The sequence below is a fragment of the Rhinoderma darwinii genome, chromosome 12, assembly GCF_050947455.1.
Source record: "Rhinoderma darwinii isolate aRhiDar2 chromosome 12, aRhiDar2.hap1, whole genome shotgun sequence".
NCBI lineage: Eukaryota > Metazoa > Chordata > Amphibia > Anura > Rhinodermatidae > Rhinoderma > Rhinoderma darwinii.
The window spans coordinates 49885994-49943814 of NC_134698.1; the positions used below are offsets into that span (position 1 = coordinate 49885994).

Below are 57821 nucleotides of genomic sequence, written 5' to 3' on the forward strand. Positions count from 1 at the left end.
AGTTCACATTGGCGTTTTTAATTTCCATTGCTCTGCTAAACAACAAAAGTGACATCAGTGACTATAATGGGTTCTTTGGCGTTTCCGTCATGGTGTCTGTCATTTTCCAGAACAAAATATCGCTGCATACTGCATTATTTTGTCCGGGATTTTTGGCAGAATCTGCGACAGCGGCAGAACTTAGTGAATTTAGCTTCAGGCTGAATTCGCACATGCAGTTTTAAATTCATTTTTTTTTTTTTTTATATGCAGGTTTTTATTTTTTAAACCAAAGCCAGGAGGGAATAAACAGGGACAAAAAAAAAGTATAAGTCCTTCCTATATATTTGCCATTCCTGGCTTTAGTTAAAAAAAACGTAATAAAAAAACTGCATGTGTGAATTCAACAAGCTTGAACCCTGCGTTATAATGTGAGCCTTGTTATTCCCTGGCTGTATCCCTGGCTGACTAGCCGGCAGCGCAGAGTATTTGCAGCATTTTCGGTGATGATATCAGAACAAGTGTATGAGGTGGAGGAGGCCGGGGAAGTGTTAAAGGGGCGGAGAAGAGCGGCACCCGGGCTGAGAGCGGCGGCCAATGATGAGGGAGGTTTCCCGGGCAGAGCTCAGCTGGCAGACATTTAAATGAGAGACAGGCCGGCGCTGCGGCAATTTGTAGCCTGGATCTGAAGGATTTCCTCCTCATCCTCTCGCATGGACAGCGCAGCCAGGAGACAAGTCCTGTGAGGCAGGGTCCGCACACTCCAGACACAGGTAACATGCCGACACTCGTGGGAGGGGAGATAGAATATATATATATTTATATATATATTCTATTCTACTTTATTATATACATCGTTCTGACGACGACCTGATCATGTGCGACATTTTCCTCATACATTGTGAGACTTTACCTGCATATGTCCCATTTATTAGTGTGATAACTGCAGGAAGATGTGTGGGGACTACATGGCACATGGAGGCAGCTGTTAGGTGACAGACAGATCTGATACTACAATGTTTAAGGCAGGTCATGGATGTTATACAGTTGTATTTTAGGGTCCATATTATGGCTGCAGCACCTCGACCCCCACCCCTGTAATGGAATCTAAGTTTGGCTCACCGGTCAGGGAGTTGCGACCCCCCCCCCATTTTTATTTTTTTTTAATTTAAATATAATGTATGCACCATTTTTAAAAGATTAAATTATGACATTTCCCACTAAAACGTAAAAAAAATTATTAAATGTAGTTTTTTAGTATTTTTTTTTTTTAAATACATAAGTGTAAATGACCGTGATCTCCGCTGTGAGCCGGGGTTTATAACGTACCCCAGTATAATTTTGGCTGTTTCTGCTGAAGTTGAAGAGAGAAATGCCAAGACCAGGAGGATTCCTATAAGTTACTGTTTCATTTATGGAATTGTTCTATTTGGATTCCGTTTATAAGGGGTAATTTTTATAGTTTTTCTGTATATAAGGTGGGGGATTGTCTTTTCCTGGCATTATAAGGGTCGTTCTCCTATGTAGGGAAATAATTGCAGGTCGATCCTACTAAAGCTGCTCTGGCAATTGTAGTGTTTTTTTTTTTTGCTGTACACAATGGATCCTATTAATTTCTATGGAATTAGATTGGTGGATTTGTTTCACTCATTATGGAGCCCAGGAACCTATAAGATCATCAATAAAATTCCTATAGGATTGTTCCGGAGGCTGAGAAGATCCGGTTTTGTATACGGCACATAACGAAAGACCAGGGTTTTCCTATAAGTAAATGTCTGGACTGTAAGAGAAGTGACCTCCTATTCCTCAGCGTCTCCTAAAGGAAGACCTTAGGACTAGTGGACGGGACTTTCTTCTATTCTGTTAATTCGTGCTTTGATGAATAAGAAAATCTATATGGGTTCCTGGCGCTGCACACGTTTGGGTGAAGAATAGCGAAATTGATGAACTTTTTACTTTTTTTTTTCCCGCCCCTCTGACACTTGGGTTTCCCTCGGTCATGTTCCCAAGAGAAGCTTCACAATAAATTCATCTAATCTATTCTCCCTAGTAGTTTCATAAAAAGTTTACCGACGGATACCAGCCATATATATGCCAAAAGATACTCTCCTGGCATGTGTTCAGCCCATTATAGGCTATTAATCTCTTCAGCGTGTATGCCAAATGTACACCCCGAACGTGACACCATTCAGTGGTCCTTTATTTGACCGTGTTCAGTAGATCCCAAAGACCTGGAAGCAATGATGTCATGTCTACCACTGCATCTAACCCGATAAATAGCACTTCTGATGCTGTGATTTCCATTGTTAAATTTGAAGGATATGAAACGGTTAATAATTCATGAACCGCAGACCGCATTTCAATATATATTCTATGTATCCTGATTCGGGGTTGGCATAAAACAGTGCGTGCATTAAAGGGGTTCTCTCATGAAGACCGCTCCTGTGCATATACCCAATAAGGGCAGCTGGATGTCTTAGAGAGGGGTCACCCGCTCTGGACCCCCCTATATGAGCCACAGCGGACGGACACTAAGTGGCACCGCTCTGGCAGACCAGGCACATCCATACATTACAGGGACAGCCACTCGTTTACGTGGCTGCCATGCGATGAATGCTATGTTTGCTAAATGTCGGGTCAGCAGTGGCTTCGCCCAGCGATAGATTTATCTGAGGTGTTTGGTGCCAGCGTTTGAAGTACAATGGCCCAGATTTATTAACCTGCTTATGCCAGGTTTTGGCGTATACCACACTGTTAAAATGTCGCCATGTCTTCATGGCAAATTTTAGCAGTGTAGTATATGCCAAAACCTGGCATAAATGTGGGCGAATCTACTTCAAATGCTGGCACCAAACACCTCAGATAAATCTAATAGATGTCCCAGATGTCCCCGACCTTTGCAGTTTGTGAGAATTTCATATACGACTTATGGTGTTAAGCGACACTGAATATTAAAAGGGAAACCGCCTATTAATGATGTGACCAATCGATATCACGATCACCGTGGTGTGAACTGCCAATGATGTGGCTTAACATTGGTACCAAGGTCTAGTAATGTTGTTCCATCCCTGGTGCCACTAGTGCCCTATAGTATGTGGTAACAGCTGGGCAGCCGTCGGTTGGGGGTACATGGTGATGGTGCATTTATTACTTGCTACGGTTTTAGACTCCAAGTTCAACAATTTAATGAAATAACAAATATCAAAGGTTTTGGTCTTGATAAAAAAAAGAAAATAACATGAAGTCCACATCACACGGTGATATTTTGGTCAGTATTTTGCAAGGCAAAACTAGGAGTGATTCGTACACGGAGAGAAGTAGAATGGAAAGGTTTCTACCTCTTCCGTGTTTGTTTTCCTCTCCTGTTTTTTGGCTTACAAACACTGAAGCGGAATACTGCTGTGTGAAAGTGGCCAAACTTGATAAATCTGTCAGTCGTTGCCGCTTCCATATTTATTGGTGCGTTTGTGCTGTTTCAATTCTGGCACACTGGTAAATGGGGGCCACAGTTCCGAGGAGGGGGTTCATCTTTCATCATCCACATTTATACATGTATAATATATTGTGTTATTCAAACATGCAGGGTATATAGTACATAGAGACCGAAGTAGTGATACATTTACAAATGACTTTCCAACAAGAAATCAGGGCAGCGGGTTCTGGCCTCTGCCTCGAAGGGCGACTAGGGTGACTGTTTCTCGTAACTTGGAATAAAATCGTGGGATAATTGTGCCGGACTCCCATTGGCTGAATCTGTACATCTTCATATTCCTGGAGATCAGGCGGATGCTTTGCAGTTTTATTGCCTATCCTTAAAACGGCCCAGATTTTTGGGATAATCAGTCGCTTGCAACCATCAGATATCCCTATAGTAAAAATAAAATAAAAAATAGCCTAAGGGCTCATGCACAAAGCCGTATAAAAGGACCGCCAACGAGGTGCATGAGCCCTCTACTTTACATCCATGTGCTTCTGATTTCATAAAACAAAACCGGCCATTCCCCATCAGACTCTGTGTATGGAAGGTGTTCCCTCCTGAGGCATTGCCTGTGTGGCGCGTCTGTACAGGCTCCGTGCCAGTGTGAACGAGCCCAAAATGGTCTGTTCATAGAATAGAGGCTGCCGGGGAAACTGATCGACCTGCCGCATTGCGGGCTTGTAAGGGTATGTTCACACGTAGTCAACAAAAACGTCTGAAAATCCAGAGCTGTTTTCAAGGGAAAACAGACCCTGCTTTTCAGACGTTTTTTTACCAACTCGCATTTTTCGCGGCGTTTTCGCGGCGTTTTTTACGTCCGTTTTTGGAGCTGTTTTCATTGGAGTCTATGAGAAAACAGCTCCAAAAACGTCCAAAGAAGTGTCCTGCACTTCTATTGACGAGGCTGTATTTTTACGCGTCGTCGTTTGACAGCTGTCAAACGACGACGCGTAAATGACAGGTCGTCTGCACAATACGTCGGCAAACCCATTCAAATGAATGGGCAGATGTTTGCCGACGTATTGGAGCCGTATTTTCAGACGTAAAACGAGGCATAATACGCCTCGTATACGTCTGAAAATAGGTTGTGTGAACCCAGCCTTAGAATAGCGTTTGCTTGCAAACTTGATTTTAATAGTGCCATTATAATAAAGAACTAGCCACATTGCAATTCCCCAATATAGTGGCTCAAAATCTGAATTTATTTATCTATTTGAATATTGAAAATGAAAATCTGTTTTATTCATCTGAACGTGATTGTTTCTGCAGCAGGTGCATGGATTTCTGCAAGATCGATCCAGAAAAATGGAACTGATTTTCAGTAGCAGAAAAATGCTGCAACAAATGCTGGTTGTGAATGCACCCTAAGTCAATGTTCACACACTGCAATTTGTTGCGGATTTTTAAGCCAAAGACAGAATTGGTTTCAGAAGGAATGTTCTATATGTATTTATAGTCCTCCTGGATCCACTTTTAGTTTTGGCTCAAAAATCTCGTCCACAACTTAATACCCCCCCCCCCTCCCCCCCAACAATGATCCTTTTATATGTTCTGTGTGTAATTTAAAAATACAGCTAGGCTGCCACGTGTACTCTTATTAACATTTTAGTTACAGGGTTATAAAAATTACAAACGTGAACTTTTTTTTTTTTTATCATGGATTTGCTATTTCGTAGTCATAATAGCTAATAAAAAAAGAACTTGCCTGAAGCTCAAAGCATCGGGACAGGAGGGACTTGTTTCCATCTGCTAATTTTTAGGGCTAGTTCACCTGTATTTCATTGCGGAAAGTCTGCAGCATAATATAGTAGCAGCAGAGTGGATGAGAGTTCAAGAAATCTCATCCAGACGCTGCGTAGGTGATATGCGGAGATTCCATACTCAAATTGACCTGCAGTGTGGTTTTTTTAAGCCGCAGCATGTCGATTGTGGTGGGAAAATCTTGATAGTTTGTTGCGGGTTTTCCCCATTGAATTCAATGGGGATCTAAAACCCGCAACGGTCAAATGTTTCGACTTGCGCCGGAATCGTAGCGATTACGCCGCAAAAATCGCAACTTGTGTGTTGCAGTTGCTGTTAAAAGTTAAGTAAAATGGTTACGTTTTTTGGGAGGGCGTTTTAGGCCAAGTTCACATCTGCGTTTTTAATTTCCATTGCTCTGCTCCTTTATAGGACCTTATACTTACCTCTGATGTTCTGCAGGCCGGCCTCCTGGGATAACTTTTTATCCCATGTGACCGCCGCTGCAGCCAATCACAGGCTGCAGCAGTCTCCTAGGATGAAACATCATCCCAGGAGACCAAATGCTGCAGTTTTCTGCAGCGGACGGACGGGTGAAAAACTGCAGCACCCACTGGAGTGGATACATTGTGTACCTTTTGCGCAATGTATCTGCCCTATGTGAACTTAGCCTTAAAGTGTAAAGGGGAGGGGTGAGTTTAGCCTCTTATTATGTTACGTCCAACCCTGCATCCCTCACTATTTTATGAGGTCTCATTAATAATGATCTATGGTAGATCTACATTAAAGGGATCTCATAAAATAGAAGGAAGGGCTGTGGGGGGGGGGGGGGGGTAAACTACCCCCTTCTGTAAAGTGTGTCCCACACAATGCCCCCTGTATATAGTGTTACCCCCCCCCCCTTGTAGATAGTGCCACACACAATCTCCCTGTAGATAAAGCCCCTCCAAACAAATAAAAAAAACATACTCACATAGCCCTGTTCCCAAGCCTATCAGGGCTGCAGAGTCTCACTGCCTCATCAGTCCTGCAGCTTCTGAGGTGCCGAGCCGGGAACTTGCGTAGGCCGGCGCAACCTAGTGACGTCACCGTGCCGGCCTGCGCTGGTATCCTGTCCCAGCCTCTTAAAGTCTGCAAGCCTAGCGTGGCTTATAGCCTAGTGAATGGTAGCAGCCGCTTTTGTAATACAGCTCCTTTTAGCTTTTTTGCGATGTTACATTTTATTGGTTATTCTTTTCTTTAAAATGAATGCCCTGCTACTATCAACAAGCGGCTGTAAAGGCCCTGTTCACACAAAGTATTTTGACTAGCTTTTTGGAGCGGAAACCGCTCCGCAAAAACCGGCCGAAAATGCCTCCTATTGCTTTCAATGGGAGACGGGGGCGGTTTTCTCCCGCGAGCGGTAAAACCGCCTCGCGGGAGAAAGAAGGGACATGCCCTATCTTCGCGCGTTTACACCTCTGACCGCGCGTTTACACCTCTGACCTCCCGTTGACATCAATGGGAGGCAGAGAGAGCGTATTTCGCTGACTTTTTTTCCCGTAGCGCTCAATGACCGCAGGCGAAAAACGAGGCAAACGCCGTGCAGGAAGGACAAAATCTGCCTCAAAATCCAAAACGGAATTTTGAGGCAGAATTTTCCTCCTGCAAAAAAACTCTGCGTGAACACAGCCTAACAGATCTGTGGACCCTTGTCTCTTCTTATTTTGTTGTTCTTTGATATCTTCGACATTCTGGGTGGGAGAAAAATATAACTTGGCAAAACCCGAATTTTCACTTGTCATTTGAGAGACTGGTTTCTATTGGTACACTGCCCGCGCTACAGCCTATTTATTGGGTTTGTCGAGCAGCTCCGCTCTAACAACCAGTGTTTCTCATATTGTTTAATTCTTAAACACGGCTGCATTGCAGTAAAACATAAGAAAGCTATATAAATTTGATATCTCCATGATCATACTGACCCACAGAATAAAATGTAATGTTTACCACACGGTGGACCCCGTAAAATCAAAGCCATTCTACACCACACATTAATTTCTTTCAGTACATTATATTAGGGTTGTCACGATACCAGAATTTGGACTTCGATACCGATACTTTGTGTAGTATTGCGATACTCAATACCAAAACGAGACTTGGCCAACAATAATAATAATAATAATAAAAGTTCTTACATTTTCTGATGTGGTGTGATGAATTTTGAACTTCCATGTGCCTCACATTAATAGTAATTAACCCCATCAAGTTCCTCACAGTCATAATGGACAATATTGGGTTAATGTGTGAGGTACATGATGAGGTTAATTACTAATAATGTGAGGCACATGGAGGTTCAAAATTCATAACACCATGTGGAAAAAAATTAATTTTTTTTATTTTATAACCGCGTAAACATCATAAATGATGCGATAATTTTGTTATTACAGTTGTGACTATACCAAATACGTGTATATTTCATGTATTGAGACTTATTTTAATGTTGTAAAAAATGATTTAACATTACTTTTATATTTTTAACTTTTTTATTTTTATACTTTAATGTACTGGCATATATTTATATACTGAGTGTACACGGGCAGTTGTTTAGGACATACCTAAGTATGCTCTAACAACAGAAAAATATCAGACAGCCCTGGGGTCCTTCAATGGTCCCTGAGCTGCCTGCCCATATATGGTATGTCCCTCGATCGCGTTATAGGAATTCCTGTGACGCAATTCAAAGGGCATTCCCCCATCTCATTTTCCCCTTGAATGCTGCGGTGAAGCTTTGACCGCAGCATTCAGGGGAATAGCGGCGGAAATCAGAGGTTTCTCTAATCTCCCCCGTTAGAGTGGAGCTGCGGCTGAGTAACAGTCATTGCCCCGCTCCTGACAATAAGTGCGCACACGTGATCATCAAGCGGTGATGTGGCCGGCGCTGCACTAATGAGCGCAGGCACTGAAGTCAGAACATGGGGGTGTTTTGCAGTGCGCCCGCCATGTTCTGTCTTCAGTACTGGAGCACATTAATGCAGCGCTGGTCGCATCACATCATGCTGTCCGCGCACGCACACTTGTCAGGACTCAGGAGCGGGGCAATGACTGTATTACACACATATTACACAGCCGCAGCCCCGCTCTAACTACAGTCATGTGTTACTATACTTAGCTGTGCGGCCGCACAGCTTAGTATCAAAATACATGAAATAACGGTATTGAACCGTTTGAGGGTGCACGGTATCGAAACAGTATAGAAATTTCGATGCATCATGCAACCCTACATTATACGGTATAATAAATTCTGCTATTGCTTTTAAAAACTACAACTGTGTCGGCAGAGAAATAAAAAAAGTTATGGCTTTTGGGAGCCAGGGAGGAGAAGACGAAAAAAAACTAAAATTGACCTGGTCCTTAAAAGGAACCGGTCACCAGCATTTTACCTATTGAACTCTGCTGTCAAAAGTCCATTGCCATTATCACCTCTCCTAATCTCCTCCTCCGACCGTAAATAGCGGTCTGCAAACATTTTGTGCCTTTTTATGGTAATAATCAGTCAGTCTCGTTCGTTCCTCTTCTTATTCCCGCCCACTGCCAAAAACTGGCCTGCCCTGAATCCTGAAATCTCGTCTGAGATAGCGCGCATGCGCCAGTCACGTATGGTCCGATGCCCTTACTTGTTTCACCCAGGCCTCAAATCTAGTTACTGTGCATGCGCCACTATGGTGTCCTGTTGTGCGTACACACCAGAATAGGACATCGATGCGCAAGCGCGGGATTTCGTGTGTGCTGGGGGGAGGTGAGGACCTGTCAATCAAAAGTAAGGAGGAGGAGTTAACTTAGTAAGGCTCGAGGAATATGATATGAGTCATATATGCATACGGCACAGGAACACTAAAAAACTGAATACTAAAGGTATAGAGCCGACTTAGAAGATAATTATAGGTTACATAGAAATTATTTTTCAGTCACTACCACCAGGTATTGCTGGTTTAATAGGTGACATGCTGGTGACAGGTTAAAACTTTATAAATCTTACTAATCCCCAGAATAAAGTTAACATGTAGTTTTATGCTGCACACTGAACGCTGTAAAAATAAAACCCCAAAAACACTCCGAATTGTGGGTTTTTAGTTTTTTCTTCAACGCCACACAATTTTTTTAACAGTTTCTCAATACATTAAACTACTATACAACTTGTCCCACAAAAAAACATCCCCTTTTAATGGCTGTCGCCGGAAAAATAAAGACGTTATGGCTTTTGGAAAATGAAGATGAAAGACTAAACTTGGCTGTGTCCATGAACGGGTATTCCTAGAATCTATTCCGGCCATGTGAAATGCACCTAAATGTGTGTGAATTAGTCTCCCCGTTCTTCATAGACCTCCTTTAGGTTTCTTTACAGGTTTTCTACTGTATGTTGCCGTTTTATTTCTATGCTGTATAATTGCTTATGCTCCTTTTCACTTTCAACTTGTCCCAATCCACAAGACCAAATTATTTCTACAATTTCATTAATATCCTCTTTGATAAGCTAAGTTCCATTAAAGTTATGGACCTGTACTACATTTCATACTATTTTTTTATCATTTTTGATGACCTTGTTGATTTGATGATTGAAGCATATTCTATATGGTGATCTAGGACCAGCGGCTGATGTGAAACTACAACTTCCAGCAAGCCCTGACCGCTGCGGGCTGGAGACCACTGACATAGGCTGTGATGTTACAGGGCACCAACTGTAGCCATAGCCCTGCAACATATCCGGACACTGTTGCCTTGTCTCATGGTATCGTAGGCAAATGTCACAATGCAGTCCTAGCCTAAATTCTCCGGATTCTACATGGCATTCAGAGACACTATGGGCACGCACGTTGTCCCAGCCTGTCTTGTTCAGAGCTTCACAGCAAGGCATTGTGAGAAACAGGTTGAGAGCCTGTAATACATGTAGAGCACTAAGGAAGGGGATTGGACCATTTACAGTTTATAACTGTGCTGTAAACTTTAGCAGAATGAGGGACGATTTTTCGGGGAGGGCACTACTATATTCCAATATCATCTGGATTTAACCTATAAAGTCCATTCAGTCCTTGATAAACATTTTCTTGCACCTATAATAATTTATTTCTATGGCCTCCGTTATACCTCTCTCACATTTTTACTACACTGCTCAGTTCTCTTTCCATCCAGGCATACTATGGGTATGTTCACACGCAAAAGCAAAATACGTCTGAAATTCCGGAGCTGTTTTCAGGCGAAAACCGCTCCTGAATTTCAGATGTTTTTGCATGTACTCGCGTTTTTCGCGGCGTCTTTTATGGACTTAATTGGAGCGGTTTTTCATTGGAGTCAATGAAAAACGGTGTCCTGCACTTCTTTGACGCGGGCGTAATTTTACGCGCCGTCTTTTGACAGCGACACGTAAAATTACACCTCGTCTGAACAGAACATCGTGAGACCCATTGCAAGCAATGGGCAGATGTTTGCAGACGTATTGGAGCCGTCGTTTCAGGTGTAATTAAAACGCCTCCATTACGTCTGAAAATAGGTCGTGTGCATGCGCTCTTAAACTGGTCCATGGAATAATCCTGCACCTTCGTGTCATCATTTGTATTACAGTGTAATCGCTTGTTTTCTGATAGGTAACAGAGGGCTTTATCCTGGTTCATTGCAGATATTATTGCTACCCTGATATGTTTTTTTACCTGCTGCATTAAAATGTTTGCACAAGGTTCACCAGACGAGGCACAAAGTTACCGATAGTGTTGAACGGAGCCAAGAAGTAAAGAATTTCCAATAACTTATTAGGCCAAGTTCACACATCTGAAGAACTCTTCCTCCATGGATGGTGTCACATACGTGGCAAAATCTGCATGTATTATATCTGTGCAATGCAAAGGGTGGAATCTGCTGCAAGGATAGGCCATCAGTAGGAAATTAAAAAAACCTGTAACTTGGCAGGAACAGTGCCATAGTCCCCGGCACCCACAGTCTGTTCTGAGTCACTTGCAATGTCCTGACGCTGCCCTATGTAAGTACCTTGTATGCCCCGGTGGCACAAACCTTGTGCCACAGACGCTCTAGTTACGCCCCTTAGACTCCGATTTATATTGCATGACGTTTTGTATATACATGTAAATAGTTATGTGAGGAAATTAGGACTTCACCTTATTTTAACCCTGTACATAGACTCCATTAGGAAATCCGGGAAATTTTGTTTCGCAGGCTTGAAAAAAAGAGACAAAATAGAAATCTAATCCAGACAAGCAACGAAATTGGCTTTGTTTACTCTAGAAAGTGGCGCTTCTAAGGTGATTTAATTAACTTGTATAAATATATAAAGTCTGCAAAAGAATCTCAGCCGACCAGTCTGTCAGCGACGCTGTAGCTCTGTCAAGGGTCCCAATAATACAAAGATCCACAGATTATAGGGGCTGTATATATTGGGCTCACTTAAGAATTTGGGTTCTAGTCCTTCTTGACGCCTTTAGGGCAGTAAAAACTGTAACTAATTTGAAAATAAATTTCATGAGCTGTGCAGCCAAACCTGTAGAGCTGTCTGCTATCCGTGTATATTGTGAATGAGTAAAATGTATGGAGAGAGGACATCTGTAGGGACAATAAAACGTGTTTTTTTTTACAGTTCATCATATGAAGCATTTCTGGGGATCATATCCGTTCATCAGGGCTATTAAAAGTTTTACGTTATAGGTATCCTGTCCTCGAATGATTATTAGAAAAAAATCTTTCCAATGTTATCTTGGTGGGCATTGCTATAGGCACATACCGTACCTCTGCGCGCATGACTTTTGCATTCTGGATTTGGTACAATTCATTGAGAGAGAGGGGGGGGGGGGTGTAAGGCTCCAACTCATCCTATGTTATAGGGGTATTCTCCCTTAGAAGCAATGCACTTCTTTCGGAGGCACTTTACAGCGCCACATGGACTGACTACGGGTTCGTTGTGATAAATACTACTACAATAACATTATTTTGTTAACCCGTTATACAGGGGTATTCCAGGACTTTGATATTGATGGCCTGTTCTTAGGATAGGCCATCACTATCAGATTAGTGGTGGTCCCACGGCCGGCACCCCTACCGATAAACTTTACCAGGCACAGCGCCGTACACTTTGCAGCTCATTTCCATTCAAGTTAATGGGACTAAGCTGTAATACCAGGTCCAGCCACTACAAAATGTATAGCGCTGTGCCTAATCACGATGAAGGGGGATGCAGCATTTTTTAATCAGCTGATTGGTGGGGTTGCCCGGAGTCTGACTCCTGCCAGTCGCCTAAAGATCAGCCATCAATATCAAAGTCCCAATAAACCCCTTTAAGAAATGAGACAATTTGGGGCCTTAAATAGGTTGGCTGCTTTAGTAAAATCTTCAGCAATGTATTGTGAACATTATTTTAATTACTAATATGTCTATATTTGTATTTCCATAATGGTTTCCTCTGTTATAAGCCACGCCCCCTTGTTATGACCGCTCTAACATTCGGCCCGTTCGCCACTCTCGTCCATAATATGACCGTAGATGGAGGAGCATATGACCAGACACGTTACTTTGCATCCACCATTGTAGCACTGCGCCTTCGCTAGTTTTCCTGGGTGCTACATAGATCGCAATACCAATGTTACCACAAGCCGCCTATGCTGGAGCACGCTGCTCATATCCTGACGGACTCCCATATACAGATATACTGGGCAAAGGTCCTGTTGGATCGAAACGCAAACATTGATATTGGTCTTCTGTTATGTATGTCAGAACAAATCCAAAACCTTGTTAGCATCAAAACATTGACTCATTCATTTACTGTGTGCTGCGGATTTCGCTTTACTACATGTTTTGCTGTGTGAAGTCTATTACAATGGAGGATGCAGGTGACGTGTCTGGTCACATGCTCCTCCAGCTTTGGCCATTTTATGCATTGGAGCGGCAGCCAGGTGACAGCTGTCATGGGGTGGGGCTTATGATTACAGGAAATGGGCACTAGACTTCATATAAAGGTATATAAGTAAGTTTATAAAAATATTTACAATCTACTCTTGATAATTTTCCTAAAGCGACCAATCCCTTTAAGGATCACAGGCACTTTTTTACGTTTTTTGCCTCGCTGATTTCAGTCAGCCCTAACTTTTTTTTAATTTAGGTCTATGTAGCAGTTGGATTCCTTTTTGTTTTTTGATTTATAATGGCGGAATGCACAAAACAAAGAAATTCCGCTATTTTTTTTTTAGGCTGCAGGCTGCCAGTATGAAACTGTCAGCTTTGGCAATCACAAGGCCGGGCGGAGTGTTTTATATTGGCAGCGATCAATGCAGATGCTTGGGATAAATTTTCTCCAATCCCGGCAGTTAGTGCTGCAAGCTGTTCTCTTTGGCCCGGGCGATCGCATACATATATGTGATTCTGCAGGATGGGGTCAAGATAAATCACTTAAATACTTTTATAAAGGGGTTGTCAAGGATTAGAAAAACACGGTTTTTGGAAAAATAGCAGAGGTTTTTCTAATCCTAGACAACCCTGTTTTTTTCCATGTTTTTTCTTCCTACAAACTATTGTTTAGTTCAGGAGAGGGGGACGTCCGGCCCATGGGCTGTAAAAGGCCTGCGTGATCATTTAGTCTTGCCCGACCTCACTTAGACCACGCTGCTGCCGCGTCATTCGCTACTTGCCTCCGTCCGCCCTACTCAATGGCATTTCGGGGCGGGCGAAGCCAAGTATAGCGGCGGCGGTCTGAGTGAGGTCGGTGCGTGCTGGCCCAATAGTGGACCAGTCCGGTCACCTGACCTGAGTCCGTGAGGTGACTGGACTGGTCCACTCCCGTCACCGCACGCCCCGATCTCACTCTGACTGCCGCTGCCACCGTATCATTATCTCCTTGGCTCTGTCCGTCCGCCCGCCCTACTCACTCAGGGTGAGGTCAGGTGACTTAAAGGTTTTTTGTTTTTTTTTCATCAAGTGCATTTATGATATTTCCACAGGATTGAAACGTTGCAAGTGTTTTTATGCCTGGGGAATAAATCAAATACACTTCTTGATTATCTTGAGTGCTGCAGTTTCTTTCTTCGATTGCATATTGATTGTCTCCCTTGGACCTGGGATTCTTTGCTGCGTGCTCCACCCATGTTTGGGGAGTTGTCATTTCACACTGAAGAATTGACACTTAAGTTGATAATTTTATATGACCCGTGAATGAGGTTATAAATATCCATATGGCGCTTGGCAGAAAAAAGGTTCCCCACCCCTGGTTTAGTTGAATGAGGATTTAATATCCCTTCTTTGCTGACAGCCATAGTCTAAGCATCCCGAGAACGGGCTTACCTGGCCGTCCCTGGGCACCCAATATGAATGAAGTGGTACTGCGCATGCTTGGCGCTCCATTCATTTTCTATGGGGCCACCAGACAAAGTGCTCGGCCGCCCCATAGTAAAGCATACGCAGTACCATTCCATTCATATGGGGTGACTATGGACGACCTGGTAAGCCCGTTCTTCGGATCAGTGGGTACCAGCAGTCAAACCCCACCAATCAGATCTTGTGAATAGGTGATAGATATAGATTATGAGAAAATCCCTTTAATTCACTTTTTGTCGGCACTCGAAATGAAACCTACTGTGTTCCATTTAGAAACACTTTTGGCAGTGGCTTATCTCCTGCGGGAACAAATAATCTGGCATTTTGGATTTCCAACATGCCAGATTCTTCTGTCCCCCGATATTTGACGGGACAGTCAGAGGCCCCTATTAACTTAAAAGTTGTTGGATCGGGCTGACAATCTCGTGGATGGACCAGTTTTCGATCAGGTCTTGTGTCGGTTTCTACCATTCCTGCTCTTATCCACTTGAATTCATCAGGTTCCAGTCCTAACCACGTGCCTATAGCAGTTGTCAATATGACTAACTTAAATCTCACCATATGCTAAACTTTCCCAGATGACTGGGAATAGGAATACGTTTTGCAAGACATGAATCAGACTTTATAATCTAGAATGTGGTTGTAAATGAAAATTCCTGGGGTGCCCTTTACACAAGGTTAGCTTTTCATCTGACTTTATTTTACTATAAGCAGCACTGTTTCTCCTCATAATAATTTTATTACTAAATACTTACACCATGAAACGCTTCCTATACCATGAACCACATTGTGTCTTCTAGCTTGTACGTGGCAGACAGTCCTCTATGGCTTAATCACAGTTTTATTTAACAAGAGGTAATAATATTTGATAGAGTACCCGCTCGTGGAAGTTAACCACACAGTTTAAGTCTGTGTGACAGAATGACGGAGACGGTCCTTACATGTAGTGAAAGAGAGGATTTATTGTATCTGCAACTGGAATTGGAAAATGAGTGATATTTGACAGAAGGTGGCAGCAAATCCTGACAGCAAAACCAGAGAAATGTATAAAATCGTAATCCTAGACCTCCAGATGATGGGTGTTGTCTAAGGGATATAATGCTGTGTAGAGTTGGGGGAAGTTATTTAGGCGATCACAGAGAGAGAATTATTTTTTTCTATCTAGTTTTTCATTGATATTTGTGCTCTTTTACATTATACAGACACTACATATATGAGATAGGATAGAACACACGCACACGCACACAAAATCTTATCTTATTTGGACACCCCTTAATATCTGCAGGTACTATTAAATTCACTTTCCACCAATGCATAACATTGTGTATGCAGCCATGCAAGACAAATAGTAGTAACATGCGTCATACTGAAGAAACAAGTGACTATCAACAAGGCACTGTCCAATTCCTACCCTGGTAGAGCTGCTCTGTTCACCTGTAAGTACATTTTATTGTCAACTGCAAATATTGTGAGGTCCACTCAGCGCTCAAAACATCAGGATTAAAAAAGTGTTTGTCTTTAGAAACAGCGCCACTCTTGACCATGGACTGTGTCTGGAATTGCAGCTTGGCTCCGTTCAATTCAAATGGGCTGAGCTGCAAAACCAACACAGCCTATGGACAATAGTAGCACTGGTTTTATGTTTAGGTTGTTAATTCGTGAGCATCAGGAAAAAGAAGAGCAAAAAACAAAAGCCTACACTGAGGCCAATTTGTGTATAGGTTCAGACAGCACCAGATACGTGGAAGGATGGGGTTTTGCACAGATATGGGCCCAACCCAAATATGAGTATAAAAGAGTATCCGACACACCAATTTTGAAACCAAGGTATTTTTATTTTGTTTTTAATGCCAGTGGCAGAGTGCGACGTTTCGGTCTAAGCGACCTTCATCAGGCACTGAGAGCGCCATGACACAGCGGCCAGCCGCCATCAGCACCATTAGCGCTCGTCTATGCAGTTTCCCAGCACGGCTCAGTGCCTGATGAAGGTCTCTTAGACCGAAACGTCGCAATCTGCCCCTGGCATTAAAAACAAAATAAAAATACCTTTGTTTAAAAATTGGTGTGCCGTATACTCTTTTATACACTGAGGCCAAGTTCACACCTATTTGTATTTGTTAGTAGAGCCTGACATATGCAACTTCATGCCTATACAGTAGCATACATCTGCTATAGACTATAATGGTGTTTTTATTTTTTTAGTTTTTTTTTTTTAAAGTAGTTGCGACTGCGGGATGCCGATGTATCCCAAACCTACACATGTACTTTATTTTATGGGCACAATCGTGTATATGCCGACAGTACACCACAAAAGAGTTGTGAAGTTAGCATAAAATGTAATATTTTGTGTCCATTGTCTTTTATTAGTGTCCATTCTTTTTGTGAGACTTGCTTCCAATTCTATATAGGTTCGGTTTGGTCAGTCCATTATCTTGAAAACCAGCAGTATCTTTGTTTGATAGGTAGATCTTGATCTTCACAGCAGGGTCATTATCTTTATGTAGATTTATTTTTAATTTTTATAGAGGGTATTGAAATTTGTAGGGTGAGTACTTGATTCTATTTTCATTGCCAAGCAGCTGTACACAAGCCTGATATCACCATATGTAATGCCAGTTGTTGGCTACTGCGGTATGAAGCACATGTGGAGCGCTGGAAGCGTGTTCTTTGGAGTGATGGGTTTACAATTCACTATCTGGCAAACCTGTAATGTTTGAAGTTTAAGTAGGAAAATTGTGACCTGACCGTGGTCTGCTTTCTGTATTTGCTGCAAGCATTTATACAGGTGAGAATGTGCTAGAAAATTTAATGTGACTGTAATTATAGGGTGTTCAATAAAACCCAATTTATGCAAGTGAGACCTCTAGTAGATTCAATCCAATGTTTGAGTTACAGGGTCCTGGCTTGCTTTATTATAAATACTGTACATAGCAGGGGTAACCTACATAATGGTGCCACCTGTACCTATTCCCCATGGTCACACCCATGAAGGGTAGAGCATATGGTAGTGCCAGCACAGAATTACTCATGTCAAAATTTCCTTTTTTGTGAAAACCACATCAGAGCAGTTACTGCTGGTACTTGTGTCCATACAAATTGATTACAATAGTGTTACCCATGCCAATGTACCAGTTACAGTGCCCATTTAACATAAGACTTCTCTCTTCTGACCCTGCACTACTAATTTTACAGGAATCTACAAGCAGCAGCCACTTCATTGCAGCTTTCCTTTCCTATGCCAAGTACTGGAGTAGACCATTCGGCCACTGATGACCACATGTGTTGGGTTTTCGGAAGGTGCAATGAATTCAGGACTGTTTCCCTGAACCCTGTAAACACGTCTACCATGGCGTTGGGTAGTCTGAAGCTGCAGGTGGCTCACTATCTACATTGTGGCCACCCCGGTTATATAATGTAGTATTAGAACATTTAACGTTTGGGAAAGGAAGCGTTCGAATGAGGTCAGTCGTGCAAAGACACATTGTTAGGTTATCCTTGTAATTAATAAGGAGTTGTATATCAGGATTATAGTGGCGTCTAGACCAATACATTGTTACAGTACCCACTTCCTCGTGTTGCATTAGAAGATGACTTCACATCTCTACTATGTAACAAATTTAGGAATTTAAGTAAACACTATGCTCATTATCTAGGATTTTCTGAAGGTCAATCAAAGGCTTTTCATTAAAGGAAACCTAGCAATTGTGGGATGTAAAAATATGTGTAAGATGAGACATATGGTTATGCATCAATGTGTTTATTTCTGTTTATCATTTTTCTAGGTTAGTATTGGGTCAGTGTTTTACCTGCCGTCAAAGGTCCTCACACGAAGTCAACATTAAGTCGATTTGGAAGTTGATCAAACCAATTAGTTTCCCAATGGAAAGTCACTCAAGTAAGACTGTGTTCACACAATTGTGGCAAAACCACAATGTGCAGACTCCGTCTTAAAGGAGCTGTCCGGGATTGAAAAAATAAATTACTTAGAGCAGAAATGTTGATTTTAGAAAAATATAAAAACACAAACACACAATACTAATTCCCCTCTTGTGGTCCCCGCCAGTTTTTGCGGACCTGCTGGCATGTATGGTCATTGCTGAGGCTGCAGCGGTCATGTGCATAAACGTCATGGCTGCAAGGAAGTAAACAAATGCCCTTCGCTAAATCAGAGGGGGTTTGAACAGATTTTTTATTTATTTTTTTAAATTAGACCTGCCCCATATATCAGCTGGACCATTGGTTTAAATAATTTTTTTCTCCCACTTGTGATTCTAGTTGCCTGGGCGTTTGTAGGCTTTAATAAGGATTTGTCATTGGAACCACATTTTCTCTAGAAAAAGGACAGCCTCCTAGCAACAGTTAACGGTTAGGCTGGATTCACACGAGCACATTACGTCCGTAATGGACGGACGTATTTCGGCCGCAAGTCCCTGACCGAACACACTGCAGGGAGCCGGGCTCCTAGCATCATAGTTATGTACGATGCTAGGAGTCCCTGCCTCGCTGCCGGACAACTGTCCCGTACTGAAAACATGATTACAGTACGGGACAGTTGTCCCACAGCGAGGCAGTGACTCCTAGCGTCGTACATAACTATGATGCTAGGAGCCCGGCTCCCTGCAGTGTGTTCGGTCCGGGACTTGCGGCCGAAATACGTCCATCCATTACGGACGTAATATGCTCGTGTGAATCTAGCCTTACAGGAGACTAGCCTCCTAAGGGTACGTTCCCACATTGCGGTGGCAGCATGCAGACGACACCATGTCCATTTGTGGTGGCTAATGGTTGCACGTTTTTGCCGGTAACACTGTGGTATTACTGGCAATTGCGTGGCCTTTAGCCATCGCCTGTGAACGTGGTTTATGCTGCATGTGGCTGCCGCAACTTACCATAAATGCCGTCTGAAAAGTGAATGCATTAGTGCATGCAATCACTGCTTCGGGTGAAGTTCTAGCTGAGGCAGGGCTTTTCCTTAGAATTTTTTTTGAAGGCAATGGCTTATCCATTCACAAGCGATATTAGAGTTGGATGCCGGAAAGCACCAAAACTATTGTAAGTTCTATACATAAGTGCGTTTGCTGGTAAATGAGCGCAGTCTCAGGTTGTTTAACGTATATCTAACCTTTCAGGTGACTTTTCAGAATAAGCTGTCATGTTTGTGCATGAACAATATTTCTGGCTATTATGACTTGCAGTCTTTTTTTTAAAAAAAAATTCATTTATTTTTTGTAATTGTTTTGCACTCTGCAGGCTCTCTAAGGGTATGTTCACATGCAGTGGTTTCAGACGTAATTTGGGCGTTTTACGCCTGAAAAAACGTCCTTAATACGCCTACAAACATCTGCCCATTGCTTTCAATGGGTTTTACGGTGTTCTGTTCCCACTAGCCTTAATTTTACGTGTCGCTTTCAAAATCTGGCTCGTCAAAAGTAGTGCAGGACACTTCTTGGGACGTTTTTGGAGCCGTTTTTCATAGACTCGGCCGCAAAAAATGCTGCGAAAAACGCGAGTTGCTCAAAAAACGTCTGAAAATCAGGAGCTGTTTTCCCTTGAAAATAGCTCCCTATTTTCAGACGTTTTTTGTTAAGCGTGTGAACATACCCGAATTCTCAGTTGTATCAAAGCTAGTGGGCGTAGCCCATCGGCTATTATGTCTTTTATGCTCTGCACAAAGGGATAGAAGTGAATCATGATCTCCTATCTAATATATATATATATATATATATATATATATATATATATATATATCTATCTATCTATCTACACACACTGCACCACACCACACCACAACAGAAAGACATTATATAGCTGAGAATCCAGCACGGGGTGTGATATAGCAGTAAGGTTATTTTCTCCAATGAACCACCTTCTGACTGTTTGAGACATCTGGAAGAATGATTGTCTGGAGAAGAAAAGGTGAACGCTACAATAAGTTCTGTGTCATGCCAACAGTAAAGCATCTGGAGACCATTCATGTGTGGGGTTGCTTGTCATCCATGGGAGTGGGCTCACTCATAAGTTTGCCTAAGAACACTTCCATGAATAAAGAATGGTCTCTAAACATTATCCAGGAGCAATTTGGTGATGAACAATGCTTTTTCTAGCATGATGGAGCACCATGTAACAAGTCAAAAGTGATAACTAAGTGGCTCGATTAACAAAACATTGACATTTTGGGTCCAGGGCCAGGAAACTATCTAGATCTCAATTTCATTGAGAACCTGTGGTCAATCCCCAAAAAGCGGGTGGACAAACAAAAACACAGAAATTGAGAAACTCCAAGAACTGATAAGGCAAGAATGGGTTGCTATCAGTCCGGATTTGGCCCAGAAGCGGATATCCAGGATGCCAGGGAGAATTGCAGAACTCTTGAAAAAGAAGGGTCAACACCGTAAATATGTGTTTGCATAAACTTAAAAACTTATGAAATGCTTATAATTGTACTTCAGTATACCATAGAAACATCTGACTAAAAAAATCTAATCACTGAAGCACCAAACTTTGTAAAAACCAACATTTGTGTCAGTCTCAAAAATTTTGGCCAGGACTGTAAGCAGTTAGAAAGAGGGGGGTGAACAATGGTTGTCATGGCAGCCTGGTGGCCTATTGAAGGCCCCAGATCTGCCATCTTAGTGCTCCTATATTAACCACAGTTAGGGTACGTCCACACTGCCTATTTTCGGCCATTTTTCAGGGCGTAAATGCCCGAAAAATCCAAAGCAGAAAACAGCGTTCAGTTCTGACGGGGCGTTTTTCGCTGCTTTTATTACACGTAAAAAAACGGCCACGAAAACGAAGTGCAGGACACTTCTTGGGACATTTTTGGAGCCATTTTCCATAGACTCTATTGAAAAAAGCTGAAAAAAACCGCAGCGAAAATCGCGAGTGGCACAAAAAAACTTCTGAAAATCAGGAGCTGTTTTCCCTTGAAAACAGCTCCGTATTTTCAGACGTTTTTGCTTACTGCGTGTGAACATACCCTTAGGCTTAATAGGAGCCGGTAAAAAAAATATTATAACTACAAGTATGGAAGTGTATTATACCAGCGATCAAATGATTGCTTGTTCAAGTCCCAAGGGAGACTTAAAGTTAAACACTGTTCCCATTTTTCCCGTAAAGTGATATAAAAAAAAAACTTAATTGGTATCGCAATGTCTCTGTAAAAGTCTCAACTATTACAGTATAAATTTAGTTAAGTCCTCACACAGCTCAATTGACAGAATCAATGTTCACTCAGCCTATTTTCAGACGTAATTCGGGCGTTTTTGCGACGTTTTTTCCGTAGACAATGCAGGTTTCTTTTTGTATCATTTTTATACACATCCTTTTTGCTATTTTAGGATTTTTATTCATAAAGTTTGAAAATAATAGTAAAAAAATAAGCTTTTTTACGTTTCAGCTATTTTTTTTTTTTGGTAATAACATAGTTTTACCCTAAAATAGACCTTTCATTTGTGATCGTCATTGTCTACCGTAAATTTTTATATATTACATGTCTATATTAGGGTAATTGGGTCAGCGCTAGCGTTACAACAATGATTGGCGGGAGGGGAAAGTTTTTTTGGGATGCGTATTTTATGTGTATTATTCATTTTTTTTTTTTGCACTTTACTTTTTTTTTTTTTTTATTACTATGGTCTGTCCCTCAAAGGTCAAAAAAGACCTTTGGGGAACTTTTATATATTTTTTTTCTTTCTTTTACACCATAATTTCCACTGTAATTGGATCTGCACAGCAGCCCCAGTTAGGGTATGTTCACACGGCAGCGTCCGTAACGGCTGAAATTACGGAGCTGTTTTCAGGAGAAAACAGCTTCGTAATTTCAGCCGTCATGGCATGTTGAGGCGCTATTTCGCTGCGTCCACTACGGACGTAAATGGAGCTGTTTTTCCATGGAGTCTATGGAAAACGACTCCATTTAACGTCTGAAGAAGTGACCGGCACTTCTTTGACGCGTGCGTCTATTTACGCCCTGCCTTTTGACAGCGGGGCGTAAAAAAAATGACCGTCGGAACAGAACATTCAAATGAATGGGCAGATGTTTGCCGACGCTATCGAGCCGCATTTTCGGACGTAAATCGAGGCGGAAAACGCCCGAATTACGTCCGTAAATAAGCCGTGTGAACATTTCCTGAGGGTATGTTCACACATAGTGTTTTTAGACGTTTTTTGGGCCGTAAACTTCCCGAAGAATGGCTGAAAAATCGGAAGCAGAATGCCTACAAACATCTGCCCATTGATTTCAATGGGAAATACGGCATTCTGTTCCAATGAGGCGTTTTTCAAAACCTGCGAAAAAGAAGTGCATGTAATTTCTTGATCCGTTTTTCATTGACTCTATAGAAAAACAGCTCCAAAACTGTCCGTCAAAAAACACGAGTTGCTAAAAAAAAACGGCGGAAAATCAGGAGCTGTTTTCCCTTGAAAACCGCTCTGTATTTTCAGACGTTTTTCATTTTGTGCGTGCACATACCCTAAGTTATGAACATAGATGTGATCGGTAATATCTCGATCCTGCGTGTCAAAGTTCATAACTTAGATGTGATCGATAACAGGTGGATCCCGAGTGTGAGAGACACGCAGGACTTGCTGACACTAAACCCGTTAGTCCAGCTGACCTGTCAGATTTAGGGTATGTTCACACGGCGGGGGTCCGTAACGGCTGAAATTACGGGGATGTTTCAGCCTGAAAACATCCCCGTAATTTCAGCCGTACCGGCATGTGCAGGCGCTTGAACGCCGCGTCAATTACGGCCGTAATTAGCGCTGCTATTCATTGGAGTCAATGAATAGCGGCTCCAATTACGGCCAAAAGAAGTGACAGGTCACTTCTTCTACGCGGGCGTCAATTTACGCGCCGTCATTTGACAGCGGCGCGTAAATATACGCCTCGTGTGAACAGACAAACGTCTGCCCATTGCTTTCAATGGGCAGATGTTTGTCAGCGCTATTGAGGCGCTATTTTCGGGCGTAATTCGGGGCAAAAACGCCCGATTTACGTCCGTAAATAGGCCGTGTGAACATACCCTTAGGCCTCATGCACACGACCGTGTTCGGTCCGTGATATACGGTCCGCATGTCGGCCGCTTGTCCCGGACCGTACAAAGTACAGGGAGCCGGGCTCCTAGCATCATACTTATCTATGACGCTAGGTGTCACTGCCTATCCACGTAACTACTGTCACACACTAAAACATGATTACAGTACGGGACAGTAGTTCCGCGGACAGGCAGTGACCCCTATCGTCATAGATAAGTGTGATGCTAGGAGCCCGACTCCCTGCACTGTGTTCGGTCCGGGACATGCAGCCGACATGCGGACCGTATATCACGGACCGAACACGGTCGTGTGCATGGGGCCTTAGGTCTCAGCGCAAAATACAGCTGCAGGAAACAAAGCAGCCGTATCTGAAGGTGAAAAAAAAATTCACACAACTGGGCTGTAAATCGACAGGGTTTAAGGGTATGTGCACACGAGGGCGTCCGTTACGGCTGAAAATACGGGGATGTTTCAGCCTGAAAACCTCCCCGTAATTTCAGCCGTACTGGCATGTGCAGGCGCTTGAACGCCGCGTCAATTACGGGCGTAATTAGCGCTGCTATTCATTGGAGTCAATGAATAACGGCTCCAATTACGGCCAAAGAAGTGACAGGTCACTTCTTTGACGCGGGCGTCTAGTTACGCGCCGTCATTTGACAGCGGCGCGTAAATATACGCCTCGTGTGAACAGACAAACGTCTGCCCATTGCTTTCAATGGGCAGATGTTTGTCAGCGCTATTGAGGCGCTATTTTCAGACGTAATTCGGGGCAAAAACGCCCGAATTACGTCCGTAAATAGGCCGTGTGAACATACCCTTACACTGTTTCGGAAAGACTAGTGGGGAGGAGGTTGAATAGGAGTGAGGAGGTTGAAACCTTGTGGGTGGAATTACAAAGAGGTAAACACTGAAAAAATTACTTTTGGTGTAATCTATAGACCCCCCCAATATAACTGAGGAGATGGAAGGTCAGCTATATAAACAGATGGAGCGGGCTGCACAGGCTGGTGCTGTAGTGATAATGGGAGATTTTAATTACCGGGATATTAATTGGTGTCTTGGTTCGGTTTCAACTGCAAAGGGGAGACATTTCCTCAACCTGTGCAGGAAAATTTTATGGGCCAGTTTGTGAAAGACCCGAATAGAGGTGAAGCTCTGTTGGATCTAGTCATTTCTAATAATGCAGAGCTTGTTGGGAATGTCAATGTTCGTGAAAACCTCGGTGACCGTGATCACAATATAGTTACATTTTACCTATACTGTAAAGAACAAACACAGGCTGGGAGGGCAAAACACTTAATTTTAAGAAGGCCAATTTCTCCAGGATGAGGGCTGCAATTCAGGACATAGACTTTGAAGAACTAATGTCAAATAATGGGACAAATGATAAATGGGAGATCTTAAAATCTACTTTGGGTAATTCTAGTGCAAAATTTATTCCTATAAGTCACAAGTATAAACGACAAATTAAACACCACATGGCTTACACCTTCTGTAAAAAGGGAATTTGAAAAATAAAAATCTGAGGCTATACAGTGAAGGAAATAAGTATTTGTTCCCTTGCTGATTTTGTAAGTTTGCCCACTGTCAAAGACATGAACAGTCCAGAATTTTTAGTTAATTTTACCAGTGAGAGATAGATTATATTTAAAAAAAGAAAAACAGAAAATCACAGTCATAATTATATATATTTATTTGCATTGTGCACAGAGAAATAAGTATTTGATCCCCTACCAATCATTAAGAGTTCAGCCTCCTCCAGACCAGTTACACGCTCAAAATCAACTTGGTGCCTGCATTAAAGACAGCTGTCTTAAATGGTCACCTGTATAAAAGACTCCTGTCCACAGACTCAATTAATCAGTCTGACTCTAACCTCTACAACATGGGCAAGACCAAAGAGCTTTCTAAGGATGTCAGGGACAAGATCATAGACCTGCACAAGGCTGGAATGGGCTACAAAACCATAAGTAAGACGCTGGGTGAGAAGGAGACAACTTTTGGTGCAATAGTAAGAAAATGGAAGACATACAAAATGACTGTCAATCGACATCGATCTGGGGCTCCATGCAAAATCTCACCTCGTGGGGTATCCTTGATCCTGAGGAAGGTGAGAGCTCAGCCGAAAACTACACGAGGGGAACTTGTTAATGATCTCAAGGCAGCTGGGACCACAGTCGCCAAGAAAACCATTGGTAACACATTACGCCGTAATGGATTAAAATCCTGCAGTGCCCGCAAGGTCCCCCTGCTCAAGAAGGCACATGTACAGGCCCGTCTGAAGTTTGCAAATGAACATCTGGATGATTCTGAGAGTGATTGGGAGAATGTGCTGTGGTCAGATGAGACCAAAATTGAGCTCTTTGGCATTAACTCAACTCGCCGTGTTTGGAGGAAGAGAAATGCTGACGCAAAGAACACCGTCCCCACTGTCAAGCATGGAGGTGGAAACATTATGTTTTGGGGGTGTTTCTCTGCTAAGGGCACAGGACTACTTCACCGCATCAATGGGAGAATGGATGGAGCCATGTACCGTCAAATCCTGAGTGACAACCTCCTTCCCTCCACCAGGACATTAAAAATGGCTCGTGGCTGGGTCTTCCAGCACGACAATGACCCGAAACATACAGCCAAGGCAACAAAGGAGTGGCTCAAAAAAGAAGCACATTAAGGTAATGGAGTGGCCTAGCCAGACCTTAATCCCATCGAAAACTTACGGAGGGAGCTGAAGATCCGAGTTGCCAAGTGACAGCCTCGAAATCTTAATCACTTACAGATGATCTGCAAAGAGGAGTGGGCCAAAATTCCATCTAACGTGTGCAAACCACATCATCAACTACAAAAAAACGACTGACTGCTGTGCTTGCCAACAAGGGTTTTGCCACCAAGTATTAAGTCTTGTTTGCCAAAGGGATCAAATACTTATTTCTCTGTGCACAATGCAAATAAATATATATAATTTTGACAATGTGATTTCCTGTTTTTTTTATATATAATCTATCTCTCACTGGTAAAATTAACCTAGCCTAAAAATTCTAGACTGTTCATGTCTTTGACAGTGGGCAAACTTACAAAATCAGCAAGGGATCAAATACTTATTTCCTTCACTGTAGCTGTAGCCTTTGATGAATTATAAAGAACTTAATAAAATCTGTAAAAAGGTAATAAAATCAACAAAAATACAAAATGAAAGGCAGGTGGTCAAGGATAGTAAAACCAATCCCCCAAAAATTCTTCAAGTATGTAAATGCAAAAAAAGCCAAGGTCTGAACATGTAGGACCCCTACATAGTGGTAATGGGAAGTGGTCACAGGGGATCAAGAGAAGGCAGGGTTACTAAATGGGTTCTTTAACTCTGTATATACAACAGAAGAAAGAACAGCAGATGTAGCCGATGCCAGTGCTGTTAATATATCAGTTGATATACTGAATTGGATGCATGTAGATATGGTCCAAGCGAAGTTAAATAAAAAAAATGTACACAAGGCCCCAGGACCAGATGGGATACACCCTAGAGTTCTTAAGGAGCTTAGTTCAGTTATTTCTGTCCCCCCTCTTCATAATATTTAGAGATTCTCTAGTGGAAAGGGATTGGCGCAGGGAAAATGTGGTGCCTATTTTCAAAAAGGGCCCTAGGTCTTCCCTGGGTAATTATACATAGATCAGTAAGCTTAACATCCATTGTGGGGGAAATGTTCGAGGCGCTATTGAGGGACTATAAACAGGATTATGTGACAAAAAATAGTAAAACCGTGCGGGCTGTCACTTAGTATTATAAGGAGAGAAGTTGTCAAACCAACCTGATTTGTTTTTATGAAGAGGTGAGAAAAAGCCTAGACAGAGGGGCCACTGTGGATATAGCGTTTTTGGACTTTGAAAAGGCATTTGACACTGTCCCTCATAGACGTCTAATGGGTAAATTAAGGACTATAGGTTTAGAAATTATAGTTTGTAATTGGATTGAGAATTGTCTCAAGGACCGTATCCAGAGAGTTGTGGTCAATGATTCCTACTCTGAATGGTCCCCGGTTATAAGTGGTGTACCATAGGGTTCAGTGCTGGGACCACTATTATTAAACTTATTTATTAATGATCTAGAGGATGGGATTAATAGCACTATTTCTATTTTTGCAGATGACACCAAGCTATGTAATATAGTTCAGTCTAAGGAAGATGTTTGTGAATTGCAAGCGGATTTAAACAAACTAAGTGTTTGGGCGTCCACTTGGCAAATGAGGTTTAATGTAGATAAATGTAAAGTTATGCACCTGGGTACCAACAACCTGCATGCATCATATGTCCTAGGGGGAGCAACACTGCGGGAGTCACTTGTTGAGAAGGATCTGGGTGTACTTGTAAATCATAAACTAAATAACATCATGCAATGTCAATCAGCTGCTTCAAAGGCCAGAAAGATATTGTCGTGTATTAAAAGAGGCATGGACTCGCGGGACAGGGATGTAATATTACCACTTTACAAAGCATTAGTGAGGCCTCATCTAGAATATGCAGTTCAGTTCTGGGCTCCAGTTCATAGAAAGGATGCCCTGGAGTTAGAAAAAATACAAAGAAGAGCAACGAAGAGGCATGGAGAATCTAAGTTATGAGGAAAGATTAAAATAATTAAACCTTAAAGAGTCTCTGTCACCAGATTTTGCAACCCCGATCTGCTATTGCAGCAGATCGGCGCTGCAATGTAGATTACAGTAACGTTTTTATTTTTAAACGAGCATTTTTGGCCAAGTTATGACCATTTTTGTATTTATGCAAATGAGGCTTGCAAAAGTACAACTGGGCGTGTTGAAAAGTAAAAGTACAAGTGGGCGTGTATTATGTGCGTACATCGGGGCGTTTTTACTTCTTTTACTAGCTGGGCGTTCTGACGAGAAGTATCATCCACTTCTCTTCAGTACGCCCAGCTTCTGGCAGTGCAGACACACAGCGTGTTCTCGAGAGATCACGCTGTGACGTCACTCACAGGTCCTGCATCGTGTCGGACGAGCGAGGACACATCGGCACCAGAGGCTACAGTTGATTCTGCAGCAGCATCAGTGTTTGCAGGTAAGTAGCTACATCGATTTACCTGCAAACGCCGATGCTGCTGCAGAATCATCTGGTGCCGATTTGTCCTCGCTCGTCTGACACGATGCAGGACCTGTGAGTGACGTCACAGCGTGATCTCTCGAGAACACGCTGTCTTCACTGCCAGAAGCTGGGCGTTCTGAAGAGAAGTGGATGATACTTCTCGTCAGAACGCCCAGCTAGTAAAAGTAGTAAAAACGCCCAGATGTACGCACATAATACACACCCAGTTGTACTTTTACTTTTCAACACGCCCAGTTGTACTTTTGCAAGCCTCATTTGCATAAATACAAAAATGGTCATAACTTGGCCAAAAATGCTCGTTTTTACAAAATAAAAACGTTACTGTAATCTACATTGCAGTGCCTATCTGCTGCAATAGCAGATAGGGGTTGCAAAATCTGGTGACAGAGCCTCTTTAACCCCTTCCCGACATCCGCCGTATATATACGGCGCTGTCGGGAGGTGCTTCCCGCAAAGCGCCGTATATATACGGCGCAGTGATGGTGCGGGCTCAGGAGCAGAGCCGACACCATCACCGCGGGGTGACAGCTGTATTATACAGCTGGCACCCTCCTGTAACCAGGGCCGCCATCAGGAATTTCAGGGCCCCCTACAGCTAAATTTTCTGGGCCACCCTACCGTGGCACCGCCTGTTAACGGTACTCCGTCCAGCACTATATCATGGTACCCAGGGCCGCCATCAGGGGGGGTATTATGGGTACTGATGTGAGAGGCCCGGCCAAACCTAATTGAAAGGGGGGCCCGGCAACTGCCGCGACTTGCCTTTGGTAGAAAAAAAACAGGCCCCTGCAATGGGGCCCGTTTTTTTCACCAAAAGAATGTCGTGAGCTGCGGGCCCCCCTTTCAATTAGGTTTGGCCGGGCCTCTCACATCAGTACCCATAATACCCCCCCTGATGGCGGCCCTGGGTAGCATGGAGGTCGTCATGGGGGCCGTCAAACACTGCCGCCCGTGCGACCGATCGCGCGCACCCGCAAACTCCCGCGCATGCGCACCCGCGACCGCCTGAAACAGCGCACCGAATTTTGAGGCAGATTTTGACCTGCCCACACTATCTTGCCGCGTTTTTTGCCCGTGGCGATTGAGGACAGCAGACAAAAAACGCCGCGAAAAATGAATTTTCTGCCTCCCATTGATTTTGATGGCAGGTCAGAGGCGGAACCGCGGCAAGAAAGGACGTGCTGCTTTTTCTTTTTTCCGCGACTGGCTCCCATTGATTTCATATTAAATCAATGGGAGGCGGTTTTGGAAGTTGTTTGGTGCTGATTCTGACGCAGTGTCCGAGTCAATATCAAGGCCCAAAAACTCTGTGAACTGGGCCTTATTGTTAGGGCTTATTCAGACGAACGTGTAATACATCCGTGCAACGCGCGTGATTTTCACGCGCCTCGCACGGACCTATGTTACTCTATGGGGCCGTTCAGACTGTCAGTGATTTTCATGCAGCGTGTGTCCGTGTGTCCGCTGCGTAAAACTCACGACTTGTCCGATATTTGTGCATTGTTCGCGCATCACGCACCCATTGAAGTCAATGGGTACGTGAAAATCACGCCCAGCACTTCCGCAGCAGTATAAACTATGAATGAAAACAGAAAAGCACCACGTGCTACAAACAGAGTGTCATAATGATGGCGGCTGCGCGAAAATCACGCAGCCACGTATCATACGCTGCTGACACACGGAGCTGTTATGGACCTTTTGCATGCGCAAAACGCCACGTTTTTGCACACACAAAAAGCACACGCTTGTGTAAATCCGGCCTTAGGGTAGGAACACACTAGGCATGAACACTGCGGATTTTATGCAACACATTTTATTGTGGAAAACCCACAGCGTATCACAGTCGCAGCAGAGTGGATGAGATTTGAACAAATCTCATCCACACGCTGCAAAAAAAATGGACAGTCTGCACGACCCCATAGAGTAACATAGGTCCGTGCGAGGCGCGTGAAAATCACGCGCGTTGCACGGACGTATTACACGTTGGTCTGAATAAGCCCTAACAATAAGGCCCAGTTCAGAGTTTTTGGGCCTTGATATTGACTCGGACACTGCGTCAGAATCAGCACCAAACAACTTCCAAAACCGCCTCCCATTGATTTAATCTGAAATCAATGGGAGCCAGTCGCGGAAAAAAGAAAAAGCAGCACGTCCTTTCTTGCCGCGGTTCCGCCTCTGACCTCCCATCGAAATCAATGCGAGGCAGAAAATGAATTTTTCGCTGCGTTTTTTGTCTGCTGTCCTCAATCGCAGCGGGCAAAAAACGCGGCAAGATGAAAGAATAAAGTAACGTTAAAACCAAGCACACCATTGTTTTTCTTGTGAAATTCTCGATAAGTTTGATGTGTCACATGACCCTCTTCCCATTGAAAAAACTAAAGTTGAATACAAAATGGCCGACTTCAAAATGGCCGCCATGGTCAACACCCAGCTTGAAAAGTTTCCCCCCTCCCATATACTAATGTGCCACAAACAGGAAGTTAATATCACCAACCATTCCCATTTTATTTAGGTGTATCCATATAAATGGCCCACCCTGTATTTGCCCTAGCCATGGAACCATTGGCAGAGTTGATGCGCAATGATCCAAGTATTAAGGGTATTAGAGTTGGTCCTAGAGTCCACAAAATTGGTCTCTATGCCGATGATGTTCTTGCAATTACGGACACTCTACAATCCCTAATTTCGGTCCAGAAAGCTATTTTTGAGTTCGGTAGAGTATCGTACTATAAAGTTAACCCGGCTAAGTCTCAAATATTGAGTATAGGTATAGATCCCACCATTAAAGCTGCTTTAAGCGCAAAATTTCCCTATGAATGGAAAAAGGATCAGATTATATACATAGGAGTGTCTATTACTAGTCCTAGCTCAGCTCTCTTTATGAAGAATTATATTCCATTACTTGCTAAAGTCTCCAAATTATTGAAAAAATATTCAAAACCTTTGATGATTTCCTCGGCAGGTAAGATAGCTATAGTTAAAATGATGGTATTGCCTGTAATATTATGTTTCGTACAGTAATCATCCCGGTTCCGAATTCTTATCTTTCTAAACTTCAGAAATTACTTACGGATTTTATATGGGCTGGAAGGAAACAGAGAATACGACTTTCCACGATGGTCAGACCTTGGCTTTCTGGGGGGATGGTAGTTCCGGATATAAAAAACATTTTCATTCTACTGTTCTTACCCATTGGTGGCCGAGTAATTCGGATCTTAGATGGGTCGAGATTGAGAGGGCCATGGTGGGGTTTCCTCTTGTCTCCCTTTTGTCTATAAAAGGGTCTAAAGGCCCAGTATTGGGTAGACCTTTACTCTCTATTGTTGCTTCCATATCCTCCTGGAAATATCTTATTTCAGTTACGCCTGTGTCGGAGTGCATATCTCTGAAGTTACTTCCCCTTTGCTATCTATCTTCCTTCACGCCAGGAATTAATTTGGGGATTTGGGTAAAGGCTGGAATATGTGACATAGGGTCATTGTATGATGGAGCTGTACTAATACCTTTTTATAATTTGGTAGATAGTTACCACATTCCCAAACATGATCTGTTTAAATATTTTCAAATCCGCCATATTTTACAGTCAAGTTCTGTCGATTCCCCAGTTTTCCCTATTAGTGCACACAAGATATTTGTCTTAGCATCGTCAAAATCAAAAGGGATCTCTCTGCTTTATTCTGAAATTTCCCGATCTCAGTCACTAGTTAAAGAGGCTCTGTCACCAGATTTTGCAACCCCTATCTGCTATTGCAGCAGATCGCCGCTGCAATGTAGATTACAGTAACGTTTTTATTTTTAAAAAACGAGCATTTTTGGCCAAGTTATGGCCATTTTTGTATTTATGGTGGATACAGAAAGTTTAGGCTCGGTATAAAGTTTGAAAATTCTGCAATGACCATTCTTGCAGCCCCCTGTGACGGAAAGTTCAATCTATACATGTGTATGGGGTGGTTTCTGCAGCATGTGCATGGATTTGCAAACAGTTACAGGGATTTCTGCAACGTGTGAAAATGCGCTTATAATCCCAATGCCTTGTTATCCCATTCCTGTTTAGGGTAACAATGCAAAACTAGGCTTTTTATTTAAATCCTACGGAGTGTGTGGCCTTATGAAAGTAGAGGAATGTGTACACTGTTCCTGCTCCTAACGTTTCAGCCTCTGGTTTGAGTTCCTCTTTTACACTTTAGTATTTTCTAGAGATCTAAGGGAATTTTCTTTTTCCATATCTGTGCATTAAGGGTATGTTTGCCATCTTTTTCTTATTTACATTAAAGAAAGGTTGTTGAAGGATATAGACTGTGTTATATTCGGCTTTGAAGCCATATCTTGACAAAGGATCAGTCAGGACATAAAATTTAGTGCCATATGCAGAATTTGACTCTGGGAGTTTAAGAGTAATACAGAACTATTATAGACTTAGTGTAATTGTATAAATGGATCTAAAGATGCCTTTTTTCCTATTCTGTGATCTTAAAGTATTTAAAGTGACCCATGCTAGCTTTATTAGCCCGAAGATGCAGGAGGCCAATTATAAATTATTGGCACACGAGTGCAGATGTTCTATAATCTTCATGAAATTATTTAAAATGTACCAAACATATGTGGATATGATAAAAGATGGATAAGGATCGGTTTTAAAAAATTTTCTCATCCATACGATTCAGACCCTTCATGGAAGATGAACGTAATCCTTTATGCCTGTATATAGAAAGTTTTGCTAGTTATGAGGCATTAGTCCCAGTATTAGAAAATTATTGCATTTAATTCAGGAGGTTGTAATTCTATTATCAGAAAAAAACAAACTATAATATCCAACTATACCCTAAAGATTATTTAACAGAATTTTTAATTTTTAGGACATCTATATGATGACCTAATGGAGAGGTTAAAGAGTTAATCTTGTCCAATAGACAACACCAATTTGGAGTCTTGTAGGACATCTGCATTTCCTCCGATTAAGGGGGATGAGGCAAAATAAAGTGCACACTATATGTAAATTTTTGGAGCCCCTAAGGGGGCTCGTGTTTTGCCTCCATCCAGCTATTGCAGACTCGTTCAAAAGAGAATGGGGTTGTGCAGCTTATAGGAGCTGATGCATAACACACTTAGTACCTACCTGATGCTCTAAAACTAAGGGGTGTTAGGTGACCAATCTGCTGTACATGCGGAGGTTTTTAAGTTTTAACAAGGTTATTTACATTTCAGCAGCTTTGTCAATCACTGATATTACCTGTGGGGTAGACAACGTACAGAAACTTGCCACCCTTTTTCTACTGCATATTCTAGTGCTTCTGCAATTATTTTCCATTTTTTGTTTTGTTCGTGTATAATTGTTTAAAACATGTATTCTCGTGAAGAAATAGTAAATAAGACACTTTCTCTTTTTTCTCTCTCTGTTCTAGGATGAACCATTTGGTTTATGCACTGGGACCCATGCTCCTTCTCTTCGGACTCTTGGTGCCAAACATTGAAGGGAATAAAAAGGTTCGTGGATCTCAAGGAGCCATACCCCCTCCTGACAAAGGGCAGCCCAATGATTCTGAACAAGGCCAGGCAGGGCCAGGGAATCGGGGCAGAGGTAAAGGAAAAGGACAAGCTCTGGTAGCTGAGGAGGTGTTGGAGTCTAGTCAGGAAGCACTACATGTAACAGAAAGAAAGTATCTGAAGAGGGACTGGTGTAAGACACAGCCACTCAAGCAAACCATCCATGAAGAAGGATGCAACAAACGCACCATCCTCAACAGGTTCTGTTATGGGCAGTGCAATTCTTTCTACATTCCCCGACATATCCGCCGTGAGGAGGGATCCTTCCAGTCCTGCTCATTCTGTAAGCCTAAAAAATTCACTACCATGGTGGTTACACTCAACTGTCCTGAACTACAGCCACCCACAAAGAAGAAAAGAATAACACGTGTCAAACAGTGTCGCTGCATCTCGATAGATCTGGACTAGTATCAAATTGTCCAAGACGGAGATTAACCATCACATGACACATCCATACAGCTGGACTGCACCCACGCAGATGGTAGTGTCGTGTTCATCAAGTTATAATTCTTTTTTGGGATGTCAACCTACGTCTGAGCTACTTTTAGCCTTCCTAGGGTAACCCAACAAACATTCTACTCACCAAAGATGGACTGACTGCCCCAGTAAAGCACAAAGTGCACTCTTACTTGGAGTACAAAAAAAAAACCCTGAGTGCAAGTATCCAAGTATACAATGTGTATATATATTATTTATTCACACTTACATGTTTGTGATGCACATAAGAGGGTCAGTGGGATGGAGGTGTCTGTGTAACAATTTTATAACCTAAGTGGGAGATGAGTGAATGAATCCTGCACATGATCACAACAGAAGAACACACTTGGCTATCCAGTGACACTTGACCATTTTCACAACTTATTTAAGCATAGTTGCATCAAGTAAAATAAAAATCTAACTGGTTTAAGCTTTAAAGAAAAAAAGCAGTGTGTTTTTGTTTCATTATCCATCTAACCTTCAAATAAAAAAACCCTCAAACAACCACATGTATAGGAACCCAAAATGGCAACATTCTGTAAATAGTGTCAATTTTTACATTAGGGCAAGGCCAATAAGAGTAACTTCACATGTATAGTTGTTGTTTTTTTAAATTGCTGTCTTTTTAATTTTTTTATGTAATTGAGAAAACATAACTATGTTCTGTGTCTTAGGCTGTGACAAGACAGACTTTTTATAGTGAGTGACAAATCGCTGTAGATAGGAATGCATTAGGCTTGGGCTATTTATCTCACTGCAAAACAAAATAAAAATGGCTGTCCATAGGAAAGCATTGAGTATCTTAAATGGACATTAATTTTTGAAACCACTTATGCTTATCTAATAGTATACCTGATATAAAAAAAAATGTAAATTAACTTACTGTTAAATTGTAGTTGTTTCATCCATGCAAATTCTGTATGAAGTTACTGCCACTAGGTGTTTCCCTTCCTGTAATCCTGTCACGTTGTCGAGCAAAATAAGTCTCTAGTTATACAGCAGAATTGATGGATAGCAGAAAGTGGAGGTGTGTCTCTTCACTGCCTGCTTATACAAGTCTATGGAGAGGAGGGGGAGGGGCAGGAGCACAGAGAGACACAGATCTGTTGACTAAAAAAAGTCTATGGAGAGGTAGCAGGAGTAGAGTGAGAGGAGACACAGATGATCTGGTAAGATTCATATCTCACCTCAGTGCTGGATTTTTAGCTACACTGATAATTACTGCTGTATAATCTCCTCTATGCTGTTGCTGCTGCAGGATAATAATTAAAAGAAAAAAAAAAAAATATATATATATATATATATACACACACACGCACAATGCTTTCAAAAACAGAGGTGTTAAAAAAGAACTATCAATTAACAAAATGCAAAGTAAATGAACAGAAGAGAAATCTAAATCAAATCATAATTTGTTGTGACCACACTTTGCCTTCAAAACCGCATCAATTCTTCTAGGTACACTTGCACACAGATTTTGAAGGAACTCGGCAGGTAGGTTCTTCCAAACATCTTGGAGAACTAACCCCATATCTTCTGTGGATGTAGGCTTCCTTAAATCCTTCTGTCTCTTCATATAATCCCAGACAGACTCGATGATCTTAAGATCAGGGCTCTGTGGGGGCCATATAATTACTTCCAGGGCTCCTTGTTCTTCTTTACGCTGAAGATAGTTCTGAAGTAAGCATGATGTGTCTTTGATCTGCTGCATTAAGTTTCCTTGGCCGACCACTGCGTCTACGGTCCTCAATGTTGCCTGTTTCTTTGGGCTTCTCCAAAAGAGCTTGAACAGCACATCTTAAAACCCCAGTCTGCTTTGAAATCTTTACCTAGGAGTGACTTTACTGATGCAGTATAACTACCTTGTTGGTAGTATAACTATTTGTTGCTGTGCTCAGTCGTGCCATGGTGGACCTGTGACATGAAATGGTCTTCCACAACCTTACCTTTATAGCAGAGCTTGGCTGTTCCTCACCCAGTTTCAACCTATGTATGAAAATGACTATTCTAACCTGTTTGGTAAAATTGATTAAGCATACACTGGACTATAAGCCTACAAAATCCATTACTTTGTGCAAGTATACCTAGAAGAATTGCTGCTGTTTTGAAAGCAAAGAGTGGTCACACCAAATATTGATTTGATTTAGATTTCTCTTCTGTTTATACCCTTTGTTTTGTTTTTTTATCAATTAACAAAATGCAAACCTCTATTTTTTTTAAAGCATTTTTACTTTGCAGCTTTTTTCGAAAACTGCCTAAAACTTTTGCACTCTATTGTGTATATGTTACTATAAGCTGGTTCTGTATGTAATAACTAATTTCACTTTACCAATTGTATTAAAGAGGTTTACCCAGAATCAAAAATTAGATAATAGAAGAGGAGAATCCTGCTCAATGTGTGCAGTGTATAGAAGACATGATAGCAGTTTAACTCCGCTCGCTAGCTCAGAGAACTGACGATTAGAAAGAGCCTGCAGAGGGAAAAACTTCTAAAATAAAAAAAAATCAGAATATAATTCACACAATGGCTAGAAGTACTGTTATTCCTCATGTATACAAAAAAAAGATTATTCTGAAGATTCACATGGAAAGTTAGCTACCCTTTTAAAATCGCACCAGTAATGCAATTCGTTAGCTTATTTTTTGCTTAAGTATTTATCCCCCAAAAAAAATTATCGTTTAGTCCTAGTCTAATGCTTTCCTATGGACAGCGATTTATTTCTTACTACAAAACTAAAGTCTAGGTCTAGTCCCAGCCTTAATAATAGTGCTGTCACGTTCCTTTTTGATGCAGTTTTTTAAGCCAAAACTAGGCCCACATTAAGACACAACATTGCCATGTTTTCTCAAGTAACAAAACTGCACGTGTGAAGTTATCCTTCATTTTCATTATAAGAGATCTGTTTTTATATGTGGCAAAGTTTAATGCTGCAGTAGAAAAATAGAGTAACTCGCGCTGGAAGTGTTAGGGCATGACCACACGTGGCGGATTTCCTCCGCAACTGTCCGCATCAATGCCGCACAGAATCTGCGTTGCAGATTCTGCTGCGGATCTGCACAAAATGTGCAGTAAATTGATGCGGACTAGCTGCTGCGGACTGCGGTAAAAGTACTTCCCTTCTCCCTATCAGTGCAGGATAGAGAGAAGGGACAGCACTTTCCCTTGTGAAAGTCAAAGAAATTCATACTTACCGCCCGTTGTCTTGGTGACGCGTCCCTCCTTCGGCATCCAGGCCGATCTCCCTGGATGACGCGGCAGTCCATGTGACCGCTGCAGCCTGTTATTAGCCTGTGATTGGGTGCAGCCAATTCAAAGTTTTTCCATAGTAAATTTAAAATTTTTTTTTTTTTAGAGATTTTAATATCTCAAATATTCTAATAATTTTAATATTTAAAATATTTTCTATTTTTAATTTACTATGGAGAAACTTTGGATTTATTTCTGGTAATCCCACCACACCCAGAGAGAAGGTGAACCGGTGAGATCCAGGAGAACCAGACAAACTGTTTTAATCCCATATGGGAGTGTAGAGACTTGGGATTTCCCTCTATCTCCACCACAGCCAGAAGAGAACGTGAAACAGTGAGGTCCAGGAGAACCAGACAAGCTGTTTTTCCCTTATGGGATAGTGTAAGTACTAAGCGCTGACTTTATATCTGGCTAATTGCATAAAACTACTATACTATCAGGCGCGGGTCTTTCCCCCTTTTTTTTAATGCTGCAGACCTAGTGATATCATATATCCTTCCACTATGGACATCTGTTCAAAAATAACAGATGGAAGTGTAAAATCCTTCCAGAGTACACATTTCTGGTGCACAAAGTGAGGGCGATTTAAAAAAAAAATTAAAATAGGTATGCCAAGTTAAGTGAAGAAAATGTTTTATTGCCATCAAAGCAGAATTGAATGCTTTTGAGAGGATTTGGCACTCCCTCATTAAGGCCTTATTATCCAATACTAGTGTCTGACCTCACTATAATTCTCTAGTGGCTGGAATGGGCAAAAATCCCCTAAACCATGTTCCAACATCTTGTGGAAAGCCCCAGTATTAATGTTTTATGATTTTTGAAGATTTGTAACGCACACATTTATGATGTGTGGGCATCCATATAATTTGGCATTGTGTATCTAAAGAAAAACAAAAAAGTGTCCCAGCTAACATCTAATATAGAAGTGAAAATAAATTGGTATTATGTCATTACAAAGGGCCTATAATGTACCGCTGAAGGCAGTGATTTTTCTTTTGTGTACTCAAGAAAAAAAAAAAAAATTCTACAACATTACTCTCATAATACGGCATGAAATGCAGCATCCCTAGAAGCATTGCTGTCTTTATTTCACCTAGAGAGCAAAAACAATCTCACGAAATATGGCCAGGTGAACAAACTCTAAAGTTGTATGCACCCTGTATATCTTGTAAGGCTGTGTTCACACGTTCAAATATGGCAAATATCGACCTGTATTTGACAAAGAATCTGTCGCATATATCTAAGGCTGACACTCTGATGTCTGCTGTGGACCTGCACAAGGAGTAGCCCCATTGTCGCTCCGTGACTCCAGTCCTTTTCCTGCGCTGCCGACATATTGGTGGTAGGTGAGGTGGGAGGTGGCCCGACTGTCCCCTGTAGTGTGACCCCCCCCCCTCCCTGTAGAGAGTGCCCCACACATCCCACTTTTGACAGCACTACACGCCCCCTCCCTGCAGATAGCTCCATTGGGGCTCCTTCCAGGACCATAATCCCCAGCCAGAGCGCTGCCAACGCACTGGCCTGGGATTCCTCTGCTATAGATAGCGCCCCACACAGCCCACCCTGTTGACAGTGATACACACCGACTCCATGTAGGTTGCTCAATTGGGGCTCCCTCCTCGACCGGAATCCCAGGCCAGAACAATGCCTGAGATTCTGGCCAGGGATTCCACTCCTAGAGGAAGCCCCTGACATCACTGTCCATATATGGACAGCGATGACAGGGTTCCGCCAGCAGAGGAATTCCTGGCCAGTAAGTCAGCAATGCTCTGGCTGGGGATTCCGATCTAGGAGGGAGCCCCAATGCAGCTACCTACATGGAGGGGGTGTGGAGCGCTGTCAACAGGGTGGTGTGTGTTTGTAAACCTAGCGCTATTATGTAGTATTGTTATAGTAATTCAAATAACTAATTGATTAACAATAATTTTCCCCACACCCCAAAAACATACCAATAGGGAATTTAGATTGTGAGCCTCAATGGGGACAGTAAGGACCTCTGTACAGTGCTGCATAATATGTTGGCGCTATATAAGTAACAGAAATAAATAATAATTTTGTATTGCATCAAATTTAAGAGTAATGCGGCCCATTTACTCACCCAACTTTGAGACCCCTGCCCTAAAGGATATACAATAAATATATCCCCAGATATAGGTAAGCTTCTGAACAAGATGTAGTCATTTTAATGGCCTCTCTCAAGCCCAACCAGATGTTGGTTTGTCTTTGATCTGAACAACACGTCAGACTTTAGACAATAAGATTAGTTTACAATTTATTGTGCCTTTGATTCCTGCACACTGATGAGTTTTAAATTTGTTGCCCAGCACGGCGGCCGCATGAGGAGGGACCACAGAGGGGAAAGAAAAAAACCCGGAGAGTGTGTCAAGTGTCCGATTTCAAAGTTTATTTTAATCGATCGCCTTTCTAGTACCATCTGTTTCTCACCTTTTGTGGCTTTATAACAGTAAACGATACGTTCTGAGTGGACACCTCCGGAGGACTATATATTGGTATAGTCCAGAAGTCCATCTTAGCCATTAAATATTAACTTGTCTTTTTGCATGGATTCACAACTTAATTAAACCTCCCAAGTCATAGGTTTCGGACAGCACAACTCGGCCTCTAACCTCATTTCCTTCTACATCCGTTCTCAACAAAGGTCTTTGTCTCACTTAAAATTAGAACTGAAGATGCAAGTCTACAACACTGTAAAGAATAATGTAGAAATCCATAAGCTTACCTGGTTTCTGTGTGTCAGACTCCCAGACTGATCGCACTCCCATCATTGTTGTATTCCAGGTTCCATCACAGGCTGCTTATTAAAAGAATAATTTAGTGAACTGCTAAAAATGTATGGAATGGAGTAGCTGAGTATTTTGAGCCTCCCTCAGTTGTGGAACTTATAATTAAGGTTCAGTTTAGTCATTTACATTTCATCAATATTTGTTAGAAAGACATTCAGTCCATCAGTATATACTATATCATACTACTAGCAAACTAAATTAGATCAATCATAAGAAAAAAATGGATTTCAACATCTAAATCTCCAATCTTGGCCGTTTAACTCCTTGGATGCCACAGTCAATAGCGATGGTGACATCTAAGGCGTTTGACAGAGGGAGCTCCTTCTGCCACCTCCGCTATGCGATCGCAGGATGCCGATGGGTTTCATGGCAGCTGGGGGCCTAACAAAGGCCCCCAGGTCTGCCATGTGTAAGTATATTTCCTGTTAGTGGTACACTGACTGGCAACAATACACTAAAATACAGTACTATTGCAGTGTATTATTGCAGTGTATTATTGAAGCGATCAAAAAGATTGCAGAGTCAAGTCCCCTAGTAGTGAAAAGATGTAATTAGTTTTGAAAGTATAACTTAGCCTTTTCATATAGAAAAAAAATTTGGTTTTGCATTGGCGCATTTTGAGAGCTGTAAGGCTGGATTCACACGAGCATGTTCGGTCCGTAAAGGACGGAACGTATTTCGGCCACAAGTCCCGGACCGAACACACTGCACGGAGCCGGGCTCCTAGCATTATAGTTATGTACGATGCTAGGAGTCCCTGCCTCGCTGCAGGACAACTGTCCCGTACTGTAATCATGTTTTCAGTACGGGACAGTAGTTCCACGGAGAGGCAGGAACTCCTAGCGTCGTACATAACTATGATGCTAGGAGCCCGGCTCCCTGCAGTGTGTTCGGTCCAGGACTTGTGGCCGAAATACATTCCGTCCTTTATGGACCGAACATGACCATGTGAATCCAGCCTTACATTTTTTTTTATAGTTTTCAGTTATTATGCAAAACTAGTGAAATATACACATCTGGTATCGGCATAAACTTAACAAGCGGTAGAATAAAGTTAAAATGTTATCCCGTATGAAGAGCGGCGTGAAAATAATAAACAAATGGAATTGCTGTTTTTTTTTCTCCCCTCCAAAAATAAATAAGTGCATAATTTAAGATTTGCAAAAATTGCTACAAAATCAGAAAATTCACCACGATGTGTGAACACAGCCTAAGTTTTTTTGAAAGAAAAATCCTGTGCTCCGAGAGAGGAATCATTTGCATAAATATTATACAGTATGCAAATAATATTATGGGACCACACTGGTTCTTTGCCATTTCTGTGTTACAATTTGATTAGGGTTCATTGACAGAATGATCCCATAATGTCTGAGCTGAGCAATAAAAAAAAAAACATTCTTATGGTTTTACAAGAAATGGATTTAGCAATATTTAAACCATCAGCGGTCTAAACGGTACCTAACTTCCCTCCCAATCCTTAGATGTCTTCCTACTTTTGTGATGAAGCAGTATAGAGAGTAAATTTAGAGCCTCATAAAAATAAATAGCGTGAAACAGCAGACACGAGACGGTTCTTATTAAAAGGGACGCTCTGCATATTTACATCTGTGCACCATAAATACTGTGATATTTTTTCAAGTTAAAAATCATAAGTGTTATGTCAACTAGAGGTTTACAAAGAACAGCAAAAGTCTTCTCTCCAAGTGACATCACCAGATTCACAATGCATCACATCCCAGACAAAAAGCAGCCAATCAATTAACCTTTCCAAATGGAGCGATCAATGTTAACAGGCAAAGACTAGACTGGGACACAAGTTTCCAAATGAAATTTATTAATAACGAATATGGATTCCTTCATTTCTGCAGAGTTCTTTAGGATTTCCAGCATATAGACACAGTGTTATCTCTAGTTTCTTTACAAAAATTCACTTAAAATGTAAACAATATTCTAAAAAAGGAAAATATAGACATTGCCTACTATTTACATGTATCACACCATCTTAAAAAATAAAAATAACAAAAATACTTTTTGGTTCTAGTGTAAGAACTATAACCGAGAAAAAAACTTTAGCGATTCTTCACAGGCACACATAATACATTTATATATTTAACATACAGTAGTGTTAAAAAAATATATATAGCAGTCCAACATCATTAACCTGATAAATCAATGTTTTTGGTATAAGTGATATTTTTACATAGCAAATAATAAGTAGTAGAAAAAAAAACAGAGCCAACAACTAGGACATGCATTCCACTCATTCTGAGTAATTGAACCAATATTCTAAAGGGGCTTGTTCAAAATAATAGCAGTGAGGGGTTAAATTGGTGAAGTCGGCTTATTTTCGGCTGTTTTTCTGGCCGTAAACGTCCGAAAAATCGAAAGCAGAACTCCAACCATTTGCCCATTGATTTCAATGGGAAAAACGGCGTTCTGTTCTGACGGGACGTTTTTTTTACGCGGCCGTTATGAAAAACAGCCGCATTAAAAAAAATGCCCGTGTGAACATACCCTAACAGGTGTCAATTTTGGCCCTTATTTAAAGGGAACCTGTCACCAGCATTTCACCTATTAAACCAGGTATACCTGGTGGTAGTGGGTGAAAAATAATTTCTATATAACCTATAATTATCTTCTTAGTCGGCTCCGTAGCTTTAGTATTTAGTTTTTTAGTGTTCCCACACCGTATGCTAATGAGCATAAAACAGTCATATCTTCGTTTGAAAAGAGTCATGTCTTCAGTCCTCCTTACTTTTGATGGACAGCTCCTCAACTTCCCTCAGCACACAAAATCCTGCGCTTGTGCATTGGGATCCTCTTCTGGTGTGTGCGCACAATGGGACACCGGATTATTAAATTAACCCCTTAGCGCACCAGGACGCACCGGTACGTCCTGCATTGAAGTGCTTTAAGGCACAGGGACGTACCGGCGCGTCCTGGCTAAAAAATGTCATCCTGTCAAAGGACAAGGTGACAGAACTGTGCCGTCAACTGTTTATGAAAGTTGACCGGCACAGTAAGACGGCAGGGGACCATTCACAGCGGTCTCCTGCCGGCGATCGCTGTGATTGGTCAGTCAAAGCAGACTGACCAATCACAGCTCCATGACGTGTGTATGTGATGGCGCTGGCTCAGAAGCTGAGCCAGCGCTATCACCGCCGGGAATCAGCTGTCCGACGCCCCTCTGCAACGGCCAGGACCGGAGCTAGGCTCCGATCCGGCCGATTAACCCCTTCGATGCATCGATCAACGTGATCGATGCGTCGAAGTGTCTTGTAGACTGTCGGCAATCACGATGGTTGCCACGGGCGCGGGTGTCAGCTGTTTGTCACAGCTGACATCGTGCCCTAACGGCCAGGACCGGAGCAAGACTCCGATCCGGCCAATTAACCCCTTAGATGCAGCTATCGCTGCATCTAAGTGATTAGATCGTACCCTATGGTTGCTAATGACAACCATCGGCACCCGCGGGTGTTCCGATGGTTGCTATGGCAACCATAGCCTAACAATCGCTTCCTAGTACGGAAGCCTATTAGGCCCCGCCGGGAGGCAAAGCCTAATAGGCTTGCTGTCAGTGAATAGCTGACAGCTCTAATACACTGCACTATGTAGGTAGTGCAGTGTATTAGAATAGCGATCAGGGCTTCATGCCTTCAAGTTCCCTAGTGGGACAAAAAAAAAAGTTAAAGCAAGTTAATAAAAACGTTGTAAAAAAGTAAAAAAAAATAAGTTTCATGTTAAAAAACACTATAACAGCCTTTTTTTTCCTATAATAAGTCTTTTATTATAGGAAAAACCAAAAAACATAAAAAAAAGTACACATATGTGGTATCCCCGCGTCCGTAACAACCCAAACTATAAAAATATCACGCTATTTTACCCGTACGGTGAACACCGTAAATTTCTTTTATAAAAAACTATTCCAGAATCGCTGTTTGTTAGTCACTACCCCTCTCAAAACAGAATAAAAAAAGGGATCTAAAAGTTGCATGTACCCCAAAATTATACCATTAAAAAACGCAGCCCGTCCCGCAAAAAACAAGCTCTCCCACCGCTTTTTTGACGGAAAAATAAAAAAGTTATGGCTCTCAGAAATGTTGACACCAAAAATAAATTATTTGAAACAAAAGTGATTTTATCGTGCAGACGCTTCAAAGCATAAGAAAAACTATATACATCTGGTATCACCGTAATCGTACCGACCCGCAGAATAACGTAAAATTGTCATTCATAGCGCATGGCGAACGCCGTAAAAAAATAAATAATAAAAAACATCAGAATTGCAGGTTTTTGGTCACCTTTCTTGCCAAAATAATGAAATACAAAGTGATCAAAAAATAGCATGTACCCCAAAATGGTACCAATGAAATCTACAGATTGTCCCGCAACAAATAAGCCCTCACACAGCTCCGGGGGAGAAAAAATAAAGACGTTTTGGCTCTCAGAATATGGCGATGCAAAATGTGCAAAGTGTCCAAAAGCGGATAAGATCGGGCGCCATTTATCAGTGCGACACCGGCCACATATCTGTGGATAATTATTTATTTAGCCCATTATTATACTCTCTTATTATACCCCTGATGTTCTCCGCACAGATTACATATGCCCCCACATAATAAACTGAAATACCAGCAAAACCCCAAACAAAACAACTAGCGAGCAAAATCCACGCTCCAAAAGCCAAATGGTGCGCTCTGCAGCGTGCCCAAGCAGCAGTGTACGTCCACATATATGGCATCGCCATACCCGGGAGAACCCTCTTGACAGTTTGAGGTATTTGTCTTCAGTGACACGAACTGGGCACAAAATATTGTGCACTAAAATGGCACATACCTGTGGAAATTTGCAATTTTCACTTTGCACCATCCACTGAGCATTCATTTCTAATAGAAAAAAGAAAACCTGTGTGGTCAAAATGCCTTGAGGGGTGCAGTTTCCAAAATGGGGGTCACTACTTGGGGGTTTGTTTTACTATTTGACCTCAGAGCCCTGCCGTTGTGGGCTAATGCTGCGAAAATCACCAAAATAGGTCTCACATGCGCCTTTCACTCCTAAGCCCTGTCATATGTCCAGGCAAATGATAAATGCCTTGAGGGGTGTAGTTTACAAAATGGGGTCACTTCTCATGGTTTTACACTCTACTCTGGTACCTAAGAACGCTCTGCAAATGCGACATGGCGTCCATACACCAGTCCAGCAAAATCTGTGCTCTAAAAGCCACATGGCACTCCTTCCATTTTGAGCTCTGCCATGTGCCCAAACAGAAGTTTAGGGCCACACATGGGGTATTGCCGTACTCGGGAGAAATTGGGCAACAAATTATGTGTTGTTTTTTCTCCTATTACCCCTTGTGGGAAAAAAAATTGGGTGCAAAACTACATATTTTTGGGAAAAAAAAAAATTTTTCATTTTCACTGCCTCATTCTAATACAATCTATGAAACACCTGTGGGATCAAAATGCTCAGTACACCCCTAGATGATTACCCTGAGGGGTAAAGTTTCCAAAATGGTGTCACTTCTCAGGGGTTTCTACTGTACGGGTACCTCAGGGGCTCTGCAAATGCGATATGGCGCCCAAAAAACAATCAACCAAAATCTACATGCCAAGTAGCACTCCTGCCATTCTGAGCTCTGCGGTGTATCCAAGCAGCAGTTTATAACCACATATGGGGTATTGCCGTACTCGGGAGAAATTGCTTTACAATTGTTGGGGTGCTTTTTCTCCTTTATTCCTTGTGAAAATGAAAACAATTCAACATTTTAGTGGAAAGAATGTAGATTTTCATTTTCACTGCATAATCCCAATAATTCAGCAAAAAAACTGTGGGGTCAAAATGCTCACTATACCGCTAGATAAATTCCACGAGGGGTATAGTTTCCCAAATGGGGTCACTTTTGCCGGGTTTGCACTATTTTGGCCCCTCAGTGGCTTTGCAAATGTCACATGGGGCCGCAAACCATTCCAGCAAAACTTGTGCTCCAAAAGTCAAATGGCGCTCCGTCCTTTCTAACTTCCGCCATGTGTCCAAACAGCAGTTTATTACCACATATGGGGTATTGCTGTGCTCAGAAGAGTTTGCTTTACAAATATTGGGGTGTTTTTTCTCCTTTATCTGTTGTAAAAATGAAAAAATCTGAGCTAAAACTACATTAGAAAAAATTTCGATTTTCAATTTCACGGCATAATTCCCATAAATTCAGCAAAAACCGTGTAGGGTCAAAATGCACACTATACCCCTAGAAAAATTCCTTGAGGGGTGTAGTTTCCAAAATGGGGTCACTTTTGGGGAGTTTCCACTGTTATGGTCCCTCCAGGGCTTTGCAAACACGACATGGCACCGAAAACCATTCCAGCAAAATCTCCGCTCCAAAATCCAAATGGCCCTCGTTCCCTTCCGAGCCCTGCCATGGGTCCAAACAGCAGTTTATTACCACATATGGGGTATTGCCGTAATCGGGAGACATTGCTTTACAAATGTTGGGGTGCTTTTTCTCCTTTATTCCTTGTAAAAACTAAAACATCGTATGTTTTTTCAGAAAAAAAGTAGATTTTCATTTTCACAGACTAGTTCCAATAAATTTAGCAAAAAACCTGTGGGCTAAAAATGCTAACTATACCTCTTGAAAAATTCCTTGAGGGGTGTAGTTTCCAAAATGGGGTCACTTTGGGGGGTTTTCACTGTTTTGGCACACAAGACCTCTTCAAACCTGACATGGTGCCTAAAATATATTCTAATAAAATAGAGGCACCAAAATCCACCATGTGCTCCTTTGCTTCTGAGGCCGGTATTTCAGTCCATTACCACACTAGGGCCACATGTGGGATATTTCTAAAAATTGCAGAATCTGGGCAATAAATATTGAGTTGCATTTCTCTGGTAAAACCTTCTGTGTTACAGAAAAAACTGTATTACAAATGAATTTCGTAAAAAAAATTGAAATGTGTAAATTTCACCTCTACTTTGCTTTATTTCCTGTGAAATGCCTAAAGGGTTAAAATAATTTCTGAATGTGGTTTTGAATACTTTGAGTGGGGCAGTTTTTAAAATGGGGTGTTTTATAGGGGGTTTCTAATATATAAGGCCCTCAAAGCCACTTCAGAACTGAACTGGTCCCTGAAAAAATAGCCTTTTGAAATTTTCTTGAAAATGCGAGAAATTGCAGCTAAAGTTCTAAGCTTTGTGAGGTCATAGAAAAATAAAAGCACGTTCAAAAAACGATGCAAACATAAAGTAGACATATGGGAAATGTTAACTAGTAAATATTTTGTGTGGTATTACGATCTGTTTTACAAGCAGATACATTACAATTTAGAAAAATGCAGATTTTTGCAAATTTTCTCAAAATGTTTGTGTTTTTTACAAATAAATATTGAATTTAACGACGAAATTTTTTCAGTATCATAAAGTACAATATGTCACGAGAAAACAGTCTCAGAATCGCTTGGATAGGCAAAAGCATTCTGGAGTTATTACCACATAAAGTGACACGTCAGATTTGCAAAAATCGTCTGTGTCCACAAGGCCAAAATAGGCTGTGTCCTTAAGGGGTTAAAAGGCGCAAAATGTTTGCAGACCGTTATTTACAGTTGGATGAGGAGTTTAGGAGAGGGGATAACGGTAATTAACTTTTTATAGCAGCGGCCAGTGAGGGATAAGTAAAGTTCAATAGGTGAAATGCTGGTGACAGGTTCCCTTTAAGGTAGGAGGGTGGCAAATGTTGTACATGTTATTATAGTGCTATTCCTTCCGAAATACTGGGGAAAATGGGTCGTTCCAGACATTGTTCTGATGAAAAAACCTACTTTGATTAAAAAGTTGATTGGAGAGGGAAAAACATATAGAGAAGTGCAGCAAATTATAGGCTGATCAGCTAAAATGTTCTAAAATGCCTTTAAGTTGCAGCCAAAACCTGAACGACGCGGAAGGAAGTGGGGAAACTACTGTACGAATGCATCGAAGAATAGCCAAAATGGCAAAGGTTCAGCCAATGGTCACCTCCAGAAAGATCAAAGAAGATGTGAAGTTACCAGTGAGTACCGCTACAACCAGAAGACTATTAAGTGAAGCCAAGTTACCAGCAAGAACTCCCCGCAAAGTCCTATTGTTCAAAAAAAGACGTCCTGAATAGGTTAAAATTTGCCAAGGAACGCATTGACTGGCCCAAAGAGAAATGGCACAACATTTTGTGAACTGATGAAAGGAAAATTGTTCTTATTGGGTCAATTGCCTGCAGACAGTATGTCAGACGACCCCCGGGCACTGAATTCACGCCACAGTACACAGTGAAGACAGTAAAGCATGGTGCTGCAAAAATCATGATATGGGGATGTTTCTCATACAAGGGATCATGAATCAGTATGAATATATCAAAATAATTGAGGAGATCATGTTGCCCTATGCCAAAGAAGAAATGCCCTTGAAATGGGTGTTTCAACACGACAATGTCCCAAAACACACCAGTAAGTGAACAACATCTTGGTTACAGACAAACAGGATTGAGGTAATGGAGTGGCCAGCCCAATACCCTGACTTAAATCTCATAGAGAACTTTTGGGGTGACATTAAAAATGCGGTTTATGAGACAAAACCCAAACATACAGAAGAACTGTGGAATGTCGTCCAATCTTCCTGGACTGAGTACCTTTTCAGAGGGGCCAGAAGTTGGTCGACTCCATGCAACACAGATGTCAAGCGGTTCTCAGAAACAATGGTTATGCCACTAAATATTAGTTCAGTAAAGTGAAATCTGAAACATTTTATCAGTTTATACAATACATTTTTGAGTTTTTAAAGAAAAATGCTGCACTGCTATGTTTTTGAACAGCCTAATATTCCTTTTTCTTTACTTTCTGGAAAGGATTAACAAAAACTGGATAAATGTTATTGTTTTGACTTGGAAATGTAGTATTTCCAGTGCATTTGCATTCAGGCAAATAAAAGTTGTTATAATGATTTTGCGCTTTGCTTTTTTTTAAAACTCACTGCTATTTTTTTGATGCCAGTCAAATTCAACAATACAGTTTGGGGCTTCACGTTGTATCCCACAAGTCAATGGGGATGACTCCTCTGTTAATGTTTTCCTATAGAAAAGAAAAAGTTACAGGGGCCCTTGTAACCATTGCATAACAATGTGGCCAATGTTACCATGGAGCCTTAGCCAAATAGTTACTATTATAAAATAAATGAGGTCTACTTTTTGTGGAGCCTGTGTTGGGTAATCTACTAGAGGGACAAGTACATGTGGCACGCGGAAGGCAAATTTTTTTTGCATGGCCTTTGTCCAGATATGCCTATGACCCCATAATAATGATAGCAGCGAAATTCAGTTTTTACAGAACACTTCCAAACTGTAGACTGGAGAGCTTTTTGGCACCATACATGCTGTTAATGTGGCATGCCTAAAGAAAATCAAATTCTTAGTACGTTACAAATATCAATTGTCCTTTTGACACCAGCTTCCTCCTGAGGTCATGTTCTTAAATTCAGCAGTTTCTGGCAACTTTGTTTATCAGAAGCATAGACCATAATATAAAGAAGAACAGTTCTTGACCATCAGATCATTTCTGGTTCTAATCTTATTTGGCTCCTCACTTAATTTGATAGCCATCATGAAATTAACCTCTGCATAGCCAACATTATGGTCATCAACAATGTCCAGGATAAATCACATACAATGATAGAAATCGTGCCAGCCAAAATCTCTCAATTTGCTTGGCTTCTTGATATAGCATCAGAAAACAATCTGTAGATGCAATATAATTCGGAATGACGTGTACTACACTGTAAAGAAATAGAAGCTAACGGAGACTAGACAGAATTGTTCTTTGTTAGAACAAGGGACTAAGCGGAACCTGACACGGGTGTGTAATTTAAGGACCAGATCACACCAAATGGGATTAATACAATTTAAAATAACTGAAATAGGCCTACTGATACATGAGCATCTTAAAATACCAGTTCCCAGCAGGATGCAGACAAGCCACAGTGTTATATGAGGGAGGACGTACAGGTGCAAAATAATGATGAATATCCACTCACACACCTGTCACTCAAGTGGGGGGGGCTGCTTAAAAATAGAATTATACACAGATAAGGCTTCTACAAGGTGGCAGCCACACAGTTACGTGCATGCACCATGATGGCATCAGTCAATTAGTTGCGCCCATACTATTAGTTCAGGTAGGCTGCCCAGCACGTTCTAAGCGCACCACACAAAGTACGGACACCTCATTCTCCCCCCTAAAATCGCTTCAGAACCATTCATGAGTAGACAAATGTACTGGAATCTGCCCTGGATAACCCATGAAACCATAAACTAGTTTTAATGTAGAAACTGTTTTCATAATTACTGCTTCTAAATTTATTTCACTTAGAGTATGTTCACACGGCCTATTTACGGACGTAATTCGGGCGTTTTTGCCCCGAATTACGTCCGAAAATAGCGCCTCAATAGCGCTGACAAACATCTGCCCATTGAAAGCAATGGGCAGACGTTTGTCTGTTCACACGAGGCGTAATTTACGCGCCGCTGTCAAATGAGGGCGCATAAATAGACGCCCGCGTCAAAGAAGTGACCTGTCACTTCTTTGGCCGTAATTGGAGCCGTTATTCATTGACTCCAATGAATAGCAGCGCCAATTACGTCCGTAATTGACGCGGCGTTCAAGCGCCTGCACATGCCGTTACGGCTGAAATTACGGGGATGTTTTCAGGCTGAAACATCCCCGTAATTTCAGCCGTAACGGACGCCCTCGTGTGAACATACCCTAAGTGTCATATAGGGCACGTGATCCTATGCTCAAGTGAGCATCAAATAATAGATTAATATCAAACGTCACAAATGCATAATTAGTAAAATCTGAGTCTTGGGACAATTCGTATAACAGGCCTCGCGGATGTCCACAGGTTCTAGTATAGAACTGGCTGACTGAATTTCATGTAGTTATAATATTTACTACAGTAGATTTGCTGGTGTCAACAAATCACAAGAAGCTAAAAGCAATAAAGTGGTCTATCCACGATAGAAAATCATCATATTTCTATGCTCAGATACACAATAAAGGCTTGTTCCCACAGTGCAGATTTTGCAAGCGAAAACCAGAATTGGATTCAGGGGACCTATAAGGCTTTCCTTTATATATTTCTTCGGTTTAGGTTCCATTCCCGATTTTGGCTTAAAGAGACACTCCAGCAATTATTTTTGTTTTTATTGTGGCCACTGTTTGTGCAGTACACCTGGTGAAAGGTTGGGCAGGCCACCCTCTTACCGGGTGCTTGGTTGGAGAAATATCCCGGCCACGATTCCTACAGCGTCTGCTGTGTGGACCAGAAGACTTTCACTATACATTCCCATGGGACGCTCAATGTGAGTCTCACAGGAACGCATAGTGAAAGTGACTTTCGGCCCAAACAGCAGATGCTGTAGGAATCGTTCGGTCACACTCCGGTTATGTAACGGAATTGTGGCTGGCATATTTCTGCAACCAAGCGCCCGGTAAGAGGATGGCCTGCCCAACCTTTTACCAGGTGTATTGTACAAACGGTGGCCACAACAAAAAAAGAAATTCTGGAGTGTCTCTTTAAAAAAATGCATGCAAAATCTGCACTGTGAAGACGAGGCCTCAGAACTTCTTGGTGGGTGCAGATTAGTTCATATGGCATGTAACAATATATTAACTATTGGTCGGGTATTTCTTTTTTTTGTTACCCCATCTCACTTAAGGCTGGGGCTAGGCATAGACTTTTTCTTGTAGTGAGTGATAGATCTCAGTCCATAGAAATAAATTAGTCTAGGGCTTTATATCTCACTACAAAAAAGAATCGCTGTGATATACTGTAGCTGTCCATAGGAATGCATTGAGCAGTTTAAAAACCTCTTCAAAATCGCTCCGGTCGATCCGGCGATTTGCTAGCATTTTTTTTTTTTAAATGGCTGCATGCTGGGATTTCAGAGCTACACACTTGTCTGGAGCGACTTTAAGCCACACAATGCATTCCTATGGACAGCGATATGACAGTGAGTTTTTGCAATGCGATAAATAGCCCCAGCCTAATCCATTTCTATGAACAGCGATTTATCACCCACTACAAAAAAAAAAAAAGTCTAGGCCCAGCCTTAAGCCACACGGTGAAATATGTTACAGAGATAATCTGGATTTGTTTTCAATTCTTTCTACGCTCTTGCAGGGACATATTTCTTTCCCCACTCAGTCATTGGTGGGGGCGGGGGGCTGTCACTGGCTGATGATGATGTAATGGCGTCTAAGAGCAGTGTACACAAGATCAAGTTACCTTCCCTGAAACATCTTGTAACTCCCAGCACAGCCCAGTGATAGCTGATACTTGGCATCTCAGGTAAGTTATGTGGAAAAGTCACAAAATGCCACGGGTCAAATAAATAACATTCAGCATAGCATGAACAGGACATGGAAACCCATAATCTATCAGCCATCAGCAGGGGAAAAACAACTGCTGGAACATAGATCTTCAATGAAATATAGAATTCACTGTTCATTATGGCACATATTTGCATAAGGTCAAAATCCAGATAAATAAGATTATTACAATTCAACATTATGCAGTTCGCTAAATGGGCATAATGTGATAATCGTTAGGGCTCGTCTACTCGCTGCAGAATTGCCTCGTTATTTCCGTACGGAATTTCGGACTGAAAAACCAGCAGAATACAGTAGCGGCATAGTGGGTGAGATTTAACAAATCTCATCCACACGCTGTGTAAAAATTCTGAGCAGAAATTGACCTGCAGTGCGTATTTTTTTTACATTTTTTTTCAGACTGCAGCGTGTCAATTCCTGCTGCAGAAATTGGCATGAATTGCTGCGTTTTTCAGAGGAGATGCCACCATCTCCTTCCATTATGAAAAATGCAGCAAAATACACACCATTTTCTGCTACAAAGAATGGTGCGTTTTTGCGCAGTGGGGAGTCTGCGTTTTTCAACGGAATTGCTGCAGAAATTTTCTGTAGCAATTTAGTTGTGTGTGGACAAGCCCTTACCCTTTTCCACCTGCAAAACTGAAGTATATAAGGGTCTAAAAAAAAGAAATAAAAAAAAAAAGACTGATGTGTTTTAGGAGCCAAAGTGGGGGGTGACCATTATCTCTGTTACAAGTTTATAACGGTTTCTTTTTAGAAGACACCACTGACAGACAATAAAAGGTTATAACATGTTTGTAGTAAGTGGACACCATCTTTTTTCCTGGAGGCCGGTGACCAGCACTGTGCACTCTGTAGGGTTTGGAATTTTCAGCTCTATAATTCCCAGACAGGTAAAAGGTGCTATTGGGCTTGTTGAGTCTCATGAGTATCTTGTTTTAACTCTTTCCTTTCCAGAGCATACAGCTTAGAGAACATTGGTGTCCAGTGCATCATTGGTTTTTGCATTACACAAGTATGTGATTTGCTATTTTCATGATAACATTAATATTTTATTTATACCGGTCTTATTATGCCCCTATATTGGAAACGTTTTCCTGCGCTTCCATTAAAGGATCCAATCCCATTTTTAACACTAAATATATCTCTCTCCCGTGGAGTCGCAATATGATAGTGTAAAGAAGGCCAAAACTTTTGACCTAATTTCACCCAGAGCTTAGTAATATCTGTTATTGAGGGGTTGTGTTGTGTTGTGGTACATGGTGGCTTGGATGGCATCTGGTTAAAAAGTGCTCACTACAGTCCTAAATAGAAGGGCCATTAGGTCTACAATAATGCAATCAGCCTCCATGTACCAATACAACATTACTGGGCATGTTCCCAAAGTTTTAGGGCATATTGTAATAAATTTCTTCAAGCATGGGCTAGAAGTGAAGGGAAAACCCACACGAGCACATTGATCTTCGTCCTTCTAGGCTAAAGTACAGTACTGGGTCTCCCTCAGATTTATTCTGTATAGGCTCATTGGGGCAAGAAAAAGGTATGATCCATCACTTGATGAAGAAATCTCAGTACTTTATTTTGTAAATATTAAAAATCCACCCAGCACATAAAGACAAAAAGGACGCTTACGCGTTTCAAATGCCAAGTGCATTCTTAGTCATAGCCTGTGGAAGATTCCTGGGCCAGGGCGAGGTCCGTGCACTGGATCACTGAAGACGCTGGACACCGGTGGGCTGGAAAGATCTATTCATTTTACTATAGGCTCATTTGTACCTTGATAGGGAATGGTACAGACATGTTACGGTTGATGACAATTCCAGGGTAGTCCAGACTATTCACATAGGCAGGAGCGGTCAAAGGTAAAATCCAATATTACCCCACCCCACCCCATCATCTGGCTAGTTACAGAAAATGGATCTCAACTATGATATATCACTAAATAGTTGCCATTAACTTGATGATGCTTATATTACTCCAGGTACTGTGCCAGCATAATGTCAGGGACATTTAAACCAGATGGGAGCATTATAGTGCATATGTATAAAGGTCCATGGAAAATGGGTACATGTGATTTCATCATTCAGATATGGCTATTAATGACTGGGGTCTAAATTTGCAAAACACTTGAAAAATAAATCTAAAAAACCCCAAAACAGACAATTATTAAATATGGAATAAGAACATTACAGAGGACTTGTCACTAAGTCATATATGTTGAACTGGTTTACTGACCTGTTATAGCACGGTCTTCCTGTTCCAGAGATATGGCCCCTGTTGTGTTGGCTCCCTATGTGCTAATTTGCTGTAGTTAGCCAACAGGGCGTGAACTACCCTCAAGCTGCCTCACGCTTATTGGTCAGCATCAGAGGCAGGAAAGCTAGTCTATTCCATTGGCTAACAACAGAAAAATAAGCACATAGGGAGCCAACACAACAGTGGTCCATATTTCTGGATTGGGGGGGTTCCAGGAACAAAAAAAAAAAAACAGTGCTGAAATCAGGGAGACAGCGATATTCAGGTCAGTTAACCAGTTTAACTTACATGACCTAGTGACCGGTCCTCTTTAAAGGGATCCTGTCATCAACATCTTACCTGTTAAACTCACCTGACCCCTCAATGGCCGCAGCTGTCCAGAGTTTGTTCCTGTTCTCTTCTTTCCTGAAGTCCTCCTCTGTCGGTAAATATAGTCGTTTATACTTTTCCCGCCTTTTATGGTAATTATTTTTCCCTCTGGGATGCAGCTTCTTAACCACGCCCACTGTCACCACCTGAGAGCTACGTCAGCCTGCCCTTCTGTCAAATGTGTAAAAAGAAAAATAACCCCTTCAGATCTGCTCCAGTGCCCCCTCCCCACTCATCCATATACCCCCTCCTGTCATTTTATATTTTTTTTTGGTGTGTAATGTAAACAAAAAAAAATTTGATTAGATAAAGGCTGTTAGGTAGCGGCAGGTGAAGAGCATTAGGTAGCATTAGCTAGGTGTAGGGCTTTAGGTAGCATTATGTAGCGTTAGTGGTTGGGCGTTAATTTGCATTCGCTAGGTGTAGGGCTTTAGGTAGTGCTAGTAAGAGTTATATTATTAGTTGTTAGGGAACGATTTAGTGTTTCGTATAAAAAAATACAAAAATAAAGTTAATATAGTTATAAGTTAGTCTCAGTTATATAGACTATAAAATATATATATTATATACATACATATAGATCGATCAATCGATAGATATACAATAGTTCTCAAAAACGTCTCAGTGGTTGTATACAATACAGCGGAGGAAGCCTTTGCGATAATGTGTTTAGACACAGACACCGTAAGTGAGGCTAATGAGCAATTTTTATTGCTGTCGTCATCAGGTGACCGATTAACATGAAGCAAGGCGAAGCAAGCTGAGCAAAAGTCAGCCTTGCACAAGTGCTAGCGAGCTCGATTCGCTTTCCACAGCCACATATAATCCCCAGATTCCTGATTTTATTTCAGTAACAGGGATTAATATAGATACCAGGGGATATAGTGCGTCACATTTTTTTTAAGTTCTTCTTTTCAGAAGACCCTGCTCCAGAATCTAACGAGTTTAGGACAGGACCACCATATGTGGAGCATGTCACCGGGCGCAGGGCATCCCCTAAAGCAGGAGGCAGGATAAGTGGGAAATGCGTGTGCAATTCGGCTAGGGACGAAGTACCACCGCATCATGACTTTGTATGCAGATTCTAGGATATTCGTATTAATAGAGCAATGTGAAACTGTGCTCCAAATACTACGCCACTCAGCCAGTTCCAGCATCATCCCCAAGTCCCGATGCCATCGGTCCACATATGTATGAGGAGTGGGGGATGGGTTGTTGAGGAGCAATTTGTATATGAGGGATATAATCCCTCTAGAGGTTGGGCAGGTGTTGCAGATTCTCTCGAACTGTGAGCAAGAGTCGGTTGTATCCCTGTTGTTAAGGAGAGAAGTAATCCAGTTCTTGAGCTGCAGATATCTGAATATCTCGCCACTGGGGATCTGCTTCGAGGTCTGGAGTTCACAGAACGAGAGAATCCGAGAGTGAGTGGGCGTGAGGAGTTGGTGAACTCTAAGTATGTAATTCGACCACCACCATTTAAAGGCATAATAGTTGTCTGCGCCCGGAGAGAACAGAGGGTTGTGCCATATAGAGATGAGAGGAAGATGTGGAGAAATCAATCTGCTAGAATATTTGATGGAGTCCCAGACCGTTAAAATGTGTGTAAGAGAGGGGGAGAGATGGGTAGGGCGTAAGGAGGGGGGCAGCCAGGGCAGAGATTGTACAGGGGTGGGCGACATCTCCGGAATATCCAGGTCACCCATAGAGGCATATTCACAGAAACGTGTAATTTAGGTAAGGATGCTATCATAGCCGCTTGATAATATTTAGAGATATTAGGAACACCCAATCCCCCGTCTGAATTCAGCGAGCAGAGAGTAGACCTGGATATTCTAGGACGCGCGCCATGCCAGATAAACGAGGATATACGGTTCTGAAGGAGACGTAATATGTGCGGTGGGAATTTTATTGGCAGGGTTTGAAACAGGTAAAGAAGCCTGGGAAGAATGGTCATTTTAACCGCAGAAATCCGCCCAACCCAAGAGAGATAGGTGTGTTGCCATGATGTCAGAGAAGAGGTAAGGGAGCGAATCAGG

At 41.8% G+C, this 57821-nt stretch overlaps 1 protein-coding gene across 1 annotated transcript; it reads left to right on the plus strand.

Annotated features, from left to right (window-relative positions):
- Positions 1 to 519: 519 nt before the first annotated feature.
- On the plus strand, positions 520 to 35123 carry GREM1 (gremlin 1, DAN family BMP antagonist). Its single transcript, XM_075843380.1, has 2 exons — positions 520 to 752; positions 34087 to 35123. The coding sequence occupies exon 2, from the start codon at positions 34088 to 34090 to the stop codon at positions 34634 to 34636; it is 549 nt and encodes a 182-aa protein (XP_075699495.1). The 5' UTR covers positions 520 to 752; position 34087; the 3' UTR covers positions 34637 to 35123.
- The last annotated feature ends 22698 nt before the right edge of the window (positions 35124 to 57821 follow it).

Bases quoted from the DNA above. Each gene is read 5' to 3' on its own strand.
- GREM1 (XM_075843380.1), top strand. From the start codon at position 34,088: ATGAACCATTTGGTTTATGCACTGGGACCCATGCTCCTTCTCTTCGGA.